This window comes from Ictidomys tridecemlineatus, chromosome X (assembly GCF_052094955.1).
Source record: "Ictidomys tridecemlineatus isolate mIctTri1 chromosome X, mIctTri1.hap1, whole genome shotgun sequence".
Classification (NCBI taxonomy): Eukaryota; Metazoa; Chordata; class Mammalia; order Rodentia; family Sciuridae; genus Ictidomys; species Ictidomys tridecemlineatus.
In genome coordinates this window covers 85,418,494-85,489,215 of record NC_135493.1, presented here as the reverse complement: position 1 = coordinate 85,489,215, position 70,722 = coordinate 85,418,494, and the positions used below count along the sequence as shown (strand labels likewise).

General features: G+C 44.5%; 2 protein-coding genes and 1 long non-coding RNA gene across 12 annotated transcripts; 1 reads left to right on the top strand and 2 right to left on the bottom strand.

The window, feature by feature from the left end:
- Nucleotides 1–5,814: 5,814 nt before the first annotated feature.
- Nucleotides 5,815–7,220, bottom strand: LOC144371752 (uncharacterized). The gene is made up of 2 exons (XR_013431847.1): nucleotides 7,074–7,220; nucleotides 5,815–6,868 (listed from the first exon to the last, which is right to left on the bottom strand). It is a non-coding gene; the product is annotated as an uncharacterized LOC144371752 (long non-coding RNA).
- A 14,271-nt stretch (nucleotides 7,221–21,491) lies between these two features.
- On the bottom strand, nucleotides 21,492–34,392 carry Ftsj1 (FtsJ RNA 2'-O-methyltransferase 1). 8 transcript variants are annotated; one of them, XR_005731761.2, is made up of 15 exons: nucleotides 33,869–34,391; nucleotides 31,930–32,129; nucleotides 31,597–31,666; nucleotides 31,420–31,510; nucleotides 30,927–31,005; nucleotides 28,457–28,509; nucleotides 28,317–28,370; nucleotides 28,128–28,230; nucleotides 27,940–28,023; nucleotides 27,103–27,206; nucleotides 26,817–27,014; nucleotides 26,105–26,148; nucleotides 24,030–24,093; nucleotides 22,132–22,629; nucleotides 21,492–22,047 (listed from the first exon to the last, which is right to left on the bottom strand). XR_005731761.2 is itself a non-coding variant. In XM_005338638.5 (13 exons), the coding sequence occupies exons 2-12, from the start codon at nucleotides 32,048–32,050 to the stop codon at nucleotides 26,116–26,118; spliced, it is 990 nt and encodes a 329-aa protein (XP_005338695.1). In that variant the 5' UTR covers nucleotides 32,051–32,129; nucleotides 33,869–34,389; the 3' UTR covers nucleotides 21,492–22,047; nucleotides 26,105–26,115. The 8 variants fall into 8 exon arrangements, 6 of the variants coding, with proteins under 6 accessions (XP_005338695.1, XP_013219904.1, XP_021591182.1 ...); XR_005731759.2 differs by lacking the exon at nucleotides 24,030–24,093; XM_005338638.5 differs by lacking the exons at nucleotides 22,132–22,629; nucleotides 24,030–24,093 and having other exon boundaries at nucleotides 33,869–34,389.
- Nucleotides 34,393–46,797: 12,405 nt separating this feature from the next.
- On the top strand, nucleotides 46,798–68,838 carry Slc38a5 (solute carrier family 38 member 5). Of its 3 annotated transcripts, none has more exons than XM_005338697.5 (16): nucleotides 46,798–46,961; nucleotides 50,153–50,206; nucleotides 50,288–50,363; nucleotides 58,534–58,649; nucleotides 58,737–58,810; nucleotides 61,413–61,505; nucleotides 61,642–61,720; nucleotides 64,543–64,625; nucleotides 65,106–65,164; nucleotides 65,263–65,400; nucleotides 65,611–65,690; nucleotides 66,286–66,386; nucleotides 66,613–66,728; nucleotides 67,453–67,597; nucleotides 67,689–67,792; nucleotides 68,398–68,838. In XM_005338697.5, the coding sequence occupies exons 2-16, from the start codon at nucleotides 50,154–50,156 to the stop codon at nucleotides 68,497–68,499; spliced, it is 1,419 nt and encodes a 472-aa protein (XP_005338754.1). In that variant the 5' UTR covers nucleotides 46,798–46,961; nucleotide 50,153; the 3' UTR covers nucleotides 68,500–68,838. The 3 variants fall into 3 exon arrangements, with proteins under 3 accessions (XP_005338754.1, XP_040136138.1, XP_021591178.1); XM_040280204.2 differs by lacking the exon at nucleotides 46,798–46,961 and adding an exon at nucleotides 49,723–49,779; XM_021735503.3 differs by lacking the exon at nucleotides 46,798–46,961 and adding an exon at nucleotides 49,770–49,843.
- Nucleotides 68,839–70,722: the final 1,884 nt, after the last annotated feature.

The following is a 70,722-nucleotide window of genomic DNA, read 5'->3' as shown; positions in this document are numbered from 1 at the left end:
TAATATGCCTTTTTGTTTTGTTTTATATATATATATATATATATATATATATTAGTTGTAGTTCGACACAATACCTTTATTTTATTTATTTATTTTTATGTGGTGCTGAGGATCGAACCCAGCGCCTTGCATGTGCTAGGTGAGCGCTCCATCACTGAGCCACAACCCCAGCCTTGTCCCTGTTTTTATTTCCTGTGCTTCTGGGGATTGAACCAGAGCCTTGTGCGTGATAGGCAAAGACTCTGCCACTGAGCTACATTCCTAGCCCCAACCTAGCTAATATGCAGCTTCATTGCCAATTACAGGTTAAGTATCCTCTCTAGTGTACCTCCTGTATGATTTATTGAGATACCCAATCATAGACATACCTCCACTTCCTGTCTAGATCAAATGGAATCCCTTCTTCCTTAAACCCTCATCTGGTCTGGGTGCAGGCCAGGTAGTGTGCAATCCCAGCTACTCAGGAGGCTAAAACAGGTGGATCGCTTGAGCCCAGAGATTCAAGATTAGCCTGGGCAACGTATCAAGAACCCATCCCTCAATGAACAAAAAGGAAAACACAGTGCCCAGGATTTTATTAACATACTTGCCTAGCTAGGGCTCTTTGGCTGGAGGCTTTGGCAGCACTTACAGAGTTGGCTACAAGTTCAAGGACTCATTGGAACTCCATTTATGGATACTTCTGGTCCACAGACTCATTTAAATAGCCTCAAGCCCAGAGCATCAGTAAACAGATGGAGAAACTGAGGTTTAGACAGATGGACTTCCTCAGAGTCCCACTGTGAGCTAGTTGCTGGGTGGGAATTGGAAACTGGCCACTGACTCCAACGTGAGATACTTCCAGCAGATCCAGGTCCCATTCCCAAGCCCATCCTGACCAAGACAGTGTCTTCCCTGCACAAGCCACAGAACTGCCCAGCAGGATGTGCACATGCTCATCTTTCAAGTATGGCTTCATTCTCTCCCAGCTTTCTTCCTGTAGAATCAGGCAATAAGATCCCAGATGGAGGTGAGAGGTTAAGGGAAGCCCCACACCGGGATGGCCCTGTAAGGAGGCTCAGGCTGTGAAGTCTCAGCTCAAAGGAGCCTCATCTTCCCTGTCCAGCAGCTCTGTGTCTTGAAGCCTACACCTTCACAGACACTGTAGCCAGGAGCAGACCTCGATTCCTTTCCTTGGTTTCCTTCTTATACCTCCCTGCTTTGTCTTTGCCATGCTCTGTACCTGGAATGCCCTCCCTTCCTTTCTCATCTTGGAGGTGGTGTCATGTTCCTTCAAGCTCTGTTTCAATTTTGAATTGGAAGAAACTACCCACCTCCTGCCTCTGGTGTTCCCTCGCCCTGATCAGGCCCTTTCTTCATAAGCCTTTTTACCCAGTAGTGCGCAGTTGTCTCCCTAGGCCACCCCACTGCAGGAAGTGCATTGCACTCAGCTTCTATGTGATGCTTGGTCAATTTACTATAGGACTTCATCAGCCAGCCCAATATCAGGGCTGAGGACCAGGTGGGTGCTATTGGCATCTCTCGGCCTGGAGAGCACAGGGTTGTGACATGACTGTCTGGCTTTGGGAGAAACCCTGAGGCCCCTTCTCACCCTGCAGCTCTATTCTCTAGGCTTCCTGCCTTACCCAACCTGCAAACTGCTTCCCCCTTTCTTTCAGAGCTACCTGGGATTTCCCCAGAGCACTTGGCACCCCAGGACCTCTCAGTACAACATCTTCTGCCTCAAGTTCCTCTGGCACCCCAAGGCCTGCCTGTACTAGCTGTCAAGGCTGAGGGCTTTTCCTGACCAGGCATGATATCTGGAAGCCTGGCAGCATTGGGCAGGAGGCTGGGTCACTGAGCCCTATTCCCTGCCAGGGTGTTATTCCTGGGACACATTCTCAACTATTCTAGCTCTCTCTCTCTCTCTCCTCTGTGAAAGAGAGCTTCCTCTGAGCAGGGTGTGGTGGTGCACACCTATAATCCTGGTGGCTGGGGAGGTAGAGGCAGGAGGATCACAAGTTCAAAACCAGCCTCAGCAACTGTGAGGTGCTAAGCAACTCAGTGAGATCCTGTCTCTAAATCAAATAAAAAATAGAGCTGGGGATGTGGCTCAGGGGTCATGTGCCCCTGAGTTCAATCCCTGATACTCAAAAAAAAAAAAAAAAAAAAAAGAAAGAAAGAAAGAAAAAAGGAGAGAAAGAGCTTCCTCTGACGGATCCAACAGTGTTCCTAAGGGAGGCCTAGGGTAGTTTCTTAAAATCCAAATTCAGCTATTCTCAGGATAATTCAGAAGGGGCTGCCCTCTAAGAAATTCTTAGAGCCCCAGCTAGGAGAGGCCTTGACTTTATGGTTCTGTTCTTTTAGGGGATATGGTTGGGTATTCTGTGAGCCCCCCAAGCCCTGTGGAACCAGGTACATTGGGATGCACATATCTGATGATCCTGACCACATGATTTCATCTGCATACCTACTTGTCCATCTATCCATCTATCTTTTTTTTAAATTAATTTTTACTTATAGGTGGACACATATCTTTATTTTATTTTATTTTTTTATGTGGTGCTGAGGATTGAACCCAGGGCCTTGCACATGCTAGGTGAGCACTCTGCCTCTGAGCCATAATCCTAGCCCCTGTCCATCCATCTTTGAGTTGGTTCCTATGAATAGCCTCTTTCTTGAGGTTTAAGGTCTTTTTGTTTCTTTGAGTTGTAGGTTGCAGTTTGGCACTTATGTATCCTTGAAATGTGGAATGAGAGCCTGATGGCCACCTTGAGCCTCTGGCTACACTCTCTAGGTGCTGTCTCTTTCGCTCAAAACTCATCTGTGCTCCTCAGAGTCAGGATTAAAGGCCCCTACTCAGCTTCCCACTCAACTTATGCCTCAGCCCTCTATCCATCCCATGCTTCAATTCTACTTGTTCTTTTTTTAAGAAAACTTAGTTTTTAATATCTATTTTTTAGTTGTAGGTGGACGTATATCTTTATTTTATATTCATGTGGTGCCAAGGATCGAACTCAGTGCCTCATGCATGCTGAGCGAGCAATCTACCACTGAACCACACCCCCAGCCCCCTACTTGTTCTCTTTTACACATCCCAAGGTTTACCCATACTGTGCCCACTTCCAGGAATGTCCTTCCTCCTTTTGTCTCCTAGAAAACACTGACGTATCTGTCAGCACTCAGTTAAAATGTCAATGTCATAATCAAATGGTTCTTGGGATGCCCACAGCATTGATCACAGAATCATGCTGAGAGATATACGTGTGGATATCTCTCCTGCTAGACTGGGAGGGCTTCAAGGGCAGGGGATGAATAGTGCTCACATCTGTGCTTCCAGTGTGCACAGAAGGCTGGATCTCCAGCAGTCATCAGGAATGTGGGTACATAGATAGGTGGTCAGACAGATGAATGGAAAGGTGGGTATATGGGTGAATGATAGGTGGATAAATGGGTACAAGGTTAGGAGAGTAGTTGAGTAGATGCACTGTGGCTGGATAGAAAACCAGGTTAATGATTGATGATGCTTTTTTTTTCCTTTTTCTTTTCCTTTTTTTTTTTTTTTTTTGGTACTGGAGATTGAACCCAGGGACACTTAACCATTGAGCCACATCCCCAACACTTTTTATAGGGACAGGGTCTCACTGAGTTGCCTCACTAAATTGCTGAGGCTGGTTTCAAATTTGCAACCCTCCTTCCTCAGCCTCCCCAGTTGCTGGAATTACAGGCATGCACCACTGCACCCAGCAGGTTGATGATTATTCTAATGATCTAACTTGACCCATTTATTTCTTGGTCCTTCCCTCTGAGGCTCTTACACACAATTCATCTTAAATTAATCCATAAGAGTAGACCTCCCTCTTTAAAAAAATGAGTGTTAGATGCTTGGAGTTGAGGATATAACTCTGTGGTACAGTGCTTGCCTAGCATGCATGAAGCACTGGATTCAATGCCCAGCATCACCAAAAGAAAGAAAGAAATTCATGCTTGATGAATACATACCTACACAACAGCTTTGAAACAGAGCTGAACTGATAGGATGACAGGGGACAGACAGATCCCTCAGAGAAAGAGGACAACAGAGCCAGAAGCTCAGATGTGCCTGGGAGGGCCATCTGCTCTACATGGAGACATGAACTGGAAAGGAGGTTGCTCTCACCTCCCAGGCTGCCTTTGAGCAGCTAGATTTATTGAGTACTTGGAAGTCTCCCCAGAGATCTCCTGTCCTTTTGCCACACTGCACTGAAGTCCACCACAAGATTCCACTAATTCCATTGAGGCTTTGCCTTTTCCAGACAGCCTCTGCCACAAACATGTTCTAACATTTCTGCGAGCCACTGACATTTTAATATAAATTACCTTGCTTGGCAAAGTGGCATGTGCCTATAATCCCAGTGATTTAGGAGACTGAGGCAGGAGGATCACAAGTTCAAGGTAGCCTAGGCAGTTTAGCAAGATCTTATCTCAAAAAAAAAAAAAAAAGGCTGGGCATGTAGCTCAGTGGTAGAACACTTCTGAGTTCAATCTCCAGATATATAATCTCTTTTCCATCTGTAATGGGTGGCAGAATTTTGAGTGGTTAAGAGAGAAGGGGCAACTTCTTTGGGGCATAAAACTGGGGACCTCCAGATAGTGGGTAGAGAGGAAACAGGTCTGCTGGTGTTTTTACTGAAGGATGGAACTCAGGGGCACTCAACCACTGAGCCACATCCCCAGCCCAATTTCAGTGGTGGCTTACTGTAGCAGGCACACACTCCTTTTGCTTCAGCATCCCTTCCTATTTTGATTACACACCACCTACCCTCCACTTTCTTTCTTTTTTGTTTGTGGTGCTGGGAATCAAACCCAGAGCCCTGAATGTGCTAGAAAAGTGTTTTGCCACTGAGCCACACCCCACATTTTATTTCTGGTTCAAGGGATGAAACCCAGAGCCTCACACATACTAGGCAAGCACTCTACCACTGATCCACACTCCAGTCCTTTTTTACTTTATTTTGAGACAGGGTCTCAATAAATACCCTGACTAGCCTCGAACTGTGATCCTCCCATCTTAGGCTCCTGAGTAGTTAGGATTAAAGCCAATTATATTTTTTTGTGGTGCTGGGGATTGAACCCAGGCTTCATACATGCCAGAAAAATGTTCCCCAGCCCTCCATTTTCTTTCTTTTCTTTTTTTTTTTGGGGGGGTGGGGGGAGGTATGTACCAGGAATTGAACTCAGGGGCACTTAACCCACTGAGCCACATCCCCAGCCCAATTTTGTATTTTATTTAGAGACAGGGTCTCACTGAGTTGCTTAGCACCTTGCTTTTGCAGAGGCTGGCTTTGAACTCTTGATTCTCCTGCCTCAGCCTCCTGAGCTGCTGGGATTACACATGTATGCTACTGTGCCCGGCTCCATTTTCTTTTGATGACAAACCTCACTCTGCTCACTGTATGTGGTTCTTGTGGATTTGGAATACCCCCAACCTCCCATTCAAAGCTCTAGACATGAACTCATGATTAGTCTGGCCAATCACAGTAATTTGTCATCTTGACTACAGAATTAGGAATGTGCATGGGACCCAAGCCAGGCTACATGACCTATAGCTGGAACTGAAGGTAATGAACCTTCTCTATGATTGGGTCTCCTAGCTGTTAAGGGGTAGGTGAGGCAGCCTTTACTGGGAGAGTTGAGGGCCAAGCTGTCAAAGGCAAAACAAATCCCCCTTTGCAGAGACAGGTAGAGTGCTTGGACAAGGTGTGCACACCCAGAGCTTGGCCCCAGACCTTGTACATTACTTGGTGTTTTAGTCTGCTTTGTGTCACTATGACCAAAATACCTGACCAGAACAACTTAGAAGACAAAAAGTTTATTTGGGGCTCACAGTTTTAGAGGTTCAATCCATGGTAGGCCAAGTCCATTGCTTTGGGCACAAGATGAAATAGAGCATCATGGGGGACAGGCCTGGGGGTTTCATGGGGCAGGAAGCTGCTCATCTTATACCAGGGTCAGGAAGGGGCCCCTAGAAGAATAACCCTTCCTGGGCATGCCCCCAGTGACCTACCTCCTTTAGCCATATCCCACCTGCTTTTTAAATTTTTTTTTTTAGTTGCCAACAGATCTTTTATTTTATTTATTTACATGTGGTGCTGAGGATTGAACCCAGGGCCTCATACATGCCAGGCAAGTGCTCTACCACTGAGCCACAATTCCAGACCAACCACATCCCACCTGCTTTACAGTTACCACCCAGGCAGTCCATTCAAACTAGGATGGACTGATTAGGTTTTACCAGTCACAATCTGATTGCTTTACCTGAGAACATTCCTGCAGGGACACAAGAGCTTTTGGGGGACACCTCATACCGAAACTATATATATGTATACACATATACATATATACATATACCAGGTAATTTCCTTCTACCTTAAGGTGGCTTGACTTGTCTTTCTGCCACTTAAAACCCAAACATTCTTGGAGAATACATCTGCCTTCCTGCCATCTCAGCCCAGGTGAGGGTCATCTTCCCATTTCAGAGATTAGTCCTCTGGGGTAAGTGCATGCCAATGCCACAGAATAGAAGGAATGCCTTCAGGCCACTGAATCCGCCCCCCCCTGGTCCCCACAAGTTCCCAGGCAGGCCTCAGGAGTGGCCGGGATCCAAACCTCCTCTTCACTGGCCCAGAAACTTGGGCAGGCAGGCTCTCTGCTGCTCCACCTGCTGGGTAACTTCCCACGCTGTGCAGGGGAGTTTGTTTTCCCTTATTGTCTGATGGACTTTGTCTCCAAGAGCAGCGCCTGGGCTGGGAAACTTCAGCTTCCAGCTGTTAGGCTTGTGCAGACCATCTGTTCTTTTCCCCAAAAGGTGGTTGCAAATGTCCTCAGCAATTCACAGCTCCAGAGTGCCCTTTATGCAGATACAGAAACGAAGGGCACCTAAGAGCCAATTTTTAACCCCAGGGCACCCCACAGTTATCTATTGGGAATTCACCTCCCCATTTATTCCTTCCTCTTTGATTCCCGGATGGGCCTTAGGAATCCCCAGAGGGCAGCATGAGGGTTCCACAGAGAGCAAGCCAGGCATATCCTCCCTGGCCAGGGGTCTGACCTACCTCATCCATCACCCAGGACAACTTGTTGTGTGTCTTATCCATGAATGGAGGAGCTGGGTCCTGCTAGGCAAGCATCTGGAAGAGGTTCTGAGGTGGGAGTTTAGAGACCTCAAGATGGCGGAGACAGGATACAAGAAAAATGCCGTCTGGAATACAAGACCAGGATATGAGTCATCAAGTCCCTGTTTACCATAAGTCCCATTACCATGACAACTCCCGCCACTGAGGGACTATGCTCATGGCAACTCCCCCCACAGGCTCTGTATTCTAATTAGGCAAAAATAAAGTATTCAGTGTGAACAATTGGGGCACGATCTTCTATCAGGTTCATACAGAGTGGGTAATGAGGCACAGCTCAGCATATAAGACAAGAGTTGCCCAAGCATCAGGACCTTGGGTCACTCTCTCGCTGGATGCACTCAGCTCTGCTTTACGGGGTGTTATTTTCACTCTCAATAAATCTATGCTCTGCCTGTTACTTCTGTGTGTCGGTTTCACTCTCTCTCTTTCTTTCTACTGGGGATTGAAACCAAGGGTGCTTAACCACTGAGCCACATTCCTAGCCTTGTTTTTAAAGAATTTTTTATAGATATACGTATATTTTTCAGTTGTAGATGGACACAATAGCTTTATTTATTTATTTATTTAATGTGGTGCTAAGGATTGAACCCAGTGCCTCACATGTGCATGACAAGTGCTCTACCACTGAACCACAATCCCAGCCCTCCCCAGCCCTTGTTATTTTTTATTTTGAGACAGGGTCTCACTGAGTTGCTTAGGGCCTTGCTAATTGCTGAGGCTAGCTTTGAACCTGCAATCCTCAGCCTTCTGAGTTGCTGGGAATAAGGCATGTACCACCACACCTGGCTGTCTTGCTCAATTCTTTTTTTCAGCATGCCAAGAACCTGGACTCCAACTGGTCCTCCCACCAGTATCAGTTCTAAGCAGCCTTTCAAAAATATCTGCCATGCTGCTATGTTGGTGCATGCCTATAATGCCAGTGTCTTGGGAGGCTGAGGCAGGAGTATCACAAATCAACCTCAGCAACTTAGTGAGATCCTTTCTCCAAAAAATAAAATAAAGACTGGGGATTTAGCTCATACCCAGTTGCAATTACATCACCTCACTTGATATAACCAATGGACAATCCCAAGTATAAAAACCACAACAACAAAACTGCCACTATGCTAGGTGCAATGGTATGCACTTGTAGTCACAGTTATTCTGGGGCTGGGAAACTGAGGTGTGAGGATTACTTGAGCTCTGGATTTCTGGACCAACCTGGACAATATAGCAAAATTCCGGGCTGGGGATGTAGCTCAAGCGGTAGCGCACTCACCTGGCATGCGTGCGGCCCGGGTTCGATCCTCAGCACCACATACAAACAAAGATGTTGTGCCCGCCGATAACTAAAAAATAAAAATATTAAAATTCTCTCTCTCTCTCTCTCTCTCTCTCCCCCCCCCTCTTAAAAAATATAGCAAAATTCCAGCTCAAAACAAAACAAAAAACAAAAGTACCACTGGAAGTTCTGCAAAACCAACAGATCCAATGACTAGCAGCTGATATATATTGAGTGCTTACTCTGAACTGGGCGATTTGAAGTGCTTCAGGTCAGTTATGTCATTTATCTTCTCCAGATCAGGAACCATAATTGTCTGCATATTATCGATAAGGAAGCTGAGGCTCTGCAATTGAAATAACCTGCCTGAGAACAAAGGCCTTCCCACAAGTGTCTCCAGAATAGCAATCCAGGATGACAATGCGGGTATTTCAACACTGCCTCTGGCCAGGATGGCCTGGGGGTTGGGAGATGGCTGAATCTTGGGTGTGAATCAGGACTTAGCACAGAGGGTAGATACCTACAGGGAGACCTTCACCACAGGAGGTCATTCCATATCTGCATGGTAGAGGTGTGTCACAGTTCCCCAGTTACATACCCTGGACAAAACACAGCCCCCTCCCTCCAGAATCACAGCAGAGCCCTGAAAAGCCTGGGGTTAGCTCCGTCTCCCAATCCTAGTCCCTAAGGATCACTTTAACTAAGATTCTCTCCTCCCCATTTGGTGATTTCATTTGTATTATAAACTGGTAGATGCAGGGAAAGGATTCTTTCCAAAATTGTAACATCATAACTCATGCAAATATAAAGTGAACACATGTAAGGAGCATCCGCTACAGACATGCTGGGACATGCTGGAACTCACTAAGTTGCTTGCCATAAGGAACAGCAGCCATTGAACTGCTTAGTCACCTCTGCTTACAATTGATAAAGAGTTGCAAGACGTATTAGCCATAGGCATGCTTAGCAAAGGACATACCTAATTGCAATTATATCATCTCACTTGACATAACCAATGGACATTGACTTTCACTGGGTGTAACCAATCACCAACATACAAGATCAACTTGGAACTATATTCAAATTGCTGGTCCTGCTACATTGAAGAGTTTTTGCTCCAAGGATATTGGTGAGACTGCCCGCCTTGCTGTCCATCCCTGGACTGACTCACCATTCCCTGACATCCAGCCATCAGCTGGAGAGAACCACCAGACAGGGACAATGTCTGCTATTTGGCTAAGAAAAGTCATGTGGCATTGGAGGTATTTTGGGGCTCATGGTTGCCCTAGGATTGTGTGATTTGCTTACAGTGTTTAATTAGTGTGTACCGAATACTAGTTGGGGTGCTCCAGCACACCCAACAATTTTTGCATTAATTGTTTATATTTGATGATTGGTGTGACCGAATATACGCTTGCATTTAAAGACAATCTGCCTCTGAGTAATTATTTATAGTGCCGCTCAAAATAACACGCATCAAAGATTTTATTTAGCTGAGGATGTGGCTCAGTGGTAGAGCACTGGCATAGAATTAATGAGGCCCTGGGTCCCATTCTCAGCACCAAAAATAAACAAAATGAAACAAAATGTTTTTATTTTGATCATTTATTAATAAGGGAACTGGTAAAATGGTATAATTAGATCATTTATTAATGAGGGAACTGGTAAGATGTTATAATAGGTTCAAAGGAGTGTAAGGGTCCGGAGCGTCGGAGGGAGAGACCACACAAGAGACCAGCTTCATGCAATTGCAGGGGGAAGTTTTATTGAACCAGCATGCTGGGGCTCAAGGCTCACTCAGGAAGGGAGAGCAGCCTAGAGCCCAGAGCAGAGGTCAAGCGGAGCTTAAGTACACTTTTTGGAGAGGGTGGGGGGCTTTGCATACATCAGAACAAATCATCATGAGGCGCGGGAAAATTGAACAACATCTCTGAGTCAGGATTAGTACATACATTGGCGGGAACAATCTGGGCATGGGTGATTGGTCATTCCTAAGCGGGCACACATTTAAACTGATTGGTTTTGGAGCCTAGATGCCATGTTACCTGGAGCCCTTAGCTATTAAACAACCAGGAAATCAATGGAGATATTTACTGGGCAGTTCAGGTATTGTCCTAACAGCTACAGAGATTACAGGTTCCGGGGGTAGCAGAAGAATTTTAACAATACCTAGTCTTTACTTTTTAGCCCAGGCCTTGCCATTTAGAGACCTTACAATGCCCGGTCTTTTACACTTTAACTCAGACTTTTGCAGCTTAGAATCAGCTTAGAAATTTTACCCAGGAGAATCTTAAAAACAGACATACAGGTTGGGTGTGATGGCATATCTTTGTAATCCCAATGACTCTAGGAGGCTGGGGCAGGAGGATCACAATTTTTAGGTAAACCTCAGCAAATAATAGTAATGTCAACAATAACAACCAACATACAGGCCTCTAGATAGACCAAATAAATTTGGCATATATTTGGAACCATCTTTGTCTATAGGGTAGAAATCAGTTATATCTCTATATGAAAAAGTTCATTTGCATTTCACACTTCCCCCTTCCCTGATTGAATCCAGGGGCACTCAACCACTGAGTCACATTGTCAGCCCCTCTTTATATTTTATTTAGAGACAGAGTCTCAATAAGTTGCTTAGGACCTTGCTACTTTGCTGAGGCTGGCTTTGAACTTGTGATCCTCCTGCCTCAGCCTCCAGAGCCAGTGGGATTACAGGCGTGTACCACCATGGTTGGCTGCATTTCACACTCTTTTTTATTTGAGACATGGTTTCCTATGTTGCTCAGCCTACATCCTGAAACACCTGGGCTCAAGCCTCAGGGAGTAGCTGGCCTACCACACCCTGCTTCATTTGCATTTTTGTGTATGGCAATCATGAGTCTTGCACAGGGTAACTTCTATCTTACAGTTTGAAAATGGCCTAACCTGTAGAGCATGGTGGCACACACCTATAATTCCAGGAACTTGAGAGCCTTGAGGCAGGAGATCACAAGTTCAAAGCCAGACTCAGCAACTTAGCAAGACCCTGTCTCAAAATAATAATAATAATAATAATAATAATAATAATAATAAGAAGAAGAAGAAGAAGAAGAAGAAGAAGAAGAAGAAAAAGAGCTGGGCATGTTGTGGCTAAGTGGTTTAACACCCCTGGGTTCAATATACAGCAACAGAGTGGGGAAAAAAAAGGCCTAGCAGAAGATAAGTGGCTATAGAAAGAATCAGATAAGTCTTAAGAGTTTGCAAGACTGCAACCTACATTCCATTGCAAAGAGCACCTGGGGAATTGTTTTGTGCATTGAAAAGCTTTTTTACATTTTTTCCTAATTGTGCATGGGGCTCACAAGATAATGGCTGAGGGGCTGGGGATGTGGCTCAAGCGGTAGCGTGCTCGCCTGGCATGTGTGCGGCCCGGGTTCGATTCTCAGCACCACATACAAACAAAGATGTTGTGTCCGCCGAAAACTAAAAAATAAATATTAAAATTCTCTCTTAAAAAAAAAAACAACAAGATAATGGCTGAGCATTTTTCTATCTCAGAGATCTTGCTGGGGTGAGGCCTGCCCAGCCCTCAGGCTATAACTACTTTCTGCCACTTCTCCAGATTTTCTTTGCTTTTGGTGGCTGAGGGGCGCCACCAACTCAAGTGGGAATTTTAGAAAAGAATGCCCTTCTTTTTGATGGACACAGCACCAAGCTAGGTCATGAGGATGCTAGAGCCCAGGCTGTTTCTGTCCAGGCTGTTTCTCTTTGTCCAGGTGTCCTTTGTCAGGGCACAGCCTGCACAATGGATGGTGGCCTGCTGCTGCCTGATATTCTACAGTCAGTATTTTGAGCTCCTGAAGGATCTAGAAGAAAGTCTTTGGCTTGGGTTTGAGGTGGGAGTACAGGGAGGTCTTGCGCACTGTACCTTATTGCTTTCAGGGGTGAAGCTAGGTAGGGGTTGGGTGCTAAAACCAGAAGGGGACATCCCTCTGCCCTCTCCAAATCTGTTCTCCATCTGGGCTAAATTGGGAATTTAGGAGCAGAAGTCACTCTTCTCAAACCAGGCCTAGGAGGTGGGTCCTTCAGGGACAATGGCCAGTGGTATTGGTGTCCTTCCTAGCCCAGGGTTGCCGCCCCACATGGCCTGGCTTCCCATGATGGGCCTGGAGACCTGGCTTTTCCAGCCCATTTCCAAGGTTTGCCCGGAGGGCAGGATATGAAGTGGCAGGGGAGTAGGAAGAGTCTGTGTCTTGGGAGCAGTCACCCGACCTGTTCACTGCCCTTGGTGTACTTGGTCAGGTTAATTGCCTCCCTGGCCCTGGGCTGTGGACAGATTGGCCATTTGAGGATGGACAATACTGAGGCAGCTTACCCTAGGCCCGGGGGGCTCCAGGAATCCTGGGCAACTCTTCAAACTTAAGGGGCCTGTTCCAGGAACAGATATATGCCCACCTACCCCCAAACCCTCCTTCATCTCTGGGATCCTCCCAGGCCTGTGCACTTTGTCTCCTACTGGCCATGAGAGAGCCAAACACAGCTTCCTGGTCAAACTGCTTTTCCACTCCAAGCCTTTGCCTTGTGAGTGCCCCTTGCCTTGCCATCTGTCCCCAGGCCCCAGTACTGCATATCCAGTTCCTCCCCATTGCTGTGGTCTCCCTTCACTGAGTTTTCCCACCCTACCCTCTAGGAAGCCTTCTCTGAGTATCAGGCACAAATCTCCCTGCTCACGGGGTCTTTCTGGTATCTCTGCCTCATATCATGGTGGTTTACAAATCTTGCTCATCTTTCCAACCCTCTGGAGCCTGGCCATATTGTCTCTAGGTTGCTACAGATCTCAACTAAGGGGGAAGGGCCATTTTCTAAGCTCTAGCTTTGTCCCAAGTAACAAGGATTAAGACAAGAAAAATAGTCCCAAATTTCACTCCATTGGCTCTGCCAAAACTTTGATTCCTAGAGGAAGTGCATTCCTTGGTTTTCCTTATGATCTCTGACCAAGTGAAGTTGGAAGTGAATCTGTACAACTATTCCCCTAAAGGCCACATATGCATGCATGAATGTCATACATGGGCTCCCAAGGTATATGTGCATAGGCACAAAGATCCAAGCCCACTGTCAACAGCTGAACACTCATGCCCAGAATCCTAGGGCTACATGTACACACATGCCTAAACCCAGGCCCATGGCCACTTCTGAAACCTGCACATATACATGAATAGGCCCCCTGCATTATACATAAAGACACATACAGGCCTAGCCCTGTGGGCATACCTGCTCTTGGATACACACACATGAATAGGCATCCAAAGGTACATCTGCATGAGCACAGAGGGCCAGGTCCATGGGTATACCTAATCACTTCCACACACACAGGCAAGTTCACACAGGTATATGTGGACAAACACCCAGCCCTGGCCCCATGGACAGATATTCACCTGTGTACACATATGTGATTATGGGAACCCAGGGGTGTACATATACTAAGGCCCAGGCCAGTGGAAATCCCTGCAGACACATGCATGTGCAAATACATACACACATCAACACACACACACACACACACACACACACACACACACACGAGCAACTTGTGTACAGGTTCCCAGAGACACATGTACAGACATCCAGGCCCAGACCTGTACTGTTAACTCACGCTAGCACATGCATGGATGCCCAAGGGTATGCATGTATACATACAAGACACACCAGACTGGGCCAATAGGATCTCTTGCACCTTCGCATTTACACACAGCCAAGCATGTGCACACTGGCCTACATATATAGGCTCAAATACTACACTCAATTTTAGCCAAAAGGCCAGGAAGTGATACTACTACTAAGCAATAACGAAACCGCAGAACACTCAGGTTAGCACCCATGGCTATATGGGTTTACATATGGTATCTCATGTATAAACACCCCCCCCAGTGTATACGCATGTGCATGTTGTTTTTCACATATACCTTTGTCAGAGCCAGGCATGGTGGTGCACACCTGTAATCCCAGTGGCTTGGGAGGTTTAGGCAGGAGGATCTCAAGTTTGAGGCCATTTTCTGCAATTTAGCAAGCCCCTCAGTAACTTAGTGAGACCCTATATCAAAAATAAAAAGTGAAAAGGGCTGGGGATGTGGCTCAGGGTTAAGCACCTCTGGGTTCAATTCCCAGTACCAGAAAACAGACACATGGTACTCTAGCATCTCCATAAGAATGTACACTTGCAGTTGTGTAGCACACCTGTGTATTTAAGCATACCTTCAACTTAAATAGCATGTATCATGCATGCATGCATGCACAAAAGCATTAAAATGTACACATACAGAGGCATAAATACACATGTGCACAACTTCACACATACTGGGATGCCAATGTCTCGGCTTGGCACCAGAATCACGAGCCACCACACACCTTTGTAGGTTCAAACAGCAATTCTTTATTCCCGCTCTCACACCGCCTCCACACAGGTCCAGGGGCAATCGCGTTCTCCGTCTGCCCGCACAATTCACCTACTCCAGGAGGCTATCTCCAAATCCCATTTTAATCTCACGAGAACTCAACCGGAACAAGCAGCAGGAACACCCTAATCCCAGCAATAATCTTCAACCTCCAACTTCCCTAAAACCCATTGTCTTAAACTGGCAACGCCTTAAACTCAAGGAGCCGGTTACTTCCTCAAACCTGATCAGCTCTAAACCGGGATCCGCCTTGGTCCTTGAGCAAGGTCACCTTATTAAAGCATGCATGCAATGTCCCATCGAATGTCCTCTAAGCAGCATGGGGTACGCTTGGCAAGGAAATTTCGATGCGTCATTCCTACTTGACAAAGGCCCTCAGCAGCAGAGAAAGCCGCCGCGGTGGTGAAGGGCCTGGTTTCCAGTCAGAAAGACCCAAACTCTAGCCAGGCATGGTGGCTCGTGCCTGCAGTTGCAGCTACTTGGGACTGAGGCAGGGGTCTCAGTAAGAGATGCCCTCAGCATCTCAGATGCCTATCTGAGATGCCCTCAGCATCTCAGATAGGCTTATTCAAACTGCTGCCAAAATTTTTGGTGACACAGAACAAGCAATGCCATTAATAAAACAACTGGCTTATGACCAAGCAAATCGTTGCTGCAGAGAGGTTATTAGACCATGGAGACATAAAGATTTAAACACATATATTAAGTTATGTAGAGATGTTAATGAACAAGGGCAAGTCTTGGCAGCTGCAGTACAACAGGCTTTAGATGCCAGGCCAGAAACATGCTATAATTGTGAACAAACAGGACATTTTAAAAGGAGTTGCCCCATAAGAGGAGGGTTTAACAAAACTAGAAATCAAAGGAATAGAATACCGGGTATTTGCCCACGATGCCGTAGAGGAAGACATTGGGCTAATGAATGCCGTTCTCAAACCACCATAGAAGGTACTCCCTTATCAAAAAACGGACAAGGATCAGGTATTTACCCACAATATTGTGGAGAAAGGCATCAGGCTTCATTGCCAAAAAACGGACTGGGGGGCCCAATGCTCCGGGGCCCACAACCACAAATATACGGGGCAGTGGAGGATCCCAGCAACCCCATCAGGGTGGTGCCCAGGACACATTGTCCATTAAATCCCTCATCAGACAAACCCGAGGGAGCGCAGGGTTGGACATCTGCGCCTCTGCCAGAGCAGTATTAACTCCAGAGATGGGAGTTCAAATCATTCCTACAGGAGTAAAAGGACCTCTTCCCCAAGGAACAGTAGGCTTATTATTGGGACGTAGTTCATCTACATTAAAAGGACTTATGATAAGTCCTGGGGTAATTAATCCCGATTATGTAGGTGACATAAAAATTATAGCTAGTTCTCCAGGAGGTATATCAGTAATCTCACCTGGAGATAGAATAGCACAGTTGTTAATAATACCCAGCCTACATAATAAGTTCCCCAGTCGTAATGTAGAAAGAGGTTCCAGGGGATTAGGCTCCACAGGTGTAGATTGGGCTATGTTGTCTTTAAATTTAGATTCTCGCCCAATGCTAAAACTAAATATTCAGGGTCATGAATTTAATGGACTGCTGGACACAGGTGCTGACCTTAGCATCATATCTCTTCAAGAATGGCCAAAACATTGGCCATTACAACAAGCCACTCAAACGCTTCGAGGCCTAGGAGTGGCGACTAATCCCCATAGAAGTGCTATGGTATTAGATTGGAAGGATCCTGAAGGATGTGAACTATACAGCCATATGTTTTGGATCACCTTCCTATTAATTTATGGGGACGAGATGTCCTAGATCAACTAAGTTTGATGTTAACAAATAACATCAATCCTAATGCGCCCACTACTAGGGCTAGACAAGGTATCAGGAAAGAAAAAAGATTAGGAAAACAAGAACAAGGTATAGCAGCGCCAACTCAAATAGATCAAGGAACAGACAGACATGGGTTGGATTTTCGGAAAGGGCCACTGAGACAATCAAAATTACTTGGAAATCAGAAAGACCCAAACTCTAGCCAGGCATGGTGGCTCGTGCCTGCAGTTGCAGCTACTTGGGACTGAGGCAGGGGTCTCAGTAAGAGATGCCCTCAGCACTGGGATGCACACATGTATGTACACACACTTTTGTGCAGGCACACACAACCAGTTATCCTCTTTGGCTTTCATCCACCAACACTGCCTGGCTAATAATGGCTCCCAGCTCCTCCATCTGGCAGAACTTTCTGGCGAGGCACAAGCAAGGCCCATGATTCCTCTCAGCTTTCTCAGCCCCTATGTGGTCTTCTAGAGAGACTTAGATGTTTACTACTCCCCTTGGGCTACCACTAGGCCTGAGATGATACCATTGGGCCTACTTTTCTGATCCAAGGCCTGAGGGCTTTAAAACAGCATGTGTTGTGTGGGAAAATAACCTGGCAAGACCAGGTTTGGGTGGAGCAGTAGAAGATGACTGTGGGCAGTTCTGAAATCTCTCCAGGTAATTATTACTCAACCTGCAATATAGCTGAGGATGTTCCATGGGCACAGCCCTCAGGACCCATGAATATCATCTCTGGCTTTCCCTGAGCTGTTCAACCAGTTCTCTCAGCTTCAGAGCCTCCTTCTACTAGATGAGGAGGGCTGTGCCAAATTTTCCTTCCTTCATTTAACTGCCTGCTCCTCTCACACATTGTCAAGATGAGTCTCCTGATATCATCCCTGAAAATGACAGGTCATATATCAGTTGCTTTGGCACAATAACGAAACCCCATAGGCTGGGGGGCTTGAACGATACACATTTATGTTCTCACAGTTCTGAAGTTTGGACATCCAAGGTCAAAATACCAGTGAAGTTGGTTTCTGGTGAGATCTCTCTTCCTGAGTTGTAGATAGCTACCTTCTCAATCTGTCCTCATGTGGCCTTTGCTCTGTGTGGGTACAGATGGTGGAGGCTCTGGTGTTTCTTCTTCTCCTCCTCCTTCTTCTCCTTCTCCTCTTCCTCCTCCTCCTTCTTTTTTTTTTTTTTTTTGGTGGTACTGGTGATTGAACCCAGGGGTGCTTTACCAAAGAACTACATCCCCAGCCCATTTATTTTTATTTTTACTTTTTTTTAGCATTTTAAAATTTATTTTTTAGTTTTCAGCGGACACAACATCTTTGTTTGTATGTGGTGCTGAAGATTGAACCCGGGCTGCATACATGCCAGGCGAGCGCGCTACCGCTTGAGCCACATCCCCAGCCCTCCCCAGCCCCTTTAATTTTGAGATAGGGTCATGGTAAATTGCCAAGTTTGATCTCTCTCAACCTCCTGGATTGCTGGGATAACAGGTGTGTTCTACCAAGCCTGGCATTTTTCTTCTTTTTTTTTAATATTTATTTTTTAGGTGTAGATGGACACGACACAATGCTTTTATTTTTATGTGATGCTGAGAATCGAACCTGGGTCCCGCCCATACTAGGCGAGTGCTCTACCATGATCCCAGCCCTGCATTTTTCTTCTTACAGCAACAATAGTCCTATCAGATTAGGACCCCACACTTCTGACTTCATTTCACTTTAATCATCTCCTTGCAGGCCAGCTCTCCAAATAATCAATCCTCTGTATCTGTGGATTCTGCATTGGTGGATTCAACCAATTTCAGAAAATATTCAGAAAAACTGCATCTGTATTGAATATGTACAGACTTACCCCCTTGTCATTATAACAATACAGTGGGGGCTGGAATTGTGGCTCAGAGGTAGAGCGCTTGCCTAGCATGCATGAGGCACTGGGTTTGATCCTCAGCACCACATAAAAATAAAATAAAGATATTGTGTCCACCTATAGCTAAAAATTAATATTAAAAATAACAATACAGTGTAACAGCCATTTACATAGCATTATCATCGTAGTAAGTGTTATAAGTAATCTAGAAATTATTTAAAGTACATGGGAGGATATGTGTAGGCTATATGCAAATACTATGCCATCTAATATGAGGGCTTAAGCATCTGGGGATTTGGGTGGTGGTAGTGGGGTCCTGTAACCAGTTCTTCATGGATATCTAGAGTGACTGTATAGTCACACTGGGGACTAAACTTCACTATTTGAATTTGTTGAAGCCACAATTTAGTGTATAACAGACAATAAACGAAGTGCTACTTTAAGCAGCTGTAGGGAGGCCAGGGCTCCCCTTCCTCCTCGGGCACATTCCTGGACATGTCAGTGCAGAAAGCACAGGAGGAGAGCAGGAATAGTAGGCATGATCTCAACAGCCTTTACCTCATAGACAAGTAACTCTTTTTTGTTTTGGATGTGTGTGTGTGTGTGTGTGTGTGTGTATTTGCAGTTGTAGATGGACCGCATGCCTTTATTTTGTTTATTTTTATGTGGTGCTGAGGATCGAACCCAGTGCCTCATGCATGCTAGGCAAGCGCTCTGCCGCTGAGCTACAGCCCCAGCCCCCATATAATTTTTTGATGTTACTGGGAAACGACCCAGGTACATTCTTTATCATTGATTTACATCCCCAGCCACTTTTTAAATTTTTTTTTAATGTTGAGACAGGGTCTCACCAAATTATCCAGGCTGACTTGAACTTGCAATCCTGCTGCCTCAGCCTCCAGAGTAGCTGGGATTACAGGCTTGTGCCGCTGCTCTTCTCTAAACCTCTCTTAGCCACAGAACTCTTCATTCCTTGCAAAGTGTTGCACTTTAAAAAGCATGTCTAAATTTAGAGTTACAATTTATGTATAATGATTTTCATCTTTTTAGAGTTCTCAGAAACTGTCAGGTAACCATCACCACAGCAGCCAAAAGGATTGTGTTACAACCTAAGTCAGCTATGGCCTTACTCTGCAGAGTCCCTCCTTGAGTGATTCCTGTCTCTCAGAGAAAAATCTGAAGTCCTCTTCATGACCCATGAAGCCTTACAGGTCCTCTCTTACCCCACCCTCCTATTAATGGCTCTCTTGCTCACTCTCCTCCAGCCCACTGATCTTGCTATTCCTCAAATATGCCTGCCAAGTTCCTGCCTCAAGCTTGGCCTTGGCATAGATTTCCTCCTTTGCCTGGATCACTTCTTCCAGTCATACCCATCTTGGGATCACACTGACTTACAAAAGGACACTACTGGGGGTCACAGGGACTGGAGTACAAACACTTCAGAGGTGGCCAGACCAGGGCAAATCCATTCTCAGAACACCAGACTGAGCTGTATACTCCCGAGTTCACCCAGACTGGAATGTGGAAACTTTCTTTAGTCACAGTTTGAAGTATGCACACTCGTGGCACCAGTAAAACTGGGCTATGGAAACTCTTGCAGCCACAGACTAAGTCATCGCTGTTACTGGGCTCACAAAGCCTGATGTGGTGACTCTTGTGGGTCTCACAGGCTCTTGCAGGCAGAATTCACACTACAATGGGTATGGCTATGCCTGTGGTCATACAAACCTTTTGTGTGGACACTTCTGCCGTTATTCTAGGTTGTTCATATTCTGGGGCCAGACAGACTGGTGTGTGGACATTCCTGTGGTCACACTGTCTTGAGTAATCTCCTGGGTTAAATCACTGTGGTGTGGACTCTATCCTAGACTCATGAGTGTGGAATGGACATTTCTGGAGTCACACATAGGTGTGGTCATTCTTGTGGCCAGAAACTGAAATATAGATACACCTGTAACCACACACTGCAGTTTAAACAGGAATTCCAAAACGGATTGGACACTGCTTCTGACTCAAGAATGTACATTCCTGGGCCACACGGACTGGGGTGCAGACACTCCTTGGGTCACAGCCAAATACGGAAATGCCTCGGATCAGTCTAGGGTGTGGATGTTTCTTGGGTCACACATAGTGTGGGTTCCTAATAATACAGGATTAAGTTGCAGAAAACATTCTCTCTGGCTAGAAGTCTAGCCACCCCCCACCCATACTGAAGATTTAATGAGGGCACTGAGCTACATCTTCAGCCCTTTTTTGATATGGTCTTAATAAATTGCCAAGACTGGCCTCAAACTTGTGATTCTTCTGCCTCAGCTTAAGAGAGGTCTTTGTTTTTTGGTACCAGGAATTGAGCCCAGGGGTACTCAACCAGGGGCATTTAAGCCACATGCCCAGCCCTTTTATATTTTATTTAGAGACAGGATGTCTCACTGAGTTGCTTAGGGCCTCACTAAGTTGCAGAGGCTGGCTTTGAACTTGTGATCCTCCTGCTTCAGCCTCCTAAGCTGCTGGGATTATAGGCATGTGCCACCATGCCCAGTAAGAGAAGGGTTTTGAATCTTAAACATTTATTTTGGAAACCCTATAACAGCTCATCAAATCTATGGATCCCTTCCACAGATTTTTCTTGAGATGGAGTCTTGCTATATTTGCCTGGTCTGGCCTCAAACTCCTGGGCTCAAGTATTCCTCCTACCTCAGCCTCCCAAGTATAGGGACTGTATGTGTGCCACTGTACTGGGCTTAGAGGTTTTTTTTTTTTTTTTTTTTTGGCAGCATTAGGGATGGAATCCTGGGCATTGCCTATGTTAGGCAAGCACTCTACCAGTGAGCTATACCCCCAGCTCTTAAATATTTAAAGCAAATGTGCACGTGTGCTTGCACACACACAAAATATTACAATCAATTCTACTGAAATACAATTATCACTATATATTAAACAGAAAAAAATTGGGATGTAACAACTGGATTTTTATTAGAACATCAAATTATAAGATCTGTTGTCATCCAAAGTGGTAAAGAATGTGAATAATATTTTAAGATGTCTGTAACAACTGTAATGAAACAAAAAATAACTGACTTGCATTGATGGGAAAATTGCAGGTACCACTTTTACTGTTGTGATTTGTGGGCAGCATTCATAACTGGGAGTAAAACTAAATTTCAGTTTTATTGAAAATAAAGATGTAATAGTTTCCTCCATCAAGTACATTGGATACACCTGACATCTATCCAGGTAAAATTCCTGCTTTCAGGGGAAGTTCTGGACACCCCGAGAGAGGTTTAGAGAAGAGGTAGGTCTCACGCAAGTTCAAGAAAGTTCTACTCTATTGCAGCAGACTTCTGCACTAGTTCTGTCTTTGTTGTCCTTGTGGAGGTTATTGTAGATTTCCACACCAGGCTTGTCTGTTCAAGTCTTGCTGATGTTTGAATACAAGTTCATCGACTCAAGTTCTGTTTTTCCTGACAGGCAGCAGCTTCTAAGTTGTATCAGCTTGCCAGCTAACTGAAAGTCAAAGACAAAGGAAATTTTAAGCAAAGATAAATGTTTTCAGGAGCTGGGTGTATAGTTCCATGGCAGAGTGCTTACCTAGCAAGTGATGATGATGTGTTCAATTCCCAGCATCGTGGAAAAGAAGAAAGTTCCCATTTTTCTTTTACTATAATCATTGTTCACTAAGCTGCTAATATTTTTTTTTAGTAACTTTCAGAAAAATGCATAAAACATATGTTCAGTTTATTAACTGTTAAGGTGTTATTTTGTATAATTACAGGATGCTCATTTTATTGCTGTGTAGTTCTCTACTGTGAATAGACCACGATTTAATGGGGTGCTACTATGAACATACAATATCCATAAAAATCTTAATTTCAAAAATAGTAATTTTGCCAGGCATGGTAGCACATGCCTATAATCCTAGTGGCTCAGGAGGCTGAGGCAGGAAAACCACAAGTTAGGGGCATTAGGGTTTAAGGGAAGTCAGTTAATTTGGAAAGATGAAAAAAGTTGTCACTGAAGTGTACTCTTCAGAACAGTTAAGATGCTGGGCACAGTGATGCACACCAGTAATCCCAGCAGCTCAGGAGGCTGAGGAAAGAGAATCAAGAGTTCAAAGCCAGCCTCAGCAACAGCGAGGTGCTAAGCAACTCAGTGAGACCCTGTCTCTAAATAAAATACAAAATAGGGCTGGGGATGGGGCTCAGTGGTTGAGTGCCCCTGAGTTCAATCCCCGGTACCAAAAATGAAGAAGTAATAATTTTTGAGAGGTAACAAACGGCAGGTATACTCAGTGTTATGTAGAACCAACAATACAAACAACTCAAACTATTAGCCATGTGCACACCTATGGCCAACTTTGTGGATGTATGGGCAACAGCAACTGTATCATGACTATTGCCAGGAAGATGGCAACCAAGAGGTCCAGTCCTTTCTAGTATTCATTTCTTAGGAGTGGAATTGGAATACACACACTTTAGTAAATACTATCTAACAGTTTTCCACAGGGGCTGCACCTCCTATATTCCTAGTATTCCAATGGTACATTTGTTTCTGGTACAATTGTACCTGGTTTCAAATTGTTGCATGTCATTCCAAAAACTTAGTATTGTCAATTTTTTTTAAGTTTCTCCAACCAGCATCTTTTCATGTGCTCACTGGCCATTTTCATATTTTTGTTTCCTTATTGATTTATAGGACCTTTTATTTACTTAAGTACCAGGGATTGAACCCAGGGGTACTTTACCACTAAGCTACACCTGCAGTCCTTTATAAAAATTTTTTTGGAGGGGCTGGCTTTGTGGCTCAGCAGTAGAGCACTCACCTAGCATGTGCAAGGCACTGCATTCCATCCTCAGAACCACATAAAAATAAAGGTATTGTGTCCAACTACAATTAAATATATATGTGTATATATATATATATATATACACACACACACACATATATATATATATGTTTAAAAAAATTTTTTTTGAAACAGTCTTGCTAAATTGCTGAGGCTGGCCTCAAATCTGTGATCCTCCTGCCCCAGCCTCCTGAGTCACTGGGATTTTAGGTGTTTACAACCGCACATAGCTATTAGGGCCTTTTAAATATTAAAGGTGCTATATGTAAGGATTGTAAATATCTTTCCCCATTGCGATTTGATGTTTCAATTTTTTTATCATTTTTCAAGATGTAGATGGACACATATTTTCATTTGATTTATATTATACAGTGGAGGATCAAACCCAGTGCCTAACATGTGCTAGACAAGCAACCTAGTACTGAGCTACAACCCCAGCCCTTATTTAGAAAAAAAAATATACTTTTTGTTGTGTGATAGGGATTGAACCCAGGTCCACATACATGCTAGGAAAGTGGTCATCTTCAGCCCCTCAATTTAAAAAAAAATGTGCTGGGGATTAAACCTAGAACCACTGAACTATACCCCCAGCCATTTTAGAGATAGGGTTTTGCTTAATTGCCGAGGCTGGCCTTGAACTTACAATTCTCCTTAGCCTCCCTAGTAGATGGGATTAAAGATGTGAGCCACTGTACTTGGTCCCAGTCCTATTCAATTTTTTTTTTTAAAGAGAGAGTGAGAGAAGAGAGAGAGAGAGAGAGAGAGAGAGAGAGAGAGAAAATTTTTTTTAATATTTATTTTTTAGTTCTCGGCGGAGACAACATCTTTGTTGGTATGTGGTGCTGAGGATCGAACCCGGGCCGCACGCACACTAGGCGAGCGCGCTACCGCTTGAGCCACATCCCCAGCCCAGTCCTGTTCAATTTAAAAAAAGGTATCTTTTTGACAAAAGACTGGACAACCTGTTAGGTCACTGTCAAAAATGGGTATCCTCAGGGCTGGGCGTGTAGCTCTGTGGTAGAGTGCATGCATGAGGTCCTGGGTTCCACAGTGCTATGGGGGAATCACTGTGGGAGCTAGAGGAGATGAAGGAAAGAAGGAAGGGTCCTCCAACATTTGGAGTTTAGCCTAATCTGCTACAGGTCAACTGGACCCATGCTGTTTTCCACCACAGTTCCTCTCCCTGGCATGCTCTCTACTAAGTAAATATGGATTCCCTTCCCTAGCTGTTTCAGGTCTTTGCTGAAAACCTCAGGGAGGCCTTCCTTGACAATCCTTTAAAAACCCCCAAACAACTATGCCTAGAATCCCGGATTCTCTTTACTCTGCTTTACCATTTTCTATTTTTTATATCCCATATTACTTTTACATATTACATATACAATCTTGTCACTTAAAAAAAGGACATGTTGGGCTGAGGATGTGGCTCAAGTGGTAGTGCGCTCGCCTGGCATGTGTGCAGCCTGGGTTCGATCCTTAGCACCACATACAAACAAAGATGTTGTGTCCACCGAAAACTAAAAACTAAATATTAAAATTCTCTCTCAGGGGCTGGGGATGTGGCTCAAGCGGTAGCGCGCTCGCCTGGCATGCGTGCGGCCCGGGTTCGATCCTCAGCACCACATACCAACAAAGATGTTGTGTCCGCCGAGAACTAAAAAATAAATATTAAAAATTCTCTCTATCTCTCTCTTTCAAAAAAATAAAATAAAAAATAAAATAAAATAAAATTATCTCTCAAAGAAAAAAAAAAAAAAAGGACATGTTGTGAGAAATGTCCTGAGGCAATTTCATCACTGTATGAATGTCATCGTGTGTATTTACACAAACCAAGATCGGTACATCATCACTATATATCTTATGGGACCACCATAGTACATGCAGTCCACCACTGACCAAAACTTCACATGACAGTGTTGTAAGATATACATACATATATATGTATGTATATATATTGCAAGATATATAAAAATAACTTATATAAGCTTTTTACAATGTGTCCATTCAAAGACTGTTTTATTATTTATTAACTCTTTCCCATAGTAGTAGCTCAGTGAGGGCTATTTACCTGTTTTGTTCCATGCTATATCAACCTAGAGCAATGCCTGGCACACAGTATGTCATAAACATTTACTGAATGCCTCAACAGGTAATATGTAAAATGCTCAAAGTGGTGCTGGGGCTGTGGCTCAGTGGAAGAGTGCTTCCCTCACATGTGTGGGGCACTGGGTTCAATCCTCAGCATGACATAAATTGAAAAAAATGCTTGAAGCAGTTCCAAGCATACAATAATAAATGTTTAATAAGTATTTTTTCTGATTCAAATATTATTTGTTGATGTAAAGGTGAAATTTAGCTGGGTGTGATGGTGAAAGCCTATAGTTCCAGGGCTGAGGTTGTGGCTCAGTTGTAGAGCACTTGCGCAGCACATGCGGGGGCCCTGGGTTCTATCCTCAGCACCACATAATAATAAATAAATAAAATAAAGGTATTTGTCCATCTACAACTAAAAAAATTTAAGGAAAAAAAAAAAAGCCTATAGTTCCAGCTAGGGACTGAGACTGAGGCTCAAGTGAGGATCACTTAAGCTCAGGAATTTGAGACCAGCCTGGGAAATATAGTGAAAATTCCCTCCACCCCCATCTCCAAAACAATAAGGTGATATTTTACTGAGCTTTTCCCCTTTACTTGACCCTATAAGATAAAAAGAAAACTTACCTTATACTGTGTTAAGACGAATAATTCATTTCATTGTCTTCCATCTACCCAAGAAAAAGAAAAGGGACTCAGATATTTGGTAAAATATTTTTATTTTGCTTGAGTAGACCCATTGATTTTCCTTTCTTTTGGTGGTTGAGACTACAAGCATGTGCCACCATGCCTGGATCAACTCATTATTTCTTATATATTTTAGTTGAAGAGGAACACTATACTCCCATTTTATTTATTTTTATGGGGTACTGAGGACCAAACCCAGTGCCTCACATGTGCTAGGCAAACTTCTACCATTTAGCCCCAACCCATCATTTTTAAAAACATTTTTTTGTGTCAATTTTATTGAGGTACAATTAACATATAGTAAGATTTGCCAGTTTTTGTGTGTGTGTATGTGGTGCTGGGGATTGAACCCAGAGGCCTTGTGCATGCGAGGTAAGCACTCTACCAACTGAGTTATATCCCCAACCCCCAACCCATTATTTTTTAAAAATATTTTTTAGTTGTTGATGTACCTTTTTTATTTATTTACACGTGGTTCTGAGGATCAAACCCAGTGCCTCACACATGCTAGGCAAGCACTCTACCACTGAGCCACAACCCCAACCCACTATTTTTATAGCTATTGGGAGGCAAGAAAGTAGAAGCATGTGACTCAGGGCAAAGAGCTACATTGGGAGGGGGTCTATGTGGGCTCAGAGCCATGTCTCCAGACCTCAGAGCCCAGCAGGCTGTGGCACTGAGGGTTGGCCAGGGGCTGGGATAATGTGTCCACTTTGCTGATGGGGCAGTCCTGGGGACGGATCTCCTTGGCCAGCTGCCCCTTCTTCTTCAATGTGCAGGCCTCCTGGTATGGGGGTGAAATGGGGGGTTGTGTGGGTGGAGTATACTTGTACTCGGAGCCATCTTCCAGCTGTGGGGATACAAAAGGCAGGGAGATAGTGATAATCTGAGAACCTAGGATAGCCTTCCCCAACCGCCTCCTGATGGCTGGCACTCACATCCAGTGGGTAACTGCGATCCGAATCATAAGCACTCAGGTCCCCACAGGTCACAAAAGGCACAATGATGCGGGTGGGACCATCCAATTGGTTGAAATCTGAGTCTTAGAAACAGGCAAACAGATACTGAGGACGAGGCCAGTCATAATTCAGGCTGCAGTGTGGGTGACCAATTGTCCCCACATAGCTACCAACTGCTCTCCTCCTCTACCAACAACCTGTTTTTTGGTTGGGGGCGGCGCCCTCCCAGCCACCCCTTCTATTACATTGGCCCTTGCTCTGATTTTTCAGTGCACTCATGTTCACCCAGCATTGTACTATACACTGCTTGCTCCTTGTCTCATTGCAATTTGATGCCCTTGAGGGCAGGATCTGTCATTTCCCACGGGGGTGGGGGTGGGTGGGTGGGTGGGTCAAGGCTAGAGACCCTCACCTCATGGGGGCTGGGGATGTGGCTCAGTGGTAGAGCACTTGCCAAGTGTGGGTTGGGCCCCAGGTTGCAATCCCAGCACCACCACCACACACACACATACACACACATGAAAAAACCCCCACGAGGCAAAAGTTTGACAAGGGTGAGCTTTCCACCTGGGGGTGTATAACTAAGGTCTTCCTAAGACAGAATTTTCTTAGGCAGGTGAAGTCTTTCCTGGGACAGGGCTTAGGATCCTCCAAGGACAGAGTTTTCACCAAGATCAAGAGTTACCACTAGTGGACTAACTGGGTTGAAGCTCTTCTGGGACAAAATAGTCCCCAAGGGGTGAGGCTGAAGACACATCACTTGCACGAGGCTGGGGTTAGTTTCCCTAGTGATGGGCCCAAAGCTTTGGCTCTCACCGTACGAATGGTCCAGCAGGGGTCTGGTCAGGTCTGGTACAAAGCCCTCAGGAGGGTCATAACCCTGACAGACAGCGAAGGCCTCTGTGGGGGGAATCTGGGGTGAGGGGTAAAGGACTGCCACCTCCACCCCGTGTTGGTTGAGTTCCCAAGTAGCCCATTGCCAGCCTGGGCTCTGCTGCACTGACCAATGCTGGAGTTCCGGCTGCTCCTGGGCTTGGCACAGAGCACATTGGAGAAGAAGACCCGCAGCTGGCTATAAAGCAGCGTCACATCCCGCCCTCGGAATATCTGTAGGGTGGAGAGGCCAAGATGGAGAGGTGAGGACAGCCCTCAATGACCTCTCTCTATACTCTACCAGGTTGCCCAAGACTTACCTTGGCCACAAAGCAGCCCCCTGGCTTCAAGACATGTGTAGCAATGTTCAGAGCCTGTGAGCAGGACAGATGGCTGAGGCTGAGGTGCAGATAGTTGGGAGGGGACCAAAGGAGGGCAGGGGTGGCCAGACATTACTCACGGCTAGGAGGAGCTGGGCCTGCATGTACTCATCCACATCATGGAGGCCAGTAACTGTGGTGAGAGGAAGAACATTAGGGGGGCTGCTCTTGTTCTATGCTTCTTCTCATACCAGAGATATTAGATAGCCAAAAACAACAGTTGCCATCTGCTAAGATTCTGGATGCAAATTAGTATCTGCCAACTGGAGGAATATTCTGAGCTACTAACCCTTAGGAAATAACTGTAATTCTCCAAACACATGCACAGCACAAGCAACACTATCATTTCCACTTCTAGTCTAGATGGTTTCCCTGAGCTCCAGATTGACAGGCAAGATCGTACAGCTCCAACAAGTCCAAAAGCAAACTCCTGATCTCCCTTCTCAAACCTGCTCCTCTCCCCATGTTCCCCATTTCACTCACTTCATCTTTCCAGTTGTTCAGGCCCAGTTCCTTAGTTCTTCTTTCCATCATAGCCATTTATCACTCACCTGGACTACTACAGTGGCCTCTTCTTCCTGGGGCCCTGTTTCCACCCTTGTCCCTCCCACTGCTTAAACAGCTGTGGGTCTTGCCACAAGCTAAGCCAGGCACAGTCTTCTGCCCATGATACTCCATTTTTTGTTTGTTTGTTTTTGGTACTGGGGATTGAATCCAGGGGCACTTAACCACCAAGCCACATTCTCAGCCCTTTGAGTCACTGGGATTACAGATGTGCATCACCATGCCTAGCCCTCTCACAGTTTTCTCCAAGCATTCATCCCAGTGAAAAAGGCAACATCATCACTGCAGCCCACCAGCATCTGTCTCCTGTCACTTTTCTTATTTCCTTTATTTTTTTTAACGGTACTGGGGATTAAACTCAGGGTATTACATATGCCAAACAAGTACTTTTCCACGGAGCCACATCCCAGCCCTTTGCCTTATTTCGTATCACTGCCCCCCCGCCCCTTACTCTGTTCCAACAACACTGATCTCTCCACTCTTCCTCATATATACTGAGCACCTTCCCACCTCAGAGTCTTTGCACAGGCTGAAACTTTGCTTGGCTCACTCTTCCTCCAGATATATATCCATGGCTTGCTCCCTCACCTCCTTTAGGTCTCTGCTGTCAAGAAGGTGAGGCCTTCACTGTCTATTTAAAATTCCAACACATTTCCCATTTATCTGCCTGTTTCTTTGATTTCCCCATGGTACATATCCCATTGTGTGTGTGTGTGTGTGTGTGTGTGTTAGTGCTGGGAATTAAGCACATCTTGGGCAAGCACTCTCTACCACTGAGCTACATCTCTAGCTTTTACCAATAACTTTTTAACACGCTAGATATTCAGTCATATTTTATTTTACTATTGTTATTTTTGGGTACTACGGATTGAACCCATGGGTGCTTAATCACCAACCTTCATTCCCAGCCATTTTTTATTTTGTATTTTGAGACAGGGTCTAAGTTGCTTACAGCCTCACTAAATGACTGAAGTTGGCTGTGAACTTGTGATCCACCTGCCTTAGCCTCCTGAGTTGTGGGGATTACAGACATGTGCCACCATGCCCAGCTAGTTAATCATTTATTTTTTTTCCATCTGCTCCCACTAAAGCATGAGCTCCATGAAGTGGAGTCTGTGTGTGTGTGTGTGTGTGTGTGTGTGTGTACACTGAGGACTAAATACAGGGCTTGATGCAAGCTAGGCAAGTGCTCTACAACTGAGTTACATACACAGCCCTCTTTTAATTTTTTAAATAGGGTCTTGCTAAATTGCTCAGGCTCGCCTCAAACTTAATACCCCTCTTGCCTCAGTCTCCCAAGTAGCCGTGATTACCAGCTTGTACCACCATGCCCAACAGATCAATGAAATTTTATTTGTGAATTTCTTCCCAACGTAACAGGTGTTCAGCAAATTTTTTTGTGTATATAGTACTGGGGACAGAACAGGGTCTTGCATATGTTAGGCAAGCACTCTACCACTGAGCTACATCCCCAGCTCTTTATTTTTAAAATTTTGAGACAGAGTCTCACTAAGTTGCCCAGGCTGGCATATAATTTTCAATCCTCCTGCCTCAGCCTCCTGAGTAGCTGGGATTAAAGGCATGTGCTACCACATCCAGCCACAAATGAGTTTTGAATGGATGACTGATTGGTTTAAAAAAAAAAAAAAAGTAATGTGGAATTCAACAGGAATTCAACAGGTAGAGAGAGAAGAAGGAAGGGTGGACAAGAGGCACAAAACCAAAATTGAAGACTAGGGATGTGGCTCAGTGGTAAAGCACTTGCTTGGCATGCATGAGACCCTGGGTTTTATCCCCAATCCTGTAGAACAAAACGAAACAAAACCCGAAAGGCTGGTAGGGGTGGGAGCAAAGATAGAGGCAGAGAACAGGCAGCAGAGGTGGGCATAAATTGCAAGATGTGGAGAAAAGCTGAGAACAGAAGGAAGAGGCAGAAAGTCAATTAAGGTGAGAGGCACCGAGAAGGATACTCCTCCCCACTTTTACCGTCGGGAGCCCCATCGCACACCACTAGGTCCGCAGGGCAGCCCTCAAAGTGCTGGATGATCTCCTTGGCAGTGGAAAGCTAGAAAAAGAGGGATGATGAGTGGCCCCAGGGCTCCCCATTACTTCCCTTGAACCCCACCTACTCATGGCCCTGGACTGGAAGGCCCTGGGTAATCCAAGTTTTCAAAGAATAGGGTTCCATGTCTAGGGACCCAGTGTCATCATTATTTGTAGCTGCCCTGTGGTAACAACCTGCTGGTTGTTTCTCAGCTGGTAGTCTTTGTCTTTCTAGCCTGTTTACCCCCTCCCATCCCTCTTTTTGCAGTGCTAGGGATCAAACCCAGGGCCTTGCACATGCTAGGCAAACACTCTACCACTGAGCTACACACCCAGCCCTCTTTCTAATTCTATTGCTCTATCTTCCACTTTCCACAGCCCCCAGGTGGTGGCTTTCACTCAGAATACATCCCAATACCCTCAACCACATTCTCACCTGGGTGATGTCTCCCTGGATCTGTACCACACCTGGTAGTGGAGCCATAGCCTGCAGATCCACAGCCACAACTTGTCCAGACCCCTGGCTCCTGTGGACAATGTGGCCCACATCAGCCCAGTTTTCATTTCTGGCCCTTCCCCCACCTGGTCCCTCCTGACCTCTCCTACCACTTACCCAATCTTCTGGCTTAGCACCTGGCTCCAGCTGCCCGGGGCTGCACATAGATCAACTGCCCGTGTCACACCTGGGCACACACAGTGAAGGTATATTGGTCAGCCGCACCCATCTCTCAAGCCTGAGGACCCTGCAAAGTTTATCCCTCTCCCGTGGGGAGCATCCATGTCTACCTACTGCCCAGGTGCCAACCTCCTCCTGAGTATTTGACTCATCTTCCTGTTTGCCCCAGAGACCCTCCAATCAGCCCACCCATGGCAGGGAGCTCTGCAGAATGAGGCACGTGTCTGTGCTGATCCTCCCCCAAGGGTGACTTGCCCACCAGTTAGGGACCTTGGAAGAGCTGGAATTCTTCATCGAGTTGTAACAGCTTGAAGGCACTGCGGGCCCGCCAGCCATTCTCCTTGGCCAGACGGTAGTAGACATCCCGCTTGTCCTTTGATGTCCGTCCCATTTCACACTGCTCAAGGACTTGTCAGCAGTCAGCTGATGCCACTGTGTATTAGTAACCAAGTGAGTGGGCCACCACCTACCTATGCAGGGCAGAGAGAACCATGCACACTTAACTATGCTCACGGGATGCACAAGACCATTCACCGAACTCCTGAGAAAACTGAAGTCCACCCACTGACCCCATTGACCTCATGGGGCCCCAAAGATCCTATCACTAATTTCTCAGGCCCTATTGCTCATCACAGACACTTACCCTGAAGATCCCACAAACCCAAAAGTTGTTTGATAGAATGACCTGTTACTGAACCCTGTCCACTATCCATCCCTGTTACTGACACTCCACGCAGTAATCTGTGTCTCATAGTTCTTTCCTTTCCTTTCTTTTCTTTTTTGGTACTGGGGATTTAACCCAGGAGGACTTAACCACGGGGCTACAACTCAGCTCTTTTTATTTTTCAATTTTGACACAAAGTCTCACTAAGTTGCTTAGGGCCTTGCTAAATTGCCAAGACTGGCTTTAAACTTGCGAACTTCCTGCCTCAGCCTTTCGAGTCACTGGGATTTCGAGTCACTGGGATTACAGGCAAGCACCACCGCACCTGGCTCTGTGACTCTCTCACCTTTCTCTGCCCACTTCATCCCCATTAACATCTTACTGACCATTTCTTCAGTTATTCCAAAGAGCCCTATTAGCCCCCGATTAACCCCTTGCTTTTCATCCATTTTACCCTCGCTGTACGCTGTACTTCCCATCTCCTTAATCTTTTTCTGTCTACCCATCCTCCACTTATCCCTTCAATGATTAGGCTCCCAGTAATAACTTCTTACGACATCCTTAACACCTGATTATGCCTAGAGGATTATGGCCTGTTAGTTCCCCATTAAGTTCTCAAGTATTGATTTATCAGATCCCATTAACTCAGCACTCCAATTGACCTATAGATAACACCACTAGTCATCTGGTAACCCTTCATTAACATACAGTAGCATTACTCCCTGATGCTCAGAGGTAAGTTCCCCATTCCCCCATTATTTCCTTACTGCCCATCCTGCCTTCCACTGATCATCTGATGACTACATCCCAACAGCTTTCTATTACCCACTCTTTGCTCACTCTGCCCTTATTAATTCCTCCATGATCATGGCACAACATCCCAACACAAGCCCATCAGCCTCTCATTGTGTCTTATTTTATCACTGCTCCTGTTAGTGCCTTAATCAGGACTCCCATCCATCTTTGTTATTTCCTCTGTAGCCTCACCATTTTGATTACTATGCCCCATCACTATCCATTAACCCATTGTATATTATATCTTCATCAATCCCTTGGGGAACACACCCCCAAACACCTCTCTATTTTCTAGTTGCCAACTGCACAACCTCCTCTAATCAATCAATGAACACAACCCACAAGCCCCCATGAATAATATATTGACAAAAACATTCCTAATTAGCTCCTATTGATTTCCCGGTATCATCCCACCAGACTTCTATTACCCCAGAGGTCCCACTAACCTTCCATGAATGGCCCTCTGGCCACACGCCCCGGTCTGTCTTTATCACATCCAAGACGGTGGTCCCTATGGGACCACTCGATCCCCCTTCTGGGCAGCCCCACGAACCATTGTGTTGCCACGTGCTCCGCTCCCTCGAGTTCATCTAGCATTCTAGTTCCTTTCTGTAGACAAATCTTGGAGTCTACCAGATGCTAAACGCCTAGACTATGTAACCCGCGGCGCGGAAAGCGCAACTTCCTCCATCCCCTGCCGGCGGGACAGAGCAGGCATGCCTCCAGTCTTGGCCAGAATCCACATCCTACCTTAGCTCTTGGTGCGGGGAGGTGCAGGAGGAAGGAAGGTGGTGCGCCAGCAGTCAGAGCCACAGCAAGACCATAAACGGGTGAGAAACGATAGGGCTTCAGTTTGTTTTCGTAGTTGAACTGAATGCCTGTCACGCATACCTAAGCGGTATTACAAGCGGGGCAAACTTAACGTCCTGAAACGCCAAATCCAGACCCGATCTGAACGTACAACGTGGGTCCCATCATCTTCGGTGGACATATCCGGGTCACGCGAACTCCATTCCCAGCATGCAATGGGCACGACCCGAACGGCTGAACTCACGCACTGCGTGTTCAAAACGTCGCAACGCAGGAGAACTGATTCTTTGTTCTTTTGTTCCGACACCGAGAACGACTTGCTGGGGCTGGGGTTGTGGCTCAGTAGTAGAGAGCTTGCCCAGCATGTGTGTGGCACTGGGTTAGATTCTCAGCACCGCATAAAAGTAAATAAAGTAAAGGCCTTTTGATAACTAAAAGGAAAAAAAAAAAGATCGAATTACTCCCTCGCTCCTCCCAAATTGAATCTGGGTGGTCATTGAGCCTATGGACTACACTTCCCAGCGTGCAACGGGCATGATAGCGCCTATTCATTCCACGCATGGCATGAAGCGAAATGACTGCTGGGGGTTTGAACTTTAAGTGAAGTGCGTTGTTAAAATACCCGAGCACGTGGAGGCCACTCTGCGCCTTTTCTAACGCCTCTTCCGGTGTTGGGTAGCGCTGTCTTTAATTTTTGTCATCACAGAGCTTCGGTTTCCCCCAGGTGGAAAATGGGAACTAAAAAATGGAGTAGAATTCAGTGTTATTGGGAGGGTTAAAGAGGTGTAGTTTAGGACACTCTCCGTCCCTTTGTAATTGTGTTCCTCAAACATTTTTTTCTTAAAACATTTTTTTTAAAAGAGAATGTGTGTGTGTGTGTGTGTGTGTGTGTGTGTGTGTGTGTGTGAGAGAGAGAGAGAGAGAGAGAGAGAGAGAGAGAGAGAGAGAATTTTTAATATTTATTTTTTAGTTCTCGGCAGACACAACATCTTTGTTTGTATGTGGTGCTGAGGATCGAACCTGGGCCGCAAGCATGCGCGCTACCACTTGAGCCACATCCCCAGCCCCTCTTAAAACATTTTGAACTCCCGCCCACCGAAAAGACTAGGTATGCATCGCGATCTAGTGCAGAAAACATAAATGTAGTAATGGAAAAATTACAGCATTTCCCATGTTCTAGGCACTGTTCTAAGTGCACTGAGTTATGTTCTGGTAACCTCCTCATTAATCAGTAAATGAACGAACACACTCCGACTTTTGGCAGAAGAGAGGGGTTTCCACATGCTCTGCTCCCTTGAGCTCGTCTAGTGTGTGTGTATAAAATATATATATTTATAAAATATGTATTAGGAGTATGAACATAATGGCATTTGGCGTGATACGTATATGGTTATATAGAAATATAGTGATGTATAATATTTACCAGTACAGAAATCATGTAATAGTAAACAAATAATAAATATAAATATGCCATATGTAAATATAAAGAAATATATAATGATATATTTAATATTGTATAAAAACTGCATATCATACATGTAACATGTGTATGTTTATGTGACAGTATCTCTATACCTTTACTTACTACAGTAACTGTACTAAATACACAAATAAATTAATAGGGCTAGGGTTGTAGCTCAGTGGTAGAGCAATTTAGTGAGGCTGAAAGCCATTTAGTGAGACCCTGTCTCTAAATAAAATATAGAGAGGGCTGGGGATGAGGCTCAGTGGTTGAGCTCCCCTGAGTTCAATCCTTAGTACCCCTCCCCCAAAAAGAAAAGAATGAAGGGGGTCTGAGGTTGTAACTCAGTGGTAGAATGTGCCTCATGGCCCCCACATTCTTTAAATATCTGGACTGACTCAAATCAGATCCAAAAGTGAACTTGAGTCTCATATAGATATCCCATATATTCCTTTACGAAAATAATGATGTGTTTAAAATTACTGACCCACACATTTTCCAAAGTGGTCAGCCATTCAAGAGAGCATTGTTTTCTATAAAATGTTTAAAGTGTAATGATTTTTAGGATTTTTCTTCAACAGGAAAAAATGTTAATTGAGCCCAGTGCCTCAAATACCTGGCTTTTGGGTAATTTAAATTTAAAATGGGCAAATTAGACTTAACATAAATGGGATAAACATTTATAAGTGTATTTGTTAGAGGAGACATCTGATTAATTTGCAAAGTTAAAATACTGAAATATCGGGGCTGGGGATGTGGCTCAAGCAGTAGCGTGCTTGCCTGGTGTGCATGCGGCCCGGGTTCGATCCTCAGCACCACGTACAAAGATGTTGTGTCCGCCGATAACTGAAAAATAAATATTGAAATTCTCTCTCTCCTCTCTCTCTTTAAAAAAAAATACTGAAATATCAACTGCTAAACATAAATTTAAGTATTCTTGCCTTCTTAAATCCATAAAGTAACATGTATTTGGATACATTAAATGTGTTCTTATAAATTAATAAGTGGAAAAAAACAGTAAGATTTTAAAAGGAAGGTTACTGAGAAATAAAATTCTAATTAATAAATGTAATTCTGTATGCAAAGAGTACAAAAGGTTTTGTCTGTGTTTTGTAAAGTATGGTGAAAAGCATAAAGTATTTCATCTTATTAAAGGGAGAAATTTGTTCAAATTAATAATGATTATTTCAAAGAATAAATTTAACAGTTCAGCAACTAGGGAAGAGATGTTTGAAAGTTATATGTATGGAAATACATTTTTTTTAAGAGAGAGAGAGAGAGAGAATTTATTTAGTTTTTTAGTTTTAGGCGGACACAACATCTTTGTTTGTATGTGGTGCTGAGGATCAAACCCGGGCGCACGCATGCCAAGCGAGCGGGCTACCGCTTGAGCCACATCCCCAGCCCTGGAAATACATTTTGATAAGGAAAATTAAAGGGGGAAGGGAATGTTTCTGGATGAGAAAGTATCTTGTAGGGTAAAGTAATATTTTCGTCCTAAAGTTCAAGATGAAAGAGAGGACAAAAATAAGGATGAAACAAATTCTAAAATGTCTAAGTAAGGCCCAGTGTGGTGCATGCCTGTAATCCCAGCAGCTTGGGAGGCTGAAGCAGGAGGATCGAAAGTTCAAAGCCAGCCTCAGCAAAAGTGAGGCCCTAAGCAACTCAGTGAGACCCTGTCTCTAAATAAAATACAAAATAGGGCTGGAGATGTGGCTCAGTGGGCAAGTGCCTCTGAGTTCAATCCCCGGTACTCCCCCCCACACCCCCAAAAAAGTCAAAGTAAGTTGCAGAAGGTTTGTGAAGCTAAATCTTAAAAAGTTGCATATATGATTAAGTTGGCTATAAATATTGCAAAAGAGTTGTAAAAGAAAGTAAAACTTATTTGGGATTTTTTTTTTGGTAAGTGCTGGGGATTGAACCCAGGGCCTTGTATTCTATCAACTGAGCTATATTCCCAGTCCTGGGATTTCTTTTTTTAAATTTTTTTTTTTTTTGGTTGTTGATGGATCTTTATTTATCTGTGGTGCTGAGAATTGAGTGATAGAATGATAGAGCAAACACTTTATCACTGAGCTACAACCCAGTCCTATAGGATGTCATATATGATTGAGTTGATATATTTATGGATTTAAAAAAAATTAGTTGGGGCTGGGGATGTGGCTTAAGCGGTAGCACACTCGCCTGGTGTGCATGCAGCCCGGGTTCGATCCTTAGCACCACATACAAACAAAGATGTTGTGTCCGCCGAAAACAGAAAAATAAATATTTTAAAAAAAAATTAGTTGCAGATGGATGCCTTTATTTTATTTATTTTTATGTGTTGTTGAGGATTGAACCCATTGCCTCACATATACTAGGCAAGTGCTCTACCACTGAGCCAAAATTGCAGCCCCTATTTATGCATTTTTTTAAAGAGAGAGTGAGAGAGGAGAGAGAGTGAGAGAGGAGAGAGAGAGAGAGAGAGAGAGAGAGAGAATTTTTAATATTTATTTTTTAGTTCTCGGCGGACACAACATCTTTGTATGTGGTGCTGAGGATCGAACCCGGGCCACACGCATGCCAGGTGAGCACGCTACCGCTTGAGCCACATCCCCAGCCCTATTTATGCATTTTTGTAGGAGTTAAATAGATACCAAAGATACATTGGTGTTATTATAGAAATTATACTTCTTGGCTCAAAGCTATTATACAAACCAAGTATTTTTTTGTTGTTCTTGCTAATTTTACTTTATAATTTACCTGTCAGTGTTTTGCAGAAGTACTCGTCACAGAACAACCTGACTTAAGACAACAACCGTTACCTATGGGACTGTTAGGATATAATACTGACTTCGTGTACCAATACTGACCTAAATCAAATGGAAGAAGTAGCTGTAAAATTATAGACATTAGGCCAGGTGCAGTGGCTCATGCCTGTAATCCCATTGGCTCAGGAGGCTGAGGCAGGAGGATAGCAAGTTCAAAGCCAGCCTCAGCAATGGCAAGGCACTAAGCGATTCAGTGAGACCTGGTCTCTAAATAAAATACAAAATAGGGCTGGGGCCCTGAGTTCAATACTCAGTACCTCCTCCCCCCCAAAAAATTAATAGACATTAAAGCTAAAACTCAGTACTCCCACCTCAAGACTGGTGAAACTGGACTGCTGGATTTTTTTTTTTTAAGAGAGAGTGAGAGAGGAGAGAGACAGAGAGAGAGAGAATTTTTTTAATATTTATTTTTTAGTTCTCGGCGGACACAACATCTTTGTTGGTATGTGGTGCTGAGGATTGAACCCGGGCTGCACGCATGCCAGGCGAGCGCGCTACCGCTTGAGCCACATCCCCAGCCCAGACTGCTGGATTTTTAAAAAATATTTTTAGTTGTCAACAGATCTTTATTTTACTTATTTATATGTGGTGCTGAGAAATGAACCCAGTGCCTCACACATGCCAGGCAAACAATTCACTAATGAGCTACATCCCCAGCCTCAAGACAGTGATTCTTTTAATATAATTTAAAAAGTACACTTGTATCAGTCCTCCCAAAAGTAAGTAAAACTGGGAGGTAAAAAAAAGGATTCTTGTGTGGGATGCCCAATATCTATCACAAAGGACTCTGAAAGGATCACAGGTTTGTTCTGAGTCAATTTGAGTGAAACCTCACAGACTTACAAATCTTCCTAACCGGGCTGGGGATGTGGCTCAAGCGGTAGCGCGCTCGCCTGGCATGCAGTGCGGCCCAGGTTCGATCCTCAGCACCACATACCAACAAAGATGTCCGCCGAGAACTAAAAAATAAATATTAAAAATTCTCTCTTTAAAAAAAAAAAAAAATCTTCCTAACCCTCCAGATAGGCAAACTCCATTTGTGTTTCTGTTTTTCACTATTGTGGTTATCTACCTCTGATATTTACCCTTCAGATTGGTCTAAAAGATGTAATGTGGGCCAGGCACTGTGGTGTACACCTGTAATCCCAGCAGCTCAGGAGGCTGAGAGGCTGAGACAGGAGGATCTCGAGTTCAAAAACAGCCTTAGCAAGTTAGGGAGGCACTTAGCAAGTAGCAAGACCCTGTCTCTAAATAAAATATAAAAAAGGGCTGGGGAGGGCTGAGGTTGTAGAGTGCTTGCCTAGCACGTGTGAGGCACTGGGTTTGATCCTTAGCACCACATAAAAATAAATAAAATAAAGGCATTCTCTCTATCTACAACTACAAAAAAAATTTTTAAAGGGGGCTGGGGATGTGGCTCACTGGTTAAGCACCCCTGGGTTCAATCCTCAGTACAGGGCTGGGGATGTGGCTCAAGCGGTAGCGCGCTCGCCTGGCATGCAGTGCGGCCCGGGTTCGATCCTCAGCACCACATACCAACAAAGATGTTGTGTCCGCCGAGAACTAAAAAGAATAAATATTAAAAATTCTCTCTCTATCTCTCTCTCTCCTCTCTCACTCTCTCTTAAAAAAAAATTAAAAAAAATCCTTAGTACAAAAAAAAAAAAAAGTTGTAGTGTGGAACATGGAATCCCTAACTTTACCAAAAGAGCACTAAGTGATGTAGCTATAGGCATCCTTTTACTAACACGAAAATCACACCAGTGAGAAAGCTAATTTACAAAAATCAGATGGCATTAGATATCTTAAGTAAGTTCAAGGGGACACCGGTGCTTTATAAAAACTGTTGTGTGTATATTTCTAACAACTCTGCTAATGTTTCTCAAGCCTTAATTGGCCTCCACTCTCAAGTTAATGGCATGATTTAAGATTAAATGTGTTAGAGCTTTAAGAAGTTACTGTTTTCAGGGACTGGCTGATAATACTGATTGCTTTTGTGCTAATTGTTTGTAAACAATAATACTTTGCTGTCTTCTTTTTTGTGTTCTAGCATGATCCCAGCCCTACAAATACCTCATCCAGTCATCTGCCAACCAGTCACTTGCCAAGCACCTCCATGACTGCCCTAATGCTAAATACCCTTAACTGTCCATGTCTCACTTGATAGAGAAAAAGGACTTCAGATCGCTTCCCCCTAACTTCACCCTCTTTCAGCAGGAAGAATCCGGAAATATCTCAAAGTCCCTTTTCTACTTGGAGTCCCTCTACTTGCCTTCTTGCAAAATCATTGCTCTGTTTGTTCATTTGTTTCTTTCTTTCTTCCTTCTTCTCCTTTTTTTTTTTCTGGTATTGTGGATTAAACCCAGGGGTGCTTTACCACTGAGCTATATCCCCAGCCCTTTTTATTTTTTTCTTTTGAGACAGGGCCTCACTAAGTTGCTGAGGCTGGCCTCAAACTTGCGATCCTCCTGCCTCAGCCTCCACAATCTGTAGGATTACAGGCGTGGCACTGTGTTTTGAAAATGTCACATACCAAAGGTCACATATTAATCAGGCCCATTGTTCTGTGAGATTCTCTCACTCTACCCAAAAGTAGACTTGAGATCTTCCAGGTACCTTCCAGCCCAAACCACTGAATGCATAGTTCAACCTAATTCAGTAATGTCGAAGAGACCTGAGACTTGCTTCCCTATGGTACACCACCTCTCTCTCCCTAAGGGACCTTAAAAGGACACCTTTTGCTTTCTCTGGGATAGCTGAAACTTTACTTCAGACCCTGCCATGCCATCTAATACATTTACTGAAAGGTAAACCAACTCCATGCCTGTCTCAAACCTGCCCGCCTCTCCCTTTCTCGCTCTCCCTCTCTGAACCTAACACTCATGTCCTGTTTTCTTGTGGCTCACAAAGAGGATGTTTAATTCTTAGCAAAGAAACTTACTTCCTCCAGCAGAGCCGGGATTTGGGGCACAGGAACCAGGCTCTGAACTCCCCAGGCTCTTCCCGAAGTAGGGTGTCGGCCTGCAACTCCCACCCGGCACCCCACTGAGTGTAAAGGTATCCTCCCGTCAGCCTCCTGAAGAGGTCAAGGATGGGGTAGCTGCCAGACCTGCTTTCCCGTAGGGGATGAGAGAAAAAGGAGGGTGGCCTAAGGGCCTGAGAGGGTAGTACTGCCCCAGGATGCTTTGCTGCCCAGGGGCTACTTTGAGGGAATGGAAAAGACTGGAAAGAGTTACTCAGTGGGGAGCCTGCATGAAAGGACAGATTAGAATCCTAAATACAGCAGGATACAAACCAGAAACAATTCATTAATTCCTTTCACAGATATGTACTTAGCAACCAAGATGGTTCAAGCATTGTTCTGAGTATTTTACCTGTACAAATTCATCTGGTCCTCTCTTTAGCCTAGAGTTAGGTATTATCATGCTTCTGAGGAAGGTGAGAAGCAGTGAGGTTCAGGAACTTGCTCAGGCCCCACAGCTAATAACTGGCCTGTGAGTTGGGAAAGCTTTTAGGGTAAATTCTTTGTTATATTGGTTCCTCCCTGAGTGCTCCTGAACAGAGACCCATTTTAATGAAAATTAGGTATCTCATTACATAACTGATAAGGACCCCAAATGCTTTTTTTATGGTATGGGGGATGGAACCCAGGACCTTGCACATGCTAGGCAAGTGCTCTACCACTGAGCTACACCACAGCACCCCCCCCCTTTATTTTTTAAATTTTTTTAAAAAGAGAATTTTTAATATTAATTTTTAAGTTCTCAGTGGACACAACATCTTTGTGTGTATGTGATGCTGAGGATCGAACCTAGGCTGCATGCATGCCAGGCGAGTGCGCTACCACTTGAGCCACATACCCAGCCCCCACAGCCCCTTTTTATACCTTTATTTTATTTATTTAGTTTTTAAAGTGTGGTGCTGAGGATCAAACCTAGGATCTAACCCAGGGCCTTGCACGAGCTTGGTAAGTGCTCTCCTGCTGTACCATGACCCCAGCCCCACCACAGCCCTTTTTATTTTAAGACATGGTTTAGCTAGGCACAGTGTATATGCCTGTGATCCCAGTGACTTGAGAGGCTGAGACAGGAGGATTGCAAGTTTGAAACCAGCCTCAGCAATTTAGTGAGACTCTCAGCAACTTAGCAAGATCCTGTCTCAAAATAAAAAGGACCAGCGATGTAGCTCAGTGGTAAAATGTCCCTGGGTTTAATCCTCAGTAACAACAATTAAAAAATGCCTGGATGGGCTGGGGTTGTGGCTCAGCAGCAGAGTACTTGCCTAGCATGTGGGAGGCCCTGAGTTTGATCCTTAGCACCACATAAAAATAAATAAGTAAAATAAAGATATTGTGTTCAACTACAACTAAATAATAAATATTTTTTCTAAATATTTATTTTAGTTGTAGATGTACAAAATGATCTTTATGTTATTTTTATGTGGTGCCAAGGATTGAACCCAGAGCCTCACATGTGCTAGGTTAGCGCTTTACCACTGAGCCACAATCCCAGCCCTAAAAAAAAATATTTTAAAAAATGACATGATCTCACTAAGTTGCTAAGTTTGGCCTTGACCTTGGGGTCCTCCTGCTTCAGTCTCCTGGGTAGTTGGGATTACTGTTTTTTGCTGCCACACTTGACCCCAAAATGACATGTAAGAGACTTTATAGGAATCTCAAATGTCACATAAGAGTCTGCTTTACTGAACCAAAAAAACCCTTAAATGACTCTGATAAGGGGTCCCATGCTGATGAACTAACAAAGTGTTCTTTTCTCTGGCTCAGCTTCAAGGCCACAGTCATGTTTAAAGAACATCTGTTCCTTCTAAAGCAAGTTGTCCTGTGCAGCCAGATTCCATTTTCCTTTTGTTTTCCATTCTACCAGAATATGATGAATATCTGCTATTTTCAGTGCCCTGAATTTTTTTTGAAAATATTTTTAGTTGCAGATGGATATAATAACTTTATTTTATTTATTTATTTTTATGTGGTGCTGTGGATCAAACCCAGTGTCTCACAGGTGCTAAGCAAGTGTGCTATCACTGAGCCACTACCCCAGCCCAGTACCCTGAATCTTCAAGAAGCTATAGATGCAGAACTGGCAGAAGGCTCATGCCCCTCCCCCAGAAGAGTTTTTTGACAAAAATGAAAATAATAATGAGTGCTGGGCATGGTGGCACAGGCCTGTAATCCCAGCAGCTCGGAAGGTTGAGGTAGGAGGATAGAGAGTTCAAAGCCAGCCTCAGCAACTGTGAGGTGCTTAGCAACTGAATGAGATCCTGTCTCTAAATAAAATACAAAATAGAGCTGGGGATGTGGCTCAGGGGTAGAGTGTTCCTGGGTTTAATCCCTGGAACAACAACAAAAAAAGAAAATTATAATGATAATAATATGGCACTTGATAAGTGACATTTATGGAACATCTTTTGTGTACTTTGTAGCCTTGTGCTGGGCAATATTGGAGAACTGAGAAAGGCTCTGGAAGGGGAGGGAAGTGATTAGAACATGGGGCTGTAGAGGCGGTAGATGGGTGGGTGGGTGGGTGTCAATATTTTGTTCAAGGTACACTAATTCTTTGGACAGGACACATCAGACTTTTCTTGAAATGTGGCTCAGTGGTAAAGCGCTATCTTCCCCTCCCCCCTTAATCACCTGGGCCAAGGCCTCTGCTGACAGGTGTCTTTTTCCCTGACCAGTCTAATGCACAGACACTTAATGGCTCTGGGTCGGGGAGGGGTAACAGAGGAGAGAGAAATCAGAACAGGCCAAGATAGATGGGGAAATTGCAGGACACAGAGGCTGGCAGGTGTGTGTATGTGTGTGCGTGTGAATACCATGGGTGGATTTCATCTTTCTGTTCAGGTTCTCTTCTACAGCCACATACATGGCAGCTGCATGCATGCCTTCCTATATAACTTGTCTGGTTGTGTCTTCTATGTATGTTGTACTGTGTGTGTTGCATGTGTTTTATTGTCTGCCTGTGTAATTTGTTTGTATGGAGCTGTTTATGTATATGTTGCTCAGGTGTTTATGTGTCTCCTTTGTAAGGCTTGTGGGTGATGAGGGTGCTTGAATTTTTGTCTCTCCTATATATCTCCCGTGTGCGTCTTTCTTCATGGTGTGTCTGCCACAGCTGTGTTTATGTCTCCCCTTGGTAAATGGGTGCAGAAGTGGGTGTTTCTCTTGGAGTCATTGAATATGTGCTTTCTGATTCCCCTGGTTCTTCCTCTTGAAGATTTAGGTATATTTTCTGGACTTCATCTTTGCAAAGATAGTGTTCTCTCGGCATTCCTGTGTTTCCTGTTTATGTGACTTTGTATGCTTTCCCTGGGTATTTCTTCTTAAATTCATTGATTGTCAATCACCTTGTGTACTCGGCTGTACATAGCCATCTGTTTGAATGCAGATGGGCTTGTGGGTGACTGGGCTGCTCTGTTTGTACAATCATATCTGCCAGTGAGTGCTCCTTTCCCTCTCCGTGACCAGAGCTATTACACCTGGTCACAAGTGCACACATGAGTTCACATGCACAGAGGTATCATTTTACAGCCTGAGTCTGGAAGCTGGCCTCCAGGGTTATCTGAGCCTAGAATCCTGTATGTGAGAAAGATGCAGGGCCCATGCACAATGTTGTACACCCTGAGCACTCATCTTTGCACTCTTTTGTTGTTGTTTTGTATGCTGGGGAATCGAACTTAGAGCCCTGCATATGCTAGGCAAGTGCTCTACCACTGAGCTATATCCCCAGTCCTCATCCTTGTACTCTTCATGTGGCTGTGGTCTATACCAGTTGGCCAGTTGGTTCTCTTTGGTTTGGCTATGCGTCTCTGGGCAATGATGTCTATAGTTGTGTATGTGCCTGTCCTTTTGTCAATCTGTACTCTCTGAGTGCAGCTGGGTCTGTAGATGATGATACCTCTAAGGCTATCTTCACTCTATGTGGCCTTGAGTATGTGTGACTCCTGTCTATTACTGGCCCTGATTGCCCGTTGCCCCATGAACCTGGCTTTTGGTGTGCAGTTGTGAGTCTATGTGTGTTCATCTCTGTCATTCTGAATTCTCGATGTGTGGCTTTGTGTGCATACTTTGGGCTATATTTGTTTACATCTCTGTAGGTGATGGTGAGTCTGCCCCCATCTCTGAGCCCCTAGATGGGGCTGCGATTGGGCTTGTGTAGCTGTGATCCTTGAGTATGCAGGAGTCTCTCTCCAGCTGTGGGGAAGTAAACACCCCATCCCTTTCCCTCCTCTAACTGCAGTTGGGGTGGGGGCATCTGTGCTAGCTTTGAAGGCCCAGCCAGCTCCTGGCCTTTCCGGGAATTCTGTACTCCCTGTGGGTGGTGAGCAGGCAGAGAAGAGGCCACACAGAGGCCTCTTGTCCACCTGATTTTCTTTTCTTTTCTTTTTTTTTAATATCTTTATTTCACTTTACGTGGTGCTGAGGATCGAACCCAGGTCTTGCACATGCAAGGCAATCATTCTACCACTGAGCCACAACCCCAGCCCAACCACCTGATTTTCAAGCAGCCCAGTTCAGTTGAGCCAGGATCCCAGGTCCACCCTGCCTGTCTCCATGTAAGGGAGATATATGTCGACATGCCTGAGACAGACATGCCTGTAATAGATGGGAATGAACTGACATACCTCCATGTAAGACAGATAGTGAGACAGATAGATAATGGGACTCCTCAGTTAGGGTGTGGACAGATCCCACCCCGCACCTGGGCTGTGGTCCAGAACTTTGGGACCTACCCAGTTTGCAGACATTGTGTATCCCTACTCTTCACCCAACCAGAACTGCCCTTCCTGCCTCCCTCTGGGGTCCCCAAGTTCTAGAGTACTCTCCTGGCGAGAATGTCCTTCTTAGGTCTGCCTATACTATGTCTAACCCTGCACTTGTCCCACTGCTGTCCCTAGGCCTGTCCATCCACCCTGTGTGCTCCTTTGCCTGAATCTAATTTTCTCAGGTTGTTGTCTTCTGTCACTTTTGGTATCTTTCTGCTTTAACCACTCCCTGTGCCCCTTTGCCTCTCTAGGCTGGTATGTCTGGTCCCAGCCTCTGTTTAGGGACATGTTTGGCTGTATGCACTTAACTATCTGCCAGCCTCTGTCTTCTGTCTATTACTGGCCCTGATTGCCTGGTGCCTTCCTTCATGAGCCTATCCCTACCCACATGTCTGAGTCTGTCTCTAGGGCACTTTCTCCCCCTGTCTGTCCCCCTGCCTACCACCTCACCCTTCTTTCCCTGCCTCCTCCCCATGTGTCTTTCTGTTCCCTATGATCTTTCTGTCCATGTATTGTATCTCCTGCCTATCTATTTGTGATTGTTTCTCATTCTGTCTTCTCCCCGCTGTCTGATCACTGAGTCCATTCCCTTTTTCTCCTTGTATCTCTCTAGACGTGGATCTACTCCCTAAAACTTTTAGTACATCTCTCCCACCACCAAGACACGTGCAAGCCTCTGTCTCCCTCCACGTGGGTTCACATGTGGGCGCCCCTCCCCCCACTTCCCCTGCCAGGGGCCCGAGGCAGAGAAACTGAAGTAAAATTAGCACTTCTTCCCAGGGGAAAAAAAAAAAAAAGCCGCGGGCCCCGTGGGGCGCTGGCAGTGCTGATTAGCTGCCGAGCAAGCGCGGGCAAAGCTGATCAGCTGTAGAACAGGCGCTGGCTGAGCCGATTGGCCAGAGCGGGAGCGGAACCGGCATTGGGGTCCCCAGCCCAACTGGGAGTTGCTGCGGGTTCAGGAGCTGAGAGGAGCAGGGAGGTGAGGAGGGGGCGCAGGCCGTGGGGATGGTGGCCCGGGAGACCCAGATGAGTGGGCGTCCTGGGAGAGGGGTTCAGGAGTTCCTTGGAGACTTTCGTAGCTATAAGTGGAGAATTGAGTGAAGGGAGGGTGTCCTATTGTACTTCGTTTAAGGAAAGAACTGAATGAAAGAAATCAAGAGAGAGAAGCTGCTGAAGAGTAACAGGTTTATTTGGGACAAATCTGCGGAGGGAGCCCAGTGGAGACTGAGACCCGTCTTCCCCTTACAGCCTGGGGTAAATATAGTGGCATAAGGGAATGAGAGGATTTTTGCCGTTAGCCCATTGCTAGGGGGTGTCAGGGAAGGGTCCTTGTGGTCACCTCTGTTCTTCCAGGTAGTCACTGTTCCATGTCCGACCAGGTGCTTTTCAGGATTTTAGTTCCAGATAATAATTTCCTTTCTTTGCATGATGATGAAGTATTGTTTGGGGTTTCTTTGCTGGATGATGGAGTGCTGCCTGGGTTTAGGTCAGGCTGAGTCAGTGACTGTGAAGTGACTTTTCTAAGATGGAGGATGTTTCAAAATGGTGTTGCCTGTGTTGAGTTCTTCCTAACACCTCAGTCCTACGAAGTGAATACAGGAGAGTGGTGGGGGTCCCCAGAGTATGCTCAAGGCTGGGGAGGGAACCTCTTGAGCCCCTTCCTCATACCATCAACAGAATTCATGACTTGGGGGCGGTTTCCTGGAGCCAGTTTTAGCTCTGATGTGGACCTTAATTGGGGATTTCTCAGATACCTAGTTTCAGGAAGTGAGTCCAGGGTTGGGGGTTTCTTTAGAGAAGAAAGAGGCTCCAGGTTTGGGCAGGGATGGCACAGACATCCTAACCTTAGTGAGGCAGGAGAAGGGTTAAAATGGACAGGCAGGAAATTTGGACTCTTTATTTTTATTTTTTGTTTTTAGAGAGAGAGAGAAATTTTTAATGTTTATTTTTTTGTTTTCGGTGGACACATCTTTATTTTATTTGTATGTGGTGCTGAGGATTGAACCCAATGCCCTGTGCATGCCAGGCCAGTGCGCTACCGCTTGAGCCACATCCCCAGCCCAAGTTTGGACTCTTGAGGTCAGGTCTCTGTGTAGCAGGGCTGAGAAACTACAGGCACAAGCCAGGTCCCATCAAGTTCAGACTGACTCCTGTATAAGCAGAGAGGGGGGAAAAAACCCCTGAACCATAGTAAGGCATGTACTGCTTGATAACTAGGCTCTCGCCAAAATAGGCACAATAATTTGATTGGACAAAAGGGGACAGGAAGAGCTCAAGGACTGAGTACCTTACTCAGGATTGGGCTGGGGGCTATCTCCCTTAACCCTGTGGGATCTATATAAACCCCTAGACAATAGCTACTTTCTGGTATCCCTCTTTTTAAAATATTTATATTTTTAGTTGTAGTTAAACACAGTACCTTTAATTTATTTATTTGTATGTGGTGCTGAGGCTTGAACCCAGGGCCTCAAACGCGCTATGTGAATGCTCTACTGCTGAGCCACAATCCCAGCCCTCTGGTATCCCTCTTTTGAGACTCCTTTCTGTAAAGCAAAAAGGGGCGCATGAGATCAGGAACCGTGGAACAAAGATGAAGCACCTAAAGAAGGTTTATTTGGGGGTGCTCCCAGGCGAGGTTCACTGGCCTGTGAAAGGGTGAGGGCCAGGGAAATTGCAGGTGGGAAAGGCAAGAACAATGCAAATAAGAGAAGCTGGAGGTAGAAGGGCCTAGGCCATCTAAATTGCAGCTACAGACAGCAGGTTGACTGAGTTTAGGGGGATTATGTCTGTTGCAAGTTGGTCAGGGCTGATTGAGTTGACAGGGTGATTGCTTCCACCGGTGGGAACCCATGGTGGTTGGGGTCCGTTGCCATGTCAGCTTCTGATTGGCCATTTTGAGTCTCCTCAGCCAGGTGGAAAGTTCCCGCCTACAGCCCCCCATGAAAGGGGAGGGGGAAGGGAAGCCTGTCGACCTAACACTCTCCTTTGAGAGCCGTGCTTGCTTTCTGTTACTCTAATAAATCCTATTACTTTGTTCTCACTTTTGTGTCCGTGGATTTCAGTCTTTGAATCTGCAAGACAAAGAATTCAACTCTGTGCTACACTAGGAAACACATTAGGCCCTGAGAAGGGGGCTTTTATACAGAGACTGCTCTATTCACGAAGGGAAGTAGCCAAGCTCATCCTCAGGCCAGGTTCTGGACATATCCGAAACCCAGGAAAGGTTTGAATCCGAAAGTGTCTCCAGATCTACTTCTGCCAGGAAGTAGGTTTTAAGATGTGATGGAGTCCTAGAAAATACCTTTAGGCTCTACCAGGGGATTAAATGGGACTCCTTTTGTCAATTTTTCTTTCTTTTGTTTGTTGGTCCTTTCTTTTCTTTTTTTTTTTCACCCCTTGGTGCTAGGGATGGAACCCAGAGCATCCTGCATTCTAGGCAAATGTTCTACCACCTAGCTACTCCCCGGCTCCACTGGGTCACTTCTATCCCTGAAAAAGGGGCACTCAGTTGTCTTCTGCCTCTTGTGAGGATATTCAGAATTGTAGGTGAAAGCAGTTTGTTAAGACTGGAGCTGGGGTCTCTGAGCCTGCTTCCTATCCCCAGTCTCTTCAACAGGTAGCAGCAGCTCTAAGCTCAGGGGCCCAAGCAGGGAAGAGCTGGGTGGGGCTGTGTTCAGAGGGGTGGGGCAGTGAGGCGACACGTGTCCCTGCTGGGAGTGAGCTGGCCGACCTCCCGGTGAGGCTGGAGGGAGGGGGAATGTGGGGACTGGGGAAGAAAAGAGACAGATGGCAAGAGAGTGAGTCTGGGGTCGGGGAGGAGAGGCTGCTCCAGCTCCAAATGGCCTTTGTATCTGCTCTGGGGTTGGTTTTTGCCTCTGTATTTTTCTCTGTTTCACTCTGTCTCTGGCCGCCTTCTTTTTTCCGTGTGTCTGAGCTACTGTTGGTATTTTTCCTTTCTTTTATTCTCTTCTCTTACCTTGTCTCCAAATCTCTCCAATTAGTCCCCTGTCCCTCTTATCCTTCTCTGTACCTGTTTGCCTTGCCTTGTCTGACTCTGTCTTCATTTCTTTCTCTGAGTGAAAACCCCCTCATCTCCCTTCATCTAGCTTTCCTCACTTTGTAGCCCCTCTGCTCCATCTCTGACCCTCCCACCCTATTTTTTGCCCACAGGATGGAAATGCAGGATCCAAAGATGAATAGAACCCTCCCTGCAGGTGCTGTAGGGTAAGTCAGGGAGTCCAAGGAGACAGGCTCTGGGGGTGAGGGTCATTTTCTTATCAGCCCTTATTTCCCTGTCCTTTCCAGCTACAGGCAGGAACGGGAGGGCTTCCTGCCCAGCCATGGTCCTGCTTCTGGAAGGAAACCGGCTCAGTTCTTGGATGTAAGTGAGTCCACCTGGATCTGTCCTGCTTGCTCCTTCCCTACTGCTTCTCCTCCCCAGCTCCTCCTCCCTCCCAGCTGTTCCCCTGCCTAATTGTCTCTGCACCCCATCTATTTACTCCAAAGTCACTCCCTCTCCAGACACTCCCCTTCCGCAGGTACTCTCCAGCTCCCTTCCTTGCCTGGCTTCTCTCAATTGGGTGTTCCCTCTGCCTAGTGACTGCCCTCCCCCTTTCCTCCATTATTGCTTTGTGTCCCTCTGAAATTGGAGTTTTGAGATGAGACTAGATTCCTTGCTTTGCCAATTTCCTTCTGGGTTCTTGTCTCACAAATTTGAGGAATAAAATTCATGGACAATAATGGAAGGGAAGAGTAAATGGTATTGTGTTTATTTAAGTGAGAAGTGATATAACTCCTGCCATTTGGATGGGGCCAGATAGCAGGAAAAACCCATTTTAGTGTGCTAGCTTAGAGGCTTACATGGTTCTGGGTAGAGTATGGAGCATAAGTCTATGTTAAACAGGCATTAAAAAAGTATTGGTTGTGTTCTTAGCCTGGGTTTCAATCTCCTGTAACTCCCATCTGGGTTCATCCCCTCATCCCATTTTCTGGCTTCTGGGACAAAGGAGCCGGATTGGGAGAGTTTCCACATGTGAGCCTCATGGTCTTTTACCTTTGAATAAACCATGGTGGTGCCATTAATATATCTAACAAGTAGCTTCCAGGTGTGATTTCTGCATTTGAACAAGATCTCAATTGGGGGCCCATCACTTCTGATTGCTGACCACTGACTATTCCTATTTATTCCCTCCTCTGAAGAAGTCACTCTAAGTACTGTTACAGGAAAAATATGTGATGGGCAATGACTGATGACAGCTCTGGATGCTTCAGGTTGAAAAGGGGCATTGAAATGGGACAGGTGTCAGGCTTCTTTTACAGAGGTCTGTCTGAGGGCTTCCAGGAGTAGAAGGAGAATTTGGTTTTGGATTCCACACGGAAGACCATTTGGAGCTTGGGCATCTCACACATAAGGGCAGTTTAGAGGTCCATGGTGGTGGTTGGCAGGTAACTAGAGAAAGGATCCATAGAGCATGTGTCATGTTAAGACAAAAAAACAAGGTAGCAGCTGGATACTGTGGCATATGCCTGTAAACCTAGTGGCTTAGGAGGCTGAGATAGGAGGATTGTGAGTTCAAAGTCAGCCTCAGCAAAAGTGAGGTGCTAAGCAACTCAGTGAGACCCTGTCTCAAAATATGAAAAAGGGCTGGGGATGTGGCTCAGTGGTCAAGTGCCCCTGGGTTCATTCCCTGGTACCAAAAATAAGTAAATAAAAAAGGCATCAAAACATTATTTTCTGTAAAACAATTAGCACAAAAGTAATCAGTATTATTAACTAGGCCCTGAAAATTATTAAGACAGTGACTTATTAAATCTTAGGATGTGTTCTAACATGCCACTAATTTGTGGTTGGGGGCTTTTTGGGACTCTGGAAACACTAGCAAAATTGTTAGAAATGTGTACATTTAGTTTGCATAATATGTTATCCATCCTCAAGCTATAGCTGATTTTTGTAAAACAGCTTTTTCATTAGTGTTACCTCTGTTTGATAGAGAGGTTGTCTTTAACTGTGTAACCTCCCAGTTTTATTTGCTTTTTGCAAATGTACATCTCAAGTTATACACCCACAAAATAAGTCTCTCCTTTTAAATGTCCGTGTTATATTCTCCTGCCAGATATTTAAGACCAAGTTAATTAATATTGATCTTGTTCCTGACTACTGTTTAAAGTCGGCTGAGATTTGTCTGGATCACACTTGGGAATTTGTGAGAAGCCTCCTGGCTTCCTTAGTTTTCCTCTAACAGTTGTGGCATTTACCAGGATGGGTTAGAGTCTTGCAGACCACATGTGCCTTCCTTTGGAAGCATAGGGACATATACCTTTCCAATGACCCTCCTCTTTGCAGAATGTACACTTGTTGGCTTCCTGTTCCCTAGGGTCCCTTTGATTCCCCTTATTGGGTGGTCATGGGACTCAGGGTTGCAAAGCTCTTAAAGAAATCCCATTGTTTCTTGGTTTTGCTGACCAAAGAGGGTAAGGCCAAATTATTGTCTATTTTTTTTCCCTTTAACTTGCCTGACTTTGGTCTCCAGGTTTTGGTTTTAAACCTCTAACAGTCAAGTTTTACCAGTCTTAAAGTAGGAGTCCTGGGTTTCAACTTTAATGCTTACAGTTTTACAGTTATCCTTGTTTAATTAGAGTTAGTATCTGTACTAGAAATTAGCATTATACTTTATCTGTCCTGTACGTGATGGTTTATTGTCTTAATTCAGTTTGTTGCATTAGAAACAACAGGTAAGAGTTACAAAGTTTTACAAGAAAAATACAAAAAGAAATGAAATTAACAAAAGAAACAGTGTTAGTGTTCATAAATAGACATATATGATGTATAAATGCATAACAGTTGTTTCTTCAACCGGTTGTGGAGCTATCATTTAGAATGTTTTAAAATAGGTACAAACCTTACAAGATTTTATTTCTTTAAGTAACAAAACTTAACAGACACAATAAACTAACTTAATAGATAAGCATGTCAATGTTTTAAGAAACCCTATTGTGAAACCTAGGGAATTAAACTTTGTTCTAATATCGGTACATTAAAATTTGACTTTCAACTTGGTGTGGTGGGGTATGCCTGAGAGTTCAAAGCCATCCTCAGCAATGGTGAGGCTCTAAGCAACTCAGTGAGACCTTGTCTCTAAATAAAATACAAATAGGGCTGGGGATGTGGCTCAGTGATCAAGTGCCTCTGAGTTCAATCCTGAGTACCAAAAAAAAAAAAAAAAATTGATCTCAGCTAAACCCTTAACTTTGTGTCATTTATAGTCAACACAAACTTTTTCAGATTCACCTTCTATAAGCCCTCTACAACTTAGATATTCTGCAATTTGTTTACCCTATAGGATAAATAAAATATATTGCCATATTTATGAGTTTCTTATCTTTCTTAAATTTATATCCTGAAACAATCCTTATGAAATTTCTTAATTTAAATGAAATTAGTTTTTTATAAGATGAAATACTTTATGCTTTGTACAGTACTTAAAACACTGCTGAAGCTTTTTATATTTTTTGTATATAGAATTATACCTTTTAGAATTTTAACTCATTTAATAGACACAAATATACTGTCTTATATAATTGAGAAGCCAAAATATGTAAATTTATAGTTAGCAGTTGCTATTTTAGTATTTTAACTTTGCAAATTAATCAGATGTCTTTTAAAAGTTTTTATTAGTTATTGATGGTCCTTTATTTATTTATTTGTTTATATATGGTGCTGAGTATTAAACCCAGTGCCTTACACATGCTAGGCAAGCACTCTACCACTGAGCCACAACCCCAGCTCCTAATCAGTTGTCTTTTAACAAACATGCATGAACATTAATTCCATTTATGTTAAATCTAATTTATTTATTCTTTTTTTGGGGGGAGTTACTGGGGATTGAACTCAGGGGCACTCAATCACTGAGCCACATTCCCAGCCCTATTCTGTATATTTTATTTAGAGACTGAGTTGCTTAGTGCTTCACTTATTCCTGAGGCTGGCTTTGAACTCAGGATCCTCCTGAATCAGCCTCAGAGCTGTTGGGATTACAGTCATGTACCATGGCGCCTGGCCTGATTTACCTAATCTTAACTGTTAGCTTTAGATTACCATGAAAACCAGGGTATCAGACAAATCTATTTAACACTTTGTCAGTAATTCCAGTCAAAGAAAAGTGCTTAAAAGCAGTGGACATTACACTATAAACATTTTATGAAAACTAATGCTTTGGTTTTTGGTCACCTGGAAAAACATGTAGGTTAGTAATTTAAAAAGCATATGGGGCTGTGGATGTAGCTCAGTTGGTAGAGTGCTTGCCTTGTACGAACAATATCATGGGTTCAATCCCCAGCACTAAAAAAAAAAAAAAAAAAAAAAAGACGTATTTACTCTTATCAATTTAAATTAACCCCTTTTGTTAAAGGTTTATTTATGTTTCTTGAACTGAAAAGTCATTTGGATCTGTTAATTAAACTTATGAGTACTCATTTTTCTATAAGCCAATCTTGATACCATGTACATGATATATGGACACAAGCACATTGTGACACAACACACAGGTGTGCATACATACATAAAATAAATAGGAAACACAGATCTTACAGCTTTTTAGCACCTAATAGATCTCCCCAGGTAGGAGACAACAGTTACAGATGTTTACTATAGTCTATTAGGTTTAACATCACAGACTTTTACATTATGATTAAAATATAGGTCAGGACTATACATTTGGAAATGTTAGGTGTGGAGTCTGGAAGCTGTGGTGGACACTGAAATCAAAGGTTCAGGTGGCCACTTGTCCTTTGTGGGTATCAAATTTATTCCCATTAGCACCATTGTTTAATCCTCTCCTTAGGACTCTGTAAATGAGACTTTTCCAATGTATTTGAGATTAACACTTGAAAAATTGGCCTTTGACTAAAAGACAGCAAGGTGAAAAAGTATGACAATATCTCTAATTAGAATAAAACAAAATTGATTGGAATAAATATATTAATTTAGGCACACAGGATCAAATGTGAACTCACCACAAAAACCATGAGGTAAGAAAAATAAGTTCTAAAAAAAAAAATGTATAGCCATAATTACTCTAGTAAAGGAGCATGCAGAATATCTATCAGACCAGAATGCACTTTTGGATCTAATTAGAGTTAGCCCAGGTATTGAAAGAATGTGGGATCCCATGAAATCCTCAGGAAAAGATTTTTATTTTATTTTTTGTGTGTGTGTAGTACCTGGAATTGAACTCAGGGGCACTTGGCCACTGAGCCCCATCCCAGCCCTATTTTGTATTTTATTTAGAGCCAGGGTCTCACTGAGTTGCTTAGGGCCTCACTTTTGCTGAGGCTACCTTTGAACTTGAGATCCTCCTGCCTCAGCCTCCTGAGCCTCTGAGATTACAGGCGTGTACCACCACACCCAGCAGGAAAAGATTATTTAAGAAGAAAATTTGTACATATGGGATTTTCCCCATTTTCTTTCCCTGTGCCAATCCCACAGATTGAAAAAATCCCATGATAATTAGGGTGGCTCTCCATATTTCTGGGCTTGTCCTTTCAATTTCCTGGAGGTGGGTCCCTGCTGCATATTGTCTCCAAAGTAGAATGTAAGCCTCTTAAGTGTCAGCACAAAACCTGGGACCTGGAATAGCTGGCCTTTTAAGCTGTCTTTTCTCTTTGTTTCTTTCTTTTTGTAACTTACTGAGAGAGTAGAATTCCAGAGTACGAAAAAGTGCCTCAGGTTTGGATTTAAAAGTGACACTTTTTCTCTGGTCTTAAACTGGTTTGGGCAATTGCACATGCAAGTATAGCTGTAAGATAGAGTTATAGTTTATATTTCCCTTAAGAGCTATCTCTCCCTGTCCTCCAAGTAGTATTTGGGCCAGGCTGAGTACAGAAAATATTTTCCCCTGGGGTTTAAGGGTCAAAGGAATTTAATGTATGAGTGGTTGTGCCAGATGGAGTGTTATCCATCCAGATGAAAAGAGGGAAGAAAGCATCCCTTGCCATCCCTCCATTGAACTAGATCAAGGTGTCCCTTGATCTGTGGACCTCAAAGCTGTTGGCAAGAACCCCTTGAGGCCTGATTAGGACTTTTGAGTTGGCTGTATTAGTTGCCCCTTACCTACACATCTCCAAATTCCCTCACTCATTTTCTTTTATCTTCCATCATCTCCAAACCTTAGTGACCACATATTGAGGCCTTATTAGGATTTGGGCAGGTTGGATTTAGTCACTTATTACCAACACATGACCCCAAATCCCATTGTGTTTTTTCCCTCTTAAAAGGAGAAACCTACCCCTATGTATGGAAGCACTGTTGACAAGGTTGAGCATCACAGAGGAGACAGGCCAATAGCTTTCTAAACTGTTGTACTAAGAGACAGACATGCCCCTGAGGGCCATGTGCCTTAGACAAGATTTTTAAAACATTTAATTTTTTTTGAAAAGTTTTGTAGTTGTAGATGGGCAGCATTCCTTTATTTTGTTTCTTTTTATGTGATGGTAAGGATCTAACCCAGTGCCTCACACATGCTAGGTAAGTGCTCTGCCACTGAGCTATAGTTCCAACTCCCCTCAGACAAGTTTTAAAGTCTTTCCTGATGTTTGTATTTGCTATTATATTTATAATTAGGGTCACAAAATTTCAGTCCTAGTTGTTGTACAAAGAAATCTAATTTTTACAGCTAGAGATGATGTCCTCACTGTAATAGACCTAAGATTTAAGACTCTTAACCTAGTAGATGGGGGGAAAGGGACAAAAATGTCTTAGAGCACTTAAAAATGATGAGAGCCATGTTTTTTTTTCCCCTCTAGAAAAACTGGCAGGGTTAGGAACGTAGAGATCCACTATTCTTATTCTTCCTAAGAGAATATGATCATTTTCCCCTATAATATGATTAAGTATAACTGGCAAAATCCATGATCAGTGGGACAGATTCTGAGATTGAGCTTCCTTTTCCTGGGCCAGGTTATTGCAAGGCAGATAGAGTAAGACAAAAGGGCAACTCACTTGGACACTGGTAGACTGACAGGCAGGGCTCTCTCTCTGTCCATGATCACACTGAGGAGTTACCTCAGCCATAAATCCAAGGAACAATCTGAGTGAGGCCTTCCCTTTACCATCAGGTGAGAGACCATGAATGGAGATTAAAGTGGAGATGGAGGTTCCATGTGTGATCAATTGGCTTTTGGATATCTTTGGAGATCCTGTATTCACACCTGGGAGTAACCTAGGGTGCTTCTAAGAGACCTTAGTTTCTTGATCAAATGGATTGCCATGAAAGGAAATTAAATCAAGATCAGACCAATATTCTCCCCACCAAAAGCAGAGAGGGATGAACAAGTCTCACTCCAGCAAAGCTTTTCCCCTGTGTTGAGTCTGGCAGCTGTGCTATCTGCTTTAAATTGGTTGACAGGATCCTGGTCATTTCGATAGACAGAATGTACAAAATGGAGTACAGGGCTTCTGAAATAAAAGCAAAGTGATAGAGCATTAGTACATTTCATTCACTCTTCTGAAGATCCCCATATGGGCCCCCAAGATGAGACTGGAGTTTTGAGATGAGACTAGATTCTCTGCTTTGCCAATTTCTGTCTGGGTTCTTGTCTCACAAATTTGAATAATAAAATCCACAGACAAAAATGGAAGGCATGAATAAAAACGGTATGGGGTTTATTTAAGTGAGAAGAGAGATAACTCCCACCATATGTTTAGGGCCATATAGCAGAAAAACCCATTTTGGTTGTTAGCTTTAGGGCTTATATGGTTCTGAGTAGAGCATGGAGCAAAACCTATGTTAAGCAGGTATTGAAAAAGAACTGGCTATGTCCTTTAGCCTGAGTATTACCCTTTCCTGTAACTTCGACCACCCCCTATTTTCTCGTTTCTGGGACAAAGGAGCTGGCCTGGGAGTATTGCCATAGGTAAGCTTCATGGTCTTTTACATTTGAAATAGGCCTTGATGGTGCCATGCCATTAATATTTCTACTGGGTAGCCTCCTGATGTGGTTTCTGTATTTTTTTTTTAATGTGGGATTGAAAAGGGACACTCAACAACTGAGATATATCCCCAGTCCTTTTTTATTTATTTATTTATTTTTTAAATTTTGAGACGGGGGTCTTGCTAAGTTGCTTAGGGCCTTGATTAGTTGCTGAGGTTGGCTTTGAACTTGCTATCCTCCTGACTCAAGTCTCCAGAGTCCCTGAGATTACAAGCTTGTGCCACTGTGCCTGGCTGGTTTCAGCATTTGAACAAGAACTCATTTGGGGCTGATCACTTCTGATTGCTGACCATTGACTATTCTTGTTTACCTCCTCCAGTGCTCCTCAGTTCCAGATGATTCCATCCCCAGATACTACCTTTGCCAGCTCTGTTCCTCCAGTTTATTCTAGTTTTCCTCTTCCCAGCTTTTCCCCCTTTCAGCCTCCTCACTCTTCCCATATCCCTCCCTGGGCTTCCTTTCCCAGTTACCCTAACCCTAAGCCAGTCTTTCTAGCCTCAGCAGTAGTCTCCTTACCTCATCCCTCTCCACATATATGCCTGAACTTTGTCCCTTGCCTGCAGTTCGAGGGGAAGACATCATTTGGAATGTCAGTGTTCAACCTCAGCAATGCCATCATGGGCAGCGGCATCTTGGGGCTGGCTTATGCCATGGCACACACAGGAATTATCTTCTTTCTGTAAGTCCCCAGTGGCTTGGGGAACCAGGGGTGTGGTGGGCAAGTGGGAGGCTTGGCGCCAAATCTGAACTGCTCCTTCTGCCACAGGGTCCTGTTGCTGTGCATTGCATTTCTGTCTTCATATTCCATCCACCTCCTGCTGACCTGTGCCAGTGTTGTAGGTGAGATGCAGAGACTGGGTCCCCTTTCCTTTGGATCCCAGACTCTAGACACCCTTACAGAGCTCAAACTAGGCCTTGGAACCTAGATCCACACTCAATTCCTTGAACTTACATCCCCGACATCAACCTGCCGCAGTTTAGCTGCAGCAAAATAACCGGGGGTGGGGGGATGGGGATGTGGGGGTGGGGGTGGGGGGGTGACAAGCAACTTGTGTAGATTGATATAGCAGGAGTGGGAGCCATTTATTGTAGGACAACAGAGGTGTTTATACATTCCACACAGCTTATCTTAATTAACATAAACTAGATACAGCAGTCAACCAATAAGAAATCTCCACACTTAATGGCTCGCTGGCGCCACCTCACAAACCACTCCCCCTGGCAAAATACCAGGTGCCATCCTGACTTGTTTACAGACTCTAACATTTCCCCCTTTTGTTTAAATAACGACCATAGTGTACAGAAACACCATAAATAATCTGCTACAAGCAGAAGGGGAGGATACAAAATGCCACAATACCAAGCCAGTTGATGGCTCCATGCAAGAAGCCCTTGGAAAAATTATACCAGCAATGACACCATTAGCAAAGATACTGAGTTACAATTTGTTGTAGATTTCAGTTTGTTGTCTCAGTCCAGGTAAAGCAGTATCTCAATAGATTAACTCACAGTCCAGGTAAGTTCTGCAGGCAGCTAGCTTAAATCACAGTCCAGGTAAGTTCTGCAGGCAGCTAGCTTGATCCGAAGTTTCGTCCGGTTCTCAGCAACACTGGAAAATTTTCCACCCTCGTCCTCACCGGCACTGGGATGAAGGCAGGAACTCCAGCAATGATGCTAAAGAAAATCCTGTAGCATTCCACTAGGAAAACAACCTTCTGAACAATTTAGTACATTATCTCAAGGTTTTTTACATTTGAAGTAAGCCTTAATGGTGCTTATTACTCATTAGCTTCCAGGTGTGGGAGAACCATTGTAGTTACTGGTCTTGGAAATGAACAAACTTCAGGGACATGGGCCGGGCCGTAGATGGCCCCGTCCGGGGAGTGTCCCTGACTCAAACTGCCACTGGGCACAGGGGGCAAGAGCCTGTGAGACCGTGCCTCTGGGTCAGGTCTGGATTTGGGCTCTCGCAGTGGCATCTGCTCCCCAGGTGGGGGGCGGGGAAGAGCTGGCTGCCGCCACTTGGAAAATCCTTGCTGCGCAGTGACCAGCTCGCGCAAGTGGCAGCCGCCTCACCAATTCACGCACCCTCCGGTAACAAAAAGTATTCAGTAATAGCCTTTTGCTGCAACTTTTTTCCCAATAATCCTTCTTCTTTTGAACTTTCTTTTTCTTTCTGACTAGAGTTCCTGGGCTTCCATCAACACATGCCCTAACTGCTCATGGTTCCACTGGGGTACCTCCTTTCCTTAGTAATTTACTTCTCACCCCTTCCATATTCTCATCACAAAGACAATACAACATTTCAAGACAAAATAAGACACAAACATACTGTATCAATCTTCTCCATTTTCTCAAAATGGCCATTTTTCCTCTCGCCCTATCTGTCTAGGGACGAGCAGATTTGCTCCCGTACTATCTAGGGATGGGCAGCTTTTTTTTTTTTTTCCGTCACCCCCAAGTGTCCCGGGGCTCCCCGTATGGGCCACCATCTGCGGTAGTCCGGCTGCAACAAAATAACTGGGGGATGACAAGCAACTTGTATAGATTGATACAGCAGGAGTGGGAGCCATTTATTGCAGGACAGCAGAGGTATTTATACTTTCCACACAGCTTATCTTAATTAACATAAACTAGATACAGCAGTCAACCAATAAGAAATCTCCACACTTACTGGCTCGCTGGCGCAACCTCACAAACCACTCCCCCTGGCAAAATACCAGGTGCCATCCTGACTTGTTTACAGACTCTTAACATCAACCCGAACCTTATACTCTGGACATACCAACCCTAATCCCAGATCCTAGGTCCAACATGCAACCCTGAGTGAGACTCCACAGTCAAATCTGGCCCTCAATTTTATCTGGGCTCGCAGATCTCCAACTCCAGATTCCCAGCTCGTACCTTTCAGTCTGGCCATCAGACCCTCTCCAAACCCCAGACTGCTATACTTTACTTCTAACCTCATCCTTTAGTCCATATCCCCTCTTACCCTGAAGCTACTTCATAGCCTGAAGAGCTCCAGCCATGGTTCCCCAGCTCACACTGCCTCAGATCCCAGGCTTCTCTCTCACCATGGTCTCACCTTCACTTCAAGGTACCAAATCTGACTTGACAACCAAGTTCAAGCCTATCTGCTTAACCCTCACTTCCAAATTTCTTTCTTTTTTTGAGAGAATTTTTAAATATTTTTCAGTTTTCGTTGGACACAACATCTTTATTTTATTTTTTATGTGGTGCTGAGGATTGAACCCAGTGTCACGCACATGCCAGGTGAGCGCGCTACCGCTTGAGCCACATCCCCAGCCCTCACTTCCAAATTTCATCAGTTAGTGACAAATCTCCCAAACCCTAGCTTCTAGACCCTCTGGACCCTCCCACTCTTCACCCCTGGATAAGCCTCCTGAATTCACAACTAATTCCTTCTTTCCTGCCCTCCTAGGCATCCGAGCCTATGAGCAATTGGGACAGAGGGCATTTGGGCCCGCCGGGAAGGTAGTGGTGGCTGCTGTCATCTGTCTGCACAATGTTGGGGGTGAGGATTCTAGGAATTGGGGCTCAGCTGGAGGGAAGAGGATGGGGTGATGTGGGCTTCCTGGGGCTGGGATGGGGAAGATGGGATAGGAGGATGAGGATAACCTTCCATTTATACTTTACCCCACCTGCACCAGCCATGTCCAGTTACCTGTTCATCATCAAATCCGAACTCCCCCTGGTTATCAGTACCTTCTTGAACGAGGATCTTTATGGGTGAGTGAACAGTGCCCTCTGACTTGATGGGTGAGTGAACAGGCCCTAAACTCTGCCTGTTTGGTCTAACTGACCCTGTGTGTCCACCTGACTCTTGGGTGTTCTATCCTGAGACTGTTGGGGAGTCCAGTTGAGTCACTCTGTAATTGTAACAACAACAGTATTTGTGACTATTGTTGACTTCAGGAATCCTCAAGACCTTGGACTGATTTTGTGACTGTGATTCTGACTGGCAGTTGATTCTGGACATCCAGAATATGCTGATACTGACCATGTGTGTGACTGTGTCCAGCAGATGTGGACTCTGGGGGTTGGGTTCAATGACTGTTGTATTGGCTGACTCTCTCTGGCTAGGGGTGTGATAGATAACAGCTATGGACTGTGATTCCAACCATAATTATCTGACACTTGACTACTCTGAATTTTCCTGTCCAGCTGATTCTGTGAATTTGATTCTGGGTTCATTACCTGCTGGATTCTGTCTAGCTCTAAACTCACTCCAATGATATATGTGTGAATGTGGGCATGGGCATGCCTATGTCATATATTATGGTACCAACTGTGTTGGTAACTTGCTCTGTGTGTTCAATCAACTCCATCCATCTCTGTTTGATTTGGTGATGATTGTTCTGGAAAATTCTCTCTGGTTGTGTATGTGTGATCCTCAATTATGACTGTGTATGTCCTCTGTATTGTGGTCGTAGCTATGCATGATTGGCTGTTGTTCTGACTGCATGTTTGATTCTGGATCTATCCTGTTTGTGTAATCTGTCTGGTTGTGTACAATGGATTCCAGGCATGTGTGTGTGTGTGTGTGTGTGTGTGTGTGTGTGTGTGTGTGTGTGCAGTATACTGTGGTGCTTTTGCTTCAGCTGCATATATGCACATATCACTGCCTTAGGTGGTTTTTTTTTTTTGTGATACTGGGGCTAGAACCCAGGGCCTTGCACATGCCAGAGAAACACTATCACTGAGCTACATCCTAGAGCTTGCTTTTTATTATCTGTGTATGTCCTATTAGATTGTTGGTTTGATTCTGAGAACATCCAAGTATTACTAGGTATGTTTAATATTTTTTTGCAGTGCTAAGATCAAACTCAGGTTTGTACTTTCGCATGTACTCAGGCATGTACTTTGCCACTGAGTTATATGCTGTATACAGTTATTATAATTACCTCTCACTGTATGTATGTGTGTGTGTGTATGTGTGTGTGTGTGTGTGTGTATATACATGTATATATATACACACACACACATATACACACACACACACACACACACATATACACACACACACTAGGATGGTTTCTTTCTGTGTAACTGTGTTTATGATATAGGGAACATGTGAAGCCAGGCAAGGTTGCACATACCTGTAATCCTAGTGGCTCAGGAGGCTGAGGCAGGATTGTGAATTCAAAGCCAGCCTCAGCAACTTAGCGAGGCCCTAAGCAACTTTCAAGACCCTGTCTCAAAATAAAAAATAAAAAGGCCTGGGGATGTTCTTTAGTGGTTAAGCACTCCTGGGTTCAATCTGTGGTAATAAAAAATAAAATTAAAAAAGAACCAACAAGGGGTTGAGGATGTGGCTCAAGCAGTAGCGCGCTCACCTGGCATGCGTGCGGCCTGAGTTCGATCCTCAGCACCACATAACAAAGATGTTGTGTCCGCTGAAAACTAAAAAATAAATATTAAAACAATTCTCTCTCTCTCTTAAAAAAAAAAAAACCAAGGAAGAGAGCATGCAAGTGCCTGGAACTTAGTAAGCACTCAACATAAATTCCATTAGCCAAGTGGGGTGGCACACTAGTAATCCCAACTACTTAGGAAACTAAGGCAGGAGGATTCCAAATTCGAGGCCAGCTTGGGAAATTTAGCAAGACTCTATCTTTTTAAAAATAATGGTTCAGTGGTAGAATGCTTGCCTAGCCTGTGCCAAGTCCTTGGATTCACTCCCTGATACTGCAAAAAAGAAAAAAAAGTTGTTTTAAATGAATACACATTTGTATTAACTGGCTGTCTCGTCTGGACACCTTCCTGTAACACATACAGAGATCCCCATTTTGCTTTGAGCTTGGTCCCAACAGCATGGTCAATTGGCCTGATTCTGTTTCTATTTCAGTCTTTCTTTCTTTTCAACTCTTTTTTATACATTTTTTCTTAATATGGTGCTGAGAATCGAGCCCAATGCCTCCCACATGCTAGGCAAGTGCTCCATCACTGAGCTAAAACCCCAGCCCCTATTTCATTCTTTCTTTGGCTCTGTGGCCAAATCAGACATCCAACAATCCTTAAGCTTTTAAACATATATATATATATATATATATATATATATATATATATATATATATATATATATATGAATGATTCTGACATTTCCACCTACTCTGCTTCATTACCTGTCTAACCATCAGACTGTTGTTCCACCTGCCAGACATACCAGGGTCATAACACACTCTGTCTTTGTGTCTGACAGATTGTGTTGTACTGATTTTCACGTCAAGTCCAACTGATTGGGGTACTTGACCATCTGATTTTATTTCCAGTTGGGACTCTGATGGTGAGTTTTGTCTAGCTGTGCTTGTGCTTTTAACTGTATCCTCCCAATGGTGTTCAACTGACAATCTTATAATCAGTCTACTTCTGTCAGTCTTGTTGTGCAATTTGCCACTGGAATCAGTTGAATGACTTCACACAGCTGAGATGTCTACTCATTTTTCCTGACTGGGTGGCAGAAATCTGTCCATTTGACTGTCTTCCATGAGTGTCAGCCTGACAGTTTTCTTTGGCTGGCAACTAATCATTATGTCTTCTTGTCTCCCTAGGAGCTGGTTCTTGGATGGAAATCTCCTTATCATCATTGTCAGTGTGTTAATTATCCTGCCCCTGGCCCTCATGAAACATTTGGGTAAGAAGCTTCCTGGTTTGTTCATTGGTTAGCAGGGTTAGAGAGTGGGAACTATACTAGAAAAATCCCCATCTTCAAAGGCTGTGGAACACTAACACATTTGTGCATGTAGCAGATTAATAGAAATTTGCTGTGCAGGGGAGACCAGTCCAGGTGGAAGTGAAAACCTAGCCAAAGGATCTGGGCACAGTGACATATGCCTGTAATCCCAGTTATTTGAGACGCTGAAGCAGGAGGATCTCAAGTTCAAAGCCAGCCTGGGCAATTTAGCAAGAACTTGTTTCAAAGAAAAAAATAAAAATAAAAGGGCCGGAGATGTAGCTTATTGGTGAAGCATTCTTGGGTTCAATACCAGTAATACAAAAGAAAAATCTTTATACAAGTATTGAGGTAAGGGAGCCTTAAAGGCCAGATAGGGGTTTGGGTTTTGCTATAAGGGGGGTCCTTGATTTTTGAGGCTCTGTATATTGCCCCATGTAGGTTATCTGGGATATACCAGTGGTCTTTCTCTGACCTGCATGCTGTTTTTCCTCATTTCGGTGAGTCTGAGAGGAGAACATGAAAAGGTGGGGAAAGGGTTTGGCACATTGGGACACAGCCTTCTCCATGACCTCACTTCCCTACTTCCCACCCTTAGGTCATTTATGAGAAGTTCCAGATTGACTGTCCTATAAGTCACAATGAGACAGCAATAGAGAGTAAAGACCCCCCAGACCTCCCTGCTCAGGGATTCAACAGCAGCTGTGAGGCCCAGATGTTCACAGTTGACTCTCAGGTGAGTGTGTAGGCATGTGGGAGCTCACACCACATGATGACTGTGGTTCTGTCCCACACTGCATCTTACTCAGGATGGATTAGGTATTGGGTTTCAGGATCTGCTGTGTGTCCGATATGGAGGACAATGGTGGGGCCAGGAGTACAGAGAGAGGGGAATCCTCTAATTCCTTGTGGGCTCTAATTCTGTGTACTTGAACCATACCCCCAGATGTCCTACACAGTGCCTATTATGGCTTTTGCCTTCGTCTGCCACCCTGAGGTGTTGCCAATCTACACAGAGCTCTCTCGGTGAGTGGGCATGTGTAATAGGCCAGCTGGAGCAGGGCCCGTAGTCATAATGTCTGACATAGCAGCCGTAACCTAAGATTACAGCTTGATGGTAGCTGGGTTGTGCCAAGGGAAAGTTTTTAGGGTGGCTACAAGGCCTCAGAGAACTCAGGGTGGTGACTTTACTAATTAGATCTTAATTAGTGCACTATTTTAACATCTAGTATGAGTGTGAATGGACAGAGTTGGAAGCAGAGATCAGATGATCAGATTTGGAGGGATGGTTGTCTGCATGGATAGGGTTGGGGTGATGGGGTGTTCAAATGGACAGGGAGGCATGGGTAGACAGGGAGAGGCATGGATGGTGTAGTGGAAGGATGCATGGGTGATCACAGAGGGATTGCATGGGTGCTCAGATGGAAGGAGGAGGCAGAGATGGTTATGTGAGGTGAGGTATAGATGACCAGAGAGGGGAAAGCTTGGCTAGTTGCACAGGTGAAGCAGAGTTGGCATCCCAGTACCAGCTGTACATCGATCTGGAAGGAGGAGGCTTGAAGATGGTGACTTGGCCCTGTCTAGGTTTGGGCATGACATTTCCATGACCTGTATATCTTAGGCCTTCCCAGCGCAGGATGCAGGCTGTGGCCAATGTGTCCATTGGGGCCATGTTCTGCATGTATAGCCTCACAGCAACATTTGGATACCTCACCTTCTACAGTGAGTGTGACTGGGCCCAGGGCTGGGGGGATCTGCCAGTGGGCCAGGGCCAAAGCTGGGGCAGAAGCCTCTGAGATCTCTCCCTCTTGAGAACTTGGACCCATCCCTTTCTAAAGGCACATGTGCATCACATGTTTAGATTTTTGTCACCACAGATGTGGTGGGTTTCTGGGGTTCTGGTTCTGGTCCTCCTATCACATTCTTTTTTCCCTGTCTCCTGTCCCAGGCAGTGTGAAAGCAGAAATGTTACACATGTACAACCAGAAGGACCAACTCATCCTATGCGTGCGCCTGGCTGTGTTGCTTGCAGTGACCCTCACTGTACCAGTTGTGCTCTTCCCTGTGCGTGGAGGGTAGTCTGTGGGGGAAGGAAGGGAGTAGAGGGACATGGGTGGATGGCTAAAGGGCATAGGTATTGATGTTTGGATGGAGGATGGAGATAGGAGCAAATGGACAGACGGAGGAGGCAGAGATGGTCAGACAGGGAAGACAGAGTTGTCAGAAAAGGCAAAAACATTGTCAGAAAGGGGACATGAATGGCAGGACAGAGAGGGTCACAGGGACGGGTAATCAGTTGGAGGAAAGAGGCACAAATGGATGGCTTGGCAGAAGAAGGAGGTAGGAATGGTCAGTCAGAATGAAGAAATGGAATGGCCTGGAAAATAATGGAGGCTGAAGTGGTGAGATGTAGGAAGGATGAAGCTCTCAGATGGGAAGGTGAGAATGATTCAACAGAGGAGGGTGGTAGAGGTAGTCAGATGAAGAGAGGTAGGGATCTCAGACAGGGTGGAAGGACAGGTGAGAGATGAGGAGGCAGAGATGGACAGAGAGAGGAGGAAAGGATTTGAGACAGTGGTAGAAACACAGATGGATGATCAGGCAGAAGGAAGAGAGACATGGGTTTTCACAGGGAAGAGGCAGGAATTTCATTTAGAAGGTGGAGACAGATGGGTGGTCAGACAAGGTGGAGCCATAGATAATCATAGGGGAAATTTGGGATCTTGAAGTTAAAGAGGAGGAGCAGCACTTGAGGCCTTAACCTGGTTTTGTCTTTCCTTGGCTACAGATCCGTCGGGCCCTGCAGCAGCTACTCTTCCCAAGCAAGGCCTTCAGCTGGCCACGACATGTAGCTATAGCCCTGATCCTGCTGGTGTTGGTCAATGTCCTTGTCATTTGTGTGTCCACCATCCGGGATATCTTTGGGGTTATCGGTTAGTATCTCCAACTTTAATCCCCTGCCTCGCCTTATATGGGCCTTGTACCCAAAATTGGGTTGACTCTGTCTCTCCTTGTGTCCTATAGGGTCCACCTCAGCCCCTAGCCTCATCTTCATCCTTCCCAGCATCTTCTACCTCCGTATTGTACCCTCTGAGGTGGAGCCCCTCTTTTCCTGGCGGAAGATCCAGGTGAGCATCCAGGAGAGCACTGGAAGAGGAGGCATTCTGAGGAGGGAGTGCTCACTCCAAGTTGACTAGGGTTTGAAGGAACTTTCTCAGGAAAGGGGTCGGGGAAGAGGAATCTCTAGAAGAGGGGTAGATGATATGGAAGAATGAAGAAGAGATTGTTGTTGGAAGGGGCAGAGCAGACATAACCATTGGCATGGTCTGGGAAGACAGAGTGGACTGGCAGGCTCAGGTGTAGTTCAGTGTTGGAGCACTTACCTAGCATGTGTGCAAGGCTCTGGGTCCTGGGTTCTATTACTGGTACTTAAAACAAAGGAAAGGCTGTCATAGAGGGAGTATTCTCCAGATAGACGGAAGGAGCCCTATTGGGAAGAGAGGTGGGAGCAGTTTGAAGAAGAAGGATGAAGGAGAGTACTCGTGTAAGGGTTCTAGGAAGGTCGAAGGGGGATTCACAGGAAGGGGCTGAATTTAAGGAAGGAGAGGGAACATAGAGGAGGGTAAGGAAAGGAGTGGACACTCTGGAAGGTGGTGGGCTTGAGGAATAGTCTCAGAGGGAGTTTGGATGGGGAGTACCAGCCAGCTCCATTTTCTTCCCTCTCAACCTACAGGCCCTGTGTTTTGGCATCCTGGGAGTCCTCTTCATGTTCCTCAGCCTGGGTTTTATGTTTGCCAACTGGGCCACAGGCCAGAGCCATGTGTCTAGACACTGACCTACCCTGTCCTGCCCTGCTTGGTCCCTGTGTATGTCTGTGTGTGTGGAGGGATTTGGGGCCACAGTCTTGCGACCTTCCTTCCTGAGATGTGGAGGTGCATTTCCCATTAATATGACAACTCAAGGTACAGGACAGCAGAGGCTGAGGAATGTTCCATTTCCCTCTTTCTTAGGCATGCAGAGCTTGGATCATGGCCCTCCATGGGAGGAGGAAGGAGAAATTAAGTCCTTGGGGAGTCCTTGCCTAGCTCAGTTCTTTCTGCCTCCCCTTGGTTGAAATTGTTTGTGAGGATTACCCTCTGGCTAAAAGGGAAAGAATAAAGATATTGAATCATGATTCTTGCCTTAGCTTTTTGATATTTTTCTAAGACTTCTTGGGGGGACCCTGCCTATGTACAGATGGGTAAGCTGAGGCTCTGAATAGCATTGTGCCCATTCTGAAGTATTCACCCCTCTACTGAAACAATGACTTGATACTCAATTTAATCATTTCATTCACTCATTCACTCACCATCTATGGAGAGCTTATTGCATTCCAGGTTGGGCTATAGCACTGAGTCAAGCAGACTGGTGTTTAGGAAGGTGTTGGTGTTCCAGCACAAGAGGGAATTGAACTCAATTATACCCCTAGCCTTTTTATTTTATGTTTTGAGACAGGGTCTCTCTAAGTTGTTGAGGCTGACCTTGGAACTTATGATCCTCCTGCTTCAGTTTCCCAAGTCACTGGAATTACAGATGTGTGCCACTGAGCCTGGCCTTGCAGTCTATTTTTATATAGCCTTATAGCTAAGAACATTTTTCATATTTCTAAATGATAGAAAAAAATAAAACAAAGAATAATATTTTATGACACATGGAAATTATATAAAACTCAAATTTCAGTGTCAGTGAAGTTATATTGGAATGGTTAGGCTTGATCATTTACATATTGTTATTGGCTTTGCATGGAGTTGAGATTCTCCATGGAGACCATATGGCCTGCAAAGCCTAAGCTATTTACTTTCCAGCTCTTTTCAGAGAAAAGTTATCTGATCCCTGACCTGGCAGAAAAGAGGAAAAAGGTTATTTCTGATAAAGCAGAGCACTATGAAACCAATGAGTGATGTGGAGAAGTGATGACTCAGGAACTAGTCAGGGAAACCTCACTGGGGTGGGGGTGGACAAAGAGCAAGGTGTTAAGCTAGCTAGAAAGAGCAAGCTCGATGGTTATCCTGACAGGGTATTCCAAGTAGAGGGAGCAGAAAGTACAGTGGCAGTAAAGTAGGGATGAAAATGGCAAATCCAAGCAAAAAATGAGGAGTTGTGAGTTTTGAGTTCTAATTTCACCAGAGCCTTATCAACAAGCCTTACCAAATGGATTTTTGCCAACCTGACAAGTGAAAATGGTATTTCTGTGAATGTTCATTTGTTTTTGAAAGAAGTTTTCAAATGTTGAGTGACATACATTTGTTTCTTTCCAGATAACTTTATTTTTTTTTAAATATTAGTTTTTAGGTGGACACAATATCTTTAATTTTATGTGGTGCTGAGGATCGAACCCAGCGCTTCATGCATGCTAGGCAAGCGCTCAACCACTGAGCCACACTCCAACCCCAGATAACTTTAATTTTTAATTTTAATTTTTTTTTGTGGTGCTAGGGATGGAACCCAGGGCCTGTCACATATCAGATAAGCACTCTACCACTGAACTACATCCTCAGACTCCCAGATAATTTCTATGCATATACAAACCACTCTAGATATAATCTTTCTCCTCTTCTTCCTATTTTCTTTTTCTTTTTTTTTTTAGGGGATTACTGGGCATTGAACTCAGGGGCGCTCAACCACTGAGCCACAACTCCAGCACTCCTCTTCTTATTTTTAAATAAGCAGTTGACTAATCAGTTAAACCCACATACTCCTAATTTCACTGTTTTTCGTTTTTTTTAGAGGGGATCGAACCTTGAGATAGAACCAGGGATTAAACCCAGGGGCCCTTTTATTTTTTATTTTGAGACAGGGTCTCACTAAGTTGCTTAGGGCCTTGCTTAGTTGCTGAGGCTGGCTTTAAACTTATGGTACTTCTGCCTCAGACTCCAGAGCCACTGGGATTACAAGCATTTGCCACCATGTCCAGCAAGTTTTTCATTCTTTACTGCCACTAAATATAAGCTCAGCAAAACTACTTTAATTTTTTTGTAGTTATAGATGGATGGAATGCTTTTATTTTGTTTATTTTTAT

Excerpts from the sequence above, each read along its gene's own strand:
- Slc38a5 (XM_021735503.3), top strand. The coding sequence starts at position 49,821 with ATGGCCTTTGTATCTGCTCTGGG. Across the intron at positions 50,364-58,533 it reads AACCGGCTCAGTTCTTGGAT|TTCGAGGGGAAGACATCATT; the intron begins GTAAGTGAGTCC and ends CCTTGCCTGCAG. Across the intron at positions 67,598-67,688 it reads GGATATCTTTGGGGTTATCG|GGTCCACCTCAGCCCCTAGC; the intron begins GTTAGTATCTCC and ends TGTGTCCTATAG.
- Ftsj1 (XM_078034825.1), bottom strand. The coding sequence starts at position 32,050 with ATGGGACGGACATCAAAGGACAAGCGGGATGTCTACTACCGTCTGGCC. Across the intron at positions 28,231-28,316 it reads GGGGCTGCTTTGTGGCCAAG|ATATTCCGAGGGCGGGATGT; the intron begins GTAAGTCTTGGG and ends TCCACCCTACAG. Across the intron at positions 27,015-27,102 it reads ATCGCAGTTACCCACTGGAT|CTGGAAGATGGCTCCGAGTA; the intron begins GTGAGTGCCAGC and ends GTATCCCCACAG.